Genomic DNA, 72,089 nt, shown 5'->3' with positions numbered 1-72,089 from the left:
AAATATTGCGGTGCGATTTTGCAAGCGGAAATATTGTGGCTAACAGGCATGCCAGTCATGGATATCGTAAGTTTTGCTTTCATGTTGCTCTACGTGCTGGTCAGTTCATTGATCAGTGAATGTTGGAACTTGATGGTCATGACATTCTATAGCTCGGACGCGTCGCTGCAATGCACCAAAGGATGGAGGGCAAGCTCTTCACATTGACACATTGTTGTATGGGAGGGGGCAGCCCATGTGGGTGAACTCATGCATCGATGGAGAAGTTCAATCTCGAGGAGAGAAAGCCTGAGACGAAGGCCGCTTTCGAGGATTATGGGTTAACATCTGGCGCTTTTATTAGATTTTAAATGTATAGTTGAATTGTTGTAGAACGATGATTCAAAATGAGGTTGCATGGCAGATATTTGGTTAGGTTTTATTCTGTTATTTTCTTTTTAAAACGGATATTTGGTGCACCGAATTGGATGATCGCTGTTCCATTATCCGTGAACACATCCGAACGTGTCGTGAATGTTTATTGTCAATTTTAATGCACAGCGTCGAAGATGCCCTCACAATGCAGAGACAGAGATACTCCTTTGCCTTTTCTTTTTCTAAAATATCAGTTTGCGTCCAGGTATCAGGAGATAGGGGGTACCTGAGGCTTGACAAAGGTATTTTTTTGATTAATGGGACACCAGGATCTCATTAGCGACTAGTGAGGTCGGGAGCACATGCTTTTTTGAGGACAAGTCATTAAGAGAGTGTCGCCGGGACGAGGTGCCAAGGACCAACTCGTAGGCGTTTTGTCATTTTCATATTCCCACAGGCAGATGTTAACAAAGTAACCACTTGAAGGCCGGGGTTGGGGGTGCATGTGCGCCTGTCGGCCTGGCCTCCTTGATGCATGATGATGGGTGCACAGGAGTAACCATCTTTGCTTTCTTCGATTGGTGGATTAAATTTGAATCTGTGTACTTCCATGACTGTAAAAACAATTCCAGTCAAGAGTCCAAGCCGCGCTACATGTGAGCACGACGTGGAGGGAGATTCGCGGCGACGCACAACTTCTATTTACTACACACAAGGTACTAACCGTCATGACTAGGCGAGCTTACATACTTCCTCCGTTCCGGTTTACTGGTCTCCTGATGTTTTAGATCAAAGTGGTTTATGGGTTTTCTCATATTTTGTGTAAAATTTTAAGCATATGCACGACTAATGAAATAAATTTATATTCTGCAAAAAATGTACTATTGTATTAATACCAGAAAGTGGATTCACAACGTATAAGTTTTGTGACATGTGGTTTATATTATTTGTTAAATTTATAATCAAAGTTCGACCCTAAACACGATGGGCCCTAATAAACGAGGAAGAAAGAAGTACAATTGATCAAGGAACTGACTGTCAGACAAGTTGGCTGTTGGCGGCAGAGCACTGTGCGCCTTGCCCGCCACCCGTGTTGGAGCCCCATGCTCCGCAGGGTTGTGTGCCTGGGTTGCTTTCTTTTAGAATAATTCCTTAAGATTAACATAATAGGATTTTGATCTCCGAGTAGAACACTTTATATATGGCGGAAGATTAGGTACTGACCATAATCATGTGAATCCATTAGGGGTGGCCATGGCCGCACCTGTACCTTTGTGTCTCTAACAATTAAAGTGATGGTCATGGAAGAAGTGCAACAACAAGGAGACGTAGAAAATGTGTGGGGCGTAGCATGGTGCACCTTTACCTTTGTGTCTCTAACAATGAAATGAATGGTCGTGGAAGAGGTGTAGCAACAAGGAGACGTAGAAAACGTGAGGGCCATAGCATGGCTGCACCTTTACCTTTGTGTCTCTAACAATGAAATGAATGGTCGTGAAAGAGGTGTAGCAACAAGGAGACGTAGAAAACGTGAGGGCCATAGCATGGCTGCACATTTACCTTTGTGTCTCTAACAATAAAGATGATGGTCGTGGAAGAAGTGCAGCAGAGACGTAGAAAACGTGAGGGACGCAGCATTGCTGCACCTTTACCTTCATGTCCCTAACAATGAAGTGATGATCGTGGAAGAAATGCAGCGACAAGGAGACGTAGAAAACGTGAGGAGCGTAGCATGGCTGCACCTTTACCTTTGTGTCTCTAACAATGAAAGTGATGGGCGTGGAAGAAGTGTAACAACAAAAAGATGTAGAAAACGTGAGGGACATAGCATCACTGCACCTTTAGCTTTGTGTCTCTAACAATGAAGCGATGGTCGTGGAAGAAGTGCAGCAACAAGGAGACATATAAACCATGAGGGTCGTAGCATGGCTACATCTTTACCTTTCTGTCTTTAACAATGAAGGGATGGTCATGGAAGAAGTGCGGCAACAAGGAGATGTAGAAAATGTGAGTCATGTCCCTAACAATGAAGCGATGGTCGTGGAAGAAATGCTGCGACAAGGAGACGTAGAAAACGTGAGGGGCATAGCATGGCTGCACCTTTACCTTTGTGTCTCTAACAATGAAATGAATGGTCGTGGAAGAGGTGTAGCGACAAGGAGACGTAGAAAACGTGAAGGCCATAGCATGGCTGCACCTTTACCTTTGTGTCTCTAACAACAAAGATGATGGTCGTGGAAGAAGTGCAGCAGAGACGTAGAAAACGTGAGGGACGCAACATTGCTGCACCTTTACCTTCATGTCCCTAACAATGAAGTGATGGTCATGGAAGAAATACAGCGACAAGGAGACGTAGAAAACATGAGGGGCGTATCATGGCTGCACCTTTACCTTTGTGTCTCTAACAATAAAAGTGATGGTCGTGCAAGAAGCGCAACAACAAGAAGATGTAGAAAACGTGATGGACGTAGCATCACTCCGCCTTTAGCTTTGTGTCTCTAACAATGAAGCGATGGTCGTGGAAGAAGTGCAGCAACAAGGAAACATATAAAACATGAAGGTCGTAGCATGACCGCATCTTTACCTTTCTATCTCTAACAATGAAGTGATGGTCGTGGAAGAAGTGCAGCAACACGGAGATATAGACAACGCGAGGGGCGTAGCATGACCGCATCTTTACCTTTGTGTCTCTAACAATTGTCATGGAAGAAGTGCAACAACAAGGAGACACGGAAAAAAAATGAGGGGCATAGCATGGCTGGACATTTACCTTTGTGTCTCTAACAATGAAGTGATGGTTGTGGAGGAAATGCAGCAATAAGGAGACGCAGAAAGCATGAGCAGCGTAGCCTGGCTAGACACTTATCTTTGTGTCTCTAACAATGAATGATGGTCATGAAGAAAGTGCAGCAACAAGGAGACGTAGAAAATATGAGGGGCGTAGCATGGCTGGACCTTTACCTTTGTGTCTCTAACCATGAAGTGATGGTCGTGGAAGAAGTGCAACAACAAGGAGACGCAGAAAACACAAGGGGCATAGTGTGGTTGTACATTTACCTTTGTGTCTCTAACAATAAAGTGATGGTCATGGAAGAATTGAGAAACAAGAAGACACAGAAAACATGAGGGGCGTAGCATGGTGGACCTTTACCTTTGCGTCTCTAACAATGAAGTAATAGTCGTGGAATAAGTGTAGCAACAAGGAGACGTAGAAAACATGAGGGGCATAGCAAGCAAGGACGCCTAGGGGCGGCGGCTCTGGGGAGTTCCGCCGCGTGGCGTGGTGGCATGGAGGTGGCCAGGGATGTAGGGATTAATCTAGGCTCTACGTGCCTGTGGTGCCTACTGCTCACGAGAAAGCATGGTGGCCATGGACGGTGCTCCAGTCCCAGGTTTCTCGGTTGGCCATCATGGTCGATGTCGGAGCAGATCCATGGAAAATCTGATCCCTCCCCTTTGCAACCTCTCTCGGTCGTGTCGGTCCAGTCCTAAGACGGGCTGCCACGTCATCGTATGTTTTGGTTCTGGTGGCCACAGATATGGTGATGTGTGGGTGTCTGTGGGCCAAGGACAGAGGGGCTATTGCCATGGCGTACTTGAAAGTGGGCATCAGTGGCACTGAACTGTATCTATGCTCGGTCCAGTTGGGTCTGGCTGGGGATGTAGCGTGGTTGAGTCACCAGATTCGCTGAGACTCGATAGTCGATGTCGGGCCATGTGTGGAGGGAGATGCCTTCCTGCTATTCCTTCCGTAGTTTTTAAAGTGCAATGTTGGCGGTGGGCTGGATCTTGGATGTCGGAGCAACGACTCTGGGTAGCGGTCCATCAATAGTGACTTTACTTGCCCGTCCGATGTGGCCACTCAATGTGCACTTTTGTTTGGTTATTTTGTTAGATGTGTAGCCATGGTGTGTATATTCTTTTTTCTTGTAATTGATTTATGTTGTTCAAACACTTAAAACTTTGATGTAGGTTGCTTGGTTTCTTGTTAGAGTTTCTCAATTTAAAGAGGGACACAGCTTGCGCCTATTTTAAAACAATAAGAGCATCTCCAATAGGTGTTGCATAATAAGCCATGACCACTTTTTAGGCTAAAATAATGCTCTAATAGGTGCCCATCAATAAAAATTTGAGATACATGGGCACCAGAACCCAGGATATATTTTTGTAAAAGTAGCCCAACTGAGTGAGATCGTAGAAATTTGCTCCTGCTGGGAGCCGAACCCCAACCTGCAAGGATGCGCCGTTGCAACCTTGCAACTTTTTAGGCTAATATAATGCTCTAATAGGTGCCCTATCTATAAAAAATTACTCTGAATATACAACACCACCAAAATGGGGCAGCAAGTATTGCAAATGTGCAACACCTGGGCCTTTGGAGCAAAAAAAATCTAGTCTCGTAGCAGCCCTAACCCCACGCGATAGCCGCACCACTGTTGCACCACCGCCGCCACCAAATTGGCCAAATCCGCATCACGTCACACACTGCTGTCGTCGGATCTTCACCCATGTCGTCGTTTCCCACTGCACCAACTGAATCTGCCACTGTTCGACCTCTATTTTGTCGACGCCCACCTCCACACCTCCGCCACCACCGCACGCTTGATTCGACAGTCGCCCGTCCCTAGCCGATGTTGCACCACCTCCGTGCTTCCACTGTCTCGTCTCATCGCCACATTGTCGCTGTACTTGCAGCACCGCAATGCCATCGAAGCTCAAGTCCAAGAGCAAGACCGGCTTGCAATGGGGTGCGGGCGCGTGGCTACAACATCTTCGATGTCGAGTTCCAGTGCAACAACCCTCTCTACTGGCTTGACACGTTTAAGTTGGCAGACCTCATGGTGCGAGCCTACGATGTTGCCGTTTGGCGGTTCGACGAGCTACGAGAGGAGCTCAACTTCCCGGAGATCGCAACCCAGGAGGATGTGAAGTTCATTGGTCTGCTGGTGACCATTGTGCCAATCAATGAGGAGGAGAATAATAAGTAGGACATCCAAATTCTTCCCGGTGAGAGCGATGCGGAGGGCATGGCAAGGTTTGCGAGGGAGAACACACAATATGTCCAATACGAGGCAGAGTTCTTTTGGAAGCGAGACCACCGAAGAAGGAGTAGAACAAGGAGGAGAACAAGGCCAACCCCTCGACTCGGAGGAGGAGGGGTTCACTTCCGATCAAGAGTAGACCCTAGCATAAAGGAACTCCACCGACATTGACTATGGGTCGGACGAGTAGAGTAGTAGTGCTCTTTTTTGTTTGATGAAGTAGTATGACGAACCTTTATGTTTAGGATTTAAATCTATGCAATACTTGGATGTTTGTTTGAATTGGTCTATCAATATTAAAAAATGTCTTTAGGGCATCTTTTGGAGTTGGAGGTCTTTGGGGTTGTACATGGGTGTTGCCAAATTTGCTCCAATCACCAAAAGATGCTCTATTATAGGGCATCTATCAAAGATGCTCCTGTACACATAGTGTAGTTACATACAAACAAGATGGTCCGTAAGAGCATTTTAAATGTGGACCATCAAAATGCCGGCAATTGTCTGGACGAAGCTGTTCAGACGCAGTTTGCCATCAAAGGCGAACCCTTATTTGTTTGTGGACGCGCCCGCCTTTCTGTTTTCTTGCAAACTGTAAGCAAACTAGGTAGGCTTTGCAAGATTCCCGACCTCTGCCATGTACACGTCTGACACCTTGGGCCCACACAAAATTGAGGTAGAGCCTGCGCATTTGGAGCGGCCCGCACAGTTTCTGCGCCAAAACCCGCGCTTTCCCAATCCTCTCCACTCTGATTGCCGCCACCCTCCACCCTAATTCCTGTGCTTTTCACCTTCTGCCGTTGCATAGTCCCATACTTAAAACTGACGGAGTCGGCGAAAGTGGAGGATGCTAGGTCCGCAAGATCAACTCAGCGACACAACAAGCCTGCCACATCAAAAGGAAGTCAAAGCTTCAAGAGGGTGCTGAGCAGGGTGCAGGGGGAGGGAACGAGGTGGAGGGGCCAGTCGGGGTGGGGACGTGAGGCATCGTCGCCGTCGTCCATGCACAAGCTGCCCTAGTCACACCAATACCAGCGTCCCTACTTCTACGCCGCCAAGCAGCTCGGCCGGTAGTCCCCAATCTTCGCTGCTGAGTACGTGTTGTATTTTGTCGACGTCAATGCGGCACCACTATATTTTGCCAACTCGGCATCGTTGTATCTTGTCTGGACACCGGGTGTGGATCAGCTCGGTGCTCGCTCTCTATTCGGCGGTATGTCTCAACTGAGCAAGACGATGTATGATGATGCGGGCATGGAGTTGATGGAGATGATCCATGATGGAGGCGGTGTTGGCTTCGAGGATGGAAAAGTGGAGGACTTAGAGCCAAAGGTGTACACCCAACAGCGGGGCACGTACACCCAGCAGCCAAGCACGTACACCCTATATACGGACTCGTACACCTGGCAGTTGTGCCAGGACATGTACGCTGATGCGATGGGCCTTGACCCAGAGGATTGGCCAGACGATCCAAAGAAGAGGGGCATAGGAGAAAGTTTCAGCATGAGGGAGGACAAATTGTTGTGTGATACATCGGTTGGCCACTATTCGCCAGCTTTTTTATTATTGTGATCCGGCGCTATGATAATCCTATTTTAATTGACTCATATTACTATGCATTTGAAATGAAGGGTGGCCAGGCTATGCGGTTGGATGGGCGGCTCCCGTATCTGTATCCGTAGACTGGTCTGGATCAGTTCGTGAACAAATAGTGTGTATATTTTTTGAACATGGTATAGAAGCAGACGCTCAAGCATATTCATATACGCTTATCCACATTAACACATGTACACACATACTACCCTATGGGCACCTTCGAAAGACTGCACCGACACATCGTCTAGGGATTGATGAAGTCACTATAGACGCTTTCGTGGTCGACGTGAATTTCTCTTTCCACTGAACGCACATCGCCAAAAGGCCTGAAATAAATTCAGGAAATGCGTCCATCTTAAGGACGGCGTTGGACATACCCTAACTTTAGGCTAGTATCCCTGGCCAAATGAACGAAATATTTTTTTTATGAATAAAGCAAATAAGTTTAAATGCGCTGAAAATTGGCATGGATTTGATGCACTAAAATATTTTCCATGTAAAAAAATCAGATTTTTTTTAAAATAGTGTATTTTTATTTTACTGTTCACCAAGATCAAATGAGCTCAGGATATTTGATAAGTAATTTTTTTGGAACCTGATAAGTGTCATACGTGTGGCACGAAGCATTCCGCCTACACCTGTGGGCTGAAGGAGGTCGGGTCAAACGCCCTTCTAGCCACCCATTGGCTAGCCTTTTTATTTCTTTCACATATGCATCTAAATAGGGACAAAAACAGATGATGTCAGCGGTAATCTTTTGGATTTTTCAAACTTTAAAATGTTTTACCTTTTAAATACAAAATCCAATCGAAAATCCTTTTTCTCCAATAAATTCGTCGCAACGCGGACTTCAAAACTAGATCACATATTGATATGTTTCGACAATATTTTTTGGCGGTCAAAAGATGACATGTCTATTGCACATAAATTGCCATGGTGTTTACACTGAAGTTGCCACGTTTCGACTATTTTTTCTCATACGTTTAAAGTAAGTTTTGACATGTTATAAAAAAGTGAATTAAGAAACTAAACTTGCCATGGAGAATTACTAAAATTTGCCATGATCCATGAAATAATTTTGACATGGTTCATAGTTAAAAAGAAATCCGTCATCAATTGCTTTAAAAATGCATAGTCAATGACTCAAATATTCCATGAACCAGAAACTAAAATTTTGATGGTGAATTACTTAAATTTTCCATGATACATGCACTAAAATTTGTCATGGTTCATACAAAAAATAATTTCCATGGTCAAAATACTAGAATTGCCATGGTCAAAATAATAAAATTGCCATGATCTATAAACTAAATTTACCATGATGAATTACTAAAAATTGTCATGATCCATGAATCAAATTTGCCGTGGTTAATTACTAAAAATTGCCATGGTCAATTAATAAAATTTTCCATGTCGATTAGTAAATTTTGCCAAGAAAAGTAGTTAAAACACAATGATAGCTTTAAATCTAGAAGAAAAAAATAGATGAAACAAGTCATGTCAACTTTAGTATCAACAGTATGGCAACTTTTGGCTAAAAAAAGTCATCGAAATATATCAATATGAGATCTAGTTTTGCAGATCTCTTTGCGACGGATTTAATGATGAAAACAGATTTTTTTATTGGGTTTTTATTTAAGAGATAAATATTTTTAAGTCCAAAAAACCAAAAAGATTCCGCTGATATCATCTGTTTGATGTGTCAAAATGGATGGTAATAAGGGTGTTCAGACTATGTTGCTTCGTGTCACATGTGTGATACTTATCATTTGGGTTATTTTTCGTCTTCTTCAGTTTCTGTTCATTTGGAAGTGAATGCCCCCTCACATTGAATCAAAACAAACGGGTAGATAATCTTCCTCCTCCAACCGTTCTATCTCCACTGTATGTTCTCTCCCGGTCCATTCACTCTTCCTTCAGTTGTCCCCTGCCTTTCCTCTGGTCGCCGTCTTAGAAGCATTAACCTATGTGAGCCCTGACTTCCCACACCTCGGAGTTCGCGTCTCCGGCATGGCCACGGTCCAATCCGACATGCAGTTAGCATGAAAAGACCTCCGACCTGAACCCGTCAAACCTCCGACTCGCCTCCATCTGCGACGCCGTGGCCAGCTGGGCCAGCTCACTCCTTGCTAGGCCTCACGGGGACACCGCAGCCAGCTTCGGACCTGCTATCCACCGCGCCGCGAAATCGAGCCGCAAAAACTATAATCAGTTGCCTGTGATTTAGCAAATCCGCTGAAGTACTGATCAAACAGAACACATATGCACGGAAACACACTATATATACATTCATCATCATCGCTTAATATGGCAGCAAACAACAAATGCATCTGTGACGCATCCCTGCCATCCCCGCACACCACACGCGCACACACGAGCACATAGATCTACATCTGCCAAGCAAAAAATTATTCGTCCTCCTCTAAATCAACACAACATGCATGATAAAAGAGGAACCATTCAAGAACCTTCGTGTCCTGGACTCCTGATACACGGTTGCATGCATGGAGAGTGTTGCATGCTACCTAGCTAGGTGTTGGTGGTGCCTTTTTCTGGTGGAACTCGTTGATGTAGTTGGCGGCCTTGCGGTCGACGTCGCGCTCGCCGACCCACCAGCCGGAGTCCTCGTCGCTGGACCGCACCTTGCTCCCGCACCTCGGCCGGCCCTCCCAGTCGCTCATGTAGCCGTCGTCGTACCTCGAGCTCGAACTCGACCTCGACAGGAAGCTGAACATCGGGCAGAAGAAGGAGAAGGGCGACTTCCCTCCCATCCTACCTAGCTCTACACCAAGTTTAGCTTGCTGCCTAGTGAGAGAAACTTGCTGGCTAGAAACTAGAGAAGCATAGAGAGAGTGATTATTGGTGGCCGCTAAGGGGCTCTGTCGCTTCTTGCTGTCTTATGCTTAAGGAGAATGAGAGGCCAGCGCACCTCCTCAATTTATAGGAGAAGGAGGATCGATCGCACCGTTGGATCGAGATGTTCGACGATGTTTGGACGGCCGAGATCGTGCCGCTATAGTATTCGCATTGCCGGCGCAAGATGGGGTTGATGATGAGACGAGGAGAGCGCTAGCTAATTATTTAGGTACCCATAGCGGAAAGCAAGCGTGGCTTCTAGGCCTCTGCTTTACTATCGTACCAGCACCCCTAGAGGAAGAAGGAACGCATGCATTTACCTTACAATTGCCTCTCTTTATTCTATCTTTCCCTTGTTATGCCGCACAGCAGATGAAGCTTCATCTTCATTGCTCGTGTATCGCGGTCTCTCACCAGAGCTTTCTAGAGCACTATGCCAAAAGGTACACGAACGTATCTAACAGAAGATATCTTATGGTTCTTCTTCTTGTAGGGTTTGTTGGTTCACGGAATGTGTACACGTATGTATCTCCATTTTTTTAGGGTAAGGAAGGAGAAGAACAAGAAACCTTGATAACTCAGAAAAGTGAAAATCAGATGGATGTGGGGAAGAAGAAGAAGAAGAAATAGATCTAAAAACCTGATAATCTATAGGAAAAGGGAAAAGGAACATCAGGATTTTTTTTTAGAAAAGGAGGCATAACCCCCGGTCTCTGCATCACATTGATGCACACAACCATTTTATTAAAAATCAAAGAGGTCCAAAAGTATCCTCAAGCATTCTCAAAATATCATAAAGGAACATCAGGATACCCGTTTGATATAGTGGTTGTTCCATAGTTACATGATTATCATTAAGTTTTGAATTGTTTTTTATAACAAATTAAATTTCCACATATATGAAAAATTGTGGGGTTAGCTACTTGCTGATCGAGCACGATAGTGGCATTGTTTTGATTGAGGGGAGGGTCATCAAATGTTCATGGCTTAGAGTGAGAAATCAGTGCTGAGGTGCTATGTCGGAGAGACCATGGTTCTGGAAGCAAATTAAACTACGAAAAAACTGCCTGACATGGCAAATATTTTGTTTCTCAACAGATGGCTAATTTTAACATGGTCCTTCTCACCTCGTCTTTAAACATGGGAGGTAATAAGGTATATATAGCAAAGCCATTGTTTACTTATCTTAATTGCTAAAACCTTTTGCAATCATCATTGCAACACCTTGCCCATCTCCATCTCTGAACGAGGCTACAGCGTAAGACATGCTTTTTCTTGGCAGTTTCAGTGACATTGTGTGCCAAAAGCCAATTTGGCCTAGTTGCATGCATGATCCGAATGAAAAGTGGCACGCTTTACCTTGTGACATCTTGTAATTTAACCATTAGCTTTGGTGAGAAGGCAAGGTAGTCCAAATTCGATGTTTCAAACAAAACAAAACAAAGGTGGCCGAATAATCTGCTTTTCGTAGCTTTGGTCCGTCTTGAATGTGCAGATAGACTTGCTAAGTGTTTAGTTGTTGCAAGCTGTGTTGTTACCTTTGTGGTACTATAGCTAGCTGCCTTGAACGTCCTACATCCTCATTCGAGGTTTGAGATCAAGGGGTATGCAATTCCATTGCCGACTCCTGATTTAATCTGTTCAGATACACGGCTGTCCATGCATCATCAGAATTTTTTCCTCAAAAAGGAGGTTTAAACCTTGGGCCTTTGCAACGTTGTGATGCACACAGTCATGACGCGGAGTATCATAGCTCAAGTTCAAATGAGCTCGGGAGAAAAGTAAAATCCAAATAAATGAAAAAAAAATATGTTTTTTGTGTGGCAAACATTGATAAATGTGTGCTTGCAAAGTTTCATCATGGAATAACATCTGTGGAAGTCGTGGCAAACATTGTTGTTTGTACTCTACCATGGGAACAGTTTTGAGCTTATTTATCGGAATGTTTGATTATCAGACTGATCAGCTCGCTATGTACATACCGTGTTCATCAAGCCACTAATTTTTTAATTGAAACAGAAGCTAGATCAGCTAGTTTAGTGCAATTTTCGAATATGCCGTTCCTTATTTTATAGAACCATGATATGCTGTTCTTTTTAGTATAAACAGTGCGTGGATCCGCATCGAATTTTTTTCCTGCAAATTAAGTACTCTAGCTTGCGACCCCGCAAAAAAAAAAGTACTCTAGCTTGCAGCGGCGCCGGCGTCCTCATCTAGTCATCTCTCTGTGGGTAGGCGAGTTGGGGGAAAGAAACAATCGCCACCTTTTGCACAATCGGATACGAAACCACTAGAAAGAACAAGATACACAATCATGCCTAGATAAACAAGCAGCTGATATCATCTAACCTTTCTGTGGAGCACATCTCAACCACTCAAACTCTCAAAAGAAATCCACGAACATACTTGACATATCACAGGCCACATATGACATATCATTTCCTTTTTTTTGTTCTAGCTAATGAACCATTCTGTAGGTCAATCTCTGTCTTTCTCTGACATGTGAAATTCAGTAACAGCCAAAATCCGCAAAAGGCGAGACTCGATTTAAGCATGCATACACCATCGGCGAGCGCAGATGGTTCCTGGTGGCGGACATGGTGCGGTGTGGCATCTACTGCGTTGACGAAGGTGGGTCTTGGTGGCGTGGCGCAGCGGTGTCTCAATGATGGATGTGTGTTAATGGACATGGGCAGGATGGTGACTTTGTCTGGCGGCGTGGTTGCGTCGACGGTAGTTGGGCCTGCCAAGGTCATTGTGTGGATCTTTTCTGAAGTTCGGACAGCGGAAGATGGCGGTGGCGGAACTGGAGGGTGCACATGCGGTGCGCGCTGAGGGTCTGCTAGACTGGTTGGTGATCTCGGCTCGCCGTGGGGTGGCTTGCTGAGACCACCGGATTATATGGTGTGCGTTGGTGCGTTGTCAAGACACATCATCAGGCTAGTAGGTGTAGCAACATAATTCGTCAGGAAGGTGGCTCTGGACTGATTCATGCATTCGTTCTTATCAGTGTTGAATAATATAATAAAGATGGTTGTGTGCATCGCTCGATGCAAAGGCCGGGGTTATCCTCCTTTAAAAAAATTGCATCCACATATATCCTTGAGGTCTAAGGCCAACTCCAACGTTGTGCATAAAAATGGACACGCCAAATGTTCGCAGACACATCTAGACTTGACCACATACAGCTTTAGCGGAGCTGGTCATCAAACACGGTGCATCAAATAAAAAACATACACTAATTTTCATTAATACTCGAATTTTTTTAGAATGCAATGGGATTCGACCATGGTCTACTCTTCGTCGGACATGGGCACGTGTCCGATGTCCGCCGCCTGGCCGTCGATATCGTCGATGGAGGTGAGCTCGACGATTGAACTGGATTGTCTGGCCTGGTCGTCGTTGTGGCCCAACACGGACGACACGGAGCTGCCAATGTTGGCCTCCGCTTGCGCCTCCTCCACCTTCGCCATCGATGCGATCGGGTCGAAAACACGGTTGAGCTCCACCTCGTTGATGCGGAGCTACCACCACTCTCGTTGGATGGTGCAGGCGATGTGCACAGAGTCGAGGACCGCCTGCTACTCATTCGCCAAGCTCGGATCCATCGAGAGCATGGCCGCGACAACTTGTTCGGAGCCTGTTCGCCGGTGATATGGTCCTCTGCCAGCCGGTTGTGCTCAAGGAGCTGTAAATTGTACCATTGCTCCTCCTACAACATTCGGAACGCGGTGACCAGCGTCACCTACTGATTACCTTTGATTCGGTTTCAGATGTAGATAGTCCTTGACTTTTTCCCTAGAGGTGTCCCTGGCTATGGATCCCACGGAAAAGATGATAACTGAAAGGTGATTCTGACAAGCTTTGTTATCGTAAAGAGTTCTAGTTTCGCGAACCAAAATTACACTGTTTTGAGGAGAAAATCATGAAGTAAAATAAGTTAGGACTTAAGATCTTACTTGCAGTCGTATACTTGCACTTGAGGTTTTATCTAAATATTCAATATGGCGCGGGTAGATACCGGTATTATGTGTTTTGTTATCTTTTGGGAAAATTCTGGAATTCTCTCTTACTTGGTACAAGTATGGGTACAATATATATGTACACTAGTGGGCCTATGGGCCACACACACACAACCCAACACTCCCCCTCAAGATGGATGATAGATATCTATCATTCCCATCTTGTTACATGCCAAATTACACTCCTTTGCTCCTAAACCCTTAGTTAGGCTATCCGCCACTTGATTCCCTGAACTTACATGCTTTAATTCTATTGTACCCTCATCGAGTTTCTCTTTAATAAAGAAGCGATCAATCTCCACATACTTTGTTCTATCATGTTGGACTGGGTTGTTGGCTATGCTAATAGCCGATTTATTATCGCACCACACCTTCAAAGGGCCCTTTCTCAGCACTTTTAGTTCTGATAGAAGATTTCTTACCCACAACATTTCACTAAGGCCTAGTGACATGGCCCTGTACTCTGCTTCGGCTGTCGATCTAGATACAATTGATTGCTTCTTACTTCTCCATGACACAAGGTTGCCTCCAACAAACACACAATACCCTGAAGTAGATCTTCTGTCATCAAGACAACTCGCCCAATCGGCATCACTGTAGCCATCTACATTCAAATGGCCATTCTTCTTAAACCATAACCCCTTCCCTGGACTACCTTTTAGATAGCGTAATATATGGTGTACTGCATCTAGATGTTCACTTCTAGGATCATGCATATATCTGCTTACCACACTCACCGCATAGGCAATATCAGGCCGTGTATGGCATAAGTATAGGAGTCGCCCAACAAGCCTTTGGTAGTTCTCCTTATCCACTGATTCTCCTGCCTGTGCACAAAGCTTGTGGTTTTGATCAATAGGAGTTGATGCAGCCCGACATCCAAGCATACCCGTATCACTAAGTAAGTCCAGAACATACTTTCTTTGAGAGAGAACTATGCCTTTTGGAGACCTTGCAATTTCAATCCCGAGGAAGTATCTAAGTTGGCCAAGATCTTTCACCTCAAACTCCTTGCTCAGGTTCTTCTTCAGTCGCAATATCTCCACATCATCATCTCCTGTGATTATAATATCATCCACATATACTGCAAGAATTGTAATTCTACAGTCCGAGTGTCGATAGAATAGAGTGTGATCACCATTGCATTGCTTGTACCCCATATCACATACAACATGCCTAAACCTATCAAACCACGCTCGTGGAGACTGCTTGAGCCCATACAAGGACTTCCTCAATTTGCACACCTTTCCCGCAGTTCTAGGAGTAGAGAAACCAGGTGGAATCTCCATATACACCTCTTCATGTAGGTCACCATGCAAGAAAGCATTCTTAACATCTAGTTGATACAGAGGCCACCCAAAATTAGTTGCACACGAGATTAGAATCCTCACGGTGTTCATCTTTGCCACCGGTGCGAATGTCTCGTCATAGTCAATCCCGTAAGTTTGGCTGTATCCTCTGGCAACTAGTCTTGCCTTGTACCTTTCGATCTTCCCTTCTGAATTTTGCTTCACCGTGAATATCCATTTACAACTAACAAGTTTTTTTCCTTCAGGAAGGTGTACAAGTTCCCAAGTTTTATTTTTTTCAAGTGCATTCAACTCCTCCATCATGGCCTCATGCCATTTTGGGTCCTGCTTTGCAGTTTTCCAATCTTTTGGAATGTCCACTGATTGTAGTGATGCAACAAAAACTCTATATGCAGGGGACAATGATTCATAAGAAACATAGTTGCTCATGTCATGCTCAAAGCCATACCTTGATGGAGGCTTTCCAGCCTTAGCCCGAGTTCCTTTCCGTAAGGCAATTGGCAATTCACGATAGCTATCTGTCCCAGATGGAGCGGGTGTGCTACACGGTATATCAGTTGTTGGCATAGAGGGATTAATAATTTCAACTATTTCAGGGTCTCCTTGTTGTACTGTTGGTTGTACCTGCTGCTCCGAAGGCTGGATCTCAACAATCTCTAAGGGTTGTTGCTGCTCTGTGAGCACCTTCCTTGTATTTCTCCTTGTATACACTTGTAGGTTTTTTTCTTCATTTTCCCTTCTCCATGTTTTCTCACATGTTGGTTCATTCATTGGGCATGGAATGGAACCAATTACTACCTTTGACCTCCTTACTTCATCGTTCTCAGTATTTGGTAAATGCTCCCCCTTTTGACCATCACCGTCAACATGAGGGGTTTCAAGATCAAACAACGAGCTGAGGTCAGTCTTCTCACCATAAAATGGCTCAAATTCTCTAAATGTTACATCCATGCTCACAAATGTGCGTCGCTCACTAGGACTCCAACACTTGTAGCCTTTCTGTCCAGAAGGGTATCCAATAAAGATGCATTTCACTGCACGTGGATCTAGCTTCCCCACCGAGGGTCTATGATCCCTAACAAAACAAGTGCATCCAAAAACTTTGGGTGGGACCACAAACTTGTTCTCACCTAGCAGCATTTCACATGGAGTCTTCATCCCAACCACTTTGGATGGCATGCGGTTGATGAGATATGTAGCTGTCATTACAGCCTCACTCCACAAAATTTTTGGCACATTCATCGTGTACATCAATGATCGAGCCACCTCCAAGATGTGACGATTTTTCCTTTCTGCCACTCCATTCTGAGGAGGTGTATCTGGACATGAGGTTTGATGCAATATACCATGTGATGACATAAAAGAACCAAATTCCTTGTTCACATACTCTGTCCCATTATCTGTCCGAATAATTTGGATCTGTGTGTTGAATTGATTTTTCACATAAGCATAAAAATCCAGAAAACACTTGAACACCTCATCCTTGTGCCTCATAAGGTATATCCATGTCATGCGAGAGTAACAGTCAATAAATGTAACAAAGTACTTCATTCCACTAACAGAGATAACAGGACATGTCCACACATCTGAATGAATGAGTACAAAAGGAGATATACTCCTAATCCCTCTACTCACATAAGATGTCCTTGTGTGTTTGCCAAACTCACAAGCATCACACAAAAGCTTGTTCTTATCCACCCCACACATTACATCAGGAAAGACCTTAGTCATTTTATCAAAAGACATATGCCCCATTCTACAATGAAAAAGCATCACTGTAGCTTCTTTCTCTCCCATCATTACTGCCAGCACCATACACAATGCGTTATCTGGCACCTTATGATCCATGTACCATAGCCCATTACGCCTGGTTCCAGTCCCAAGCTTCCTCCCTGTTCGCCTCTCCTGAATTAGACATATTTTTCGGTCAACGGTTATCCGACAATCCAAGTCATCAATCAAAGCACTCATTGACATAAGGTTGATTGGAAAAGCAGGGACATGCAAAACTGAAGAAAGTTTAATAAGAGGTGTGCATTGCACTGTACCAACACCTTTAATGGGCCGTGAGGTGCCATCGGCTGTTTGTATAGTTTCTTTATGTGTGGGTGGATACTCAGTATATGACTCAAACACATTCAATGTACCCGTGACATGTTTAGATGCACCGGAGTCCAGAATCCAATCTGGTTGTGACACTAGCGATAATGTAGATGTATGAGCACAATTACCTTCATTAGCATTGGCAAAGTGAGCAAAATCACCAAATGTGGAGTCCCTTTCGTCTTTACCACCCATACTCTCCATCCTTTTTTTTAGTTTCCTCAACTCTTCTAACTCTTTTGCGGAGACCTGAACTTTGTCATATGATTGCTCGTCTTGGACCGCCACATTTGCTTTGTGGCCAATCATATATCCTCGACCTCTAACTCCACCTCTAAATCCTCTTGGCCGGCCTCGGTCATTTCCTCTCCCCCGCCCACGGGTTGGCTTGCGCGGGGCATCACAATCACGACTCAAGTGTCCCACCTCACCACAATTGAAACACTCTCTGGTCTCATTGTTCCTGGTTACTATGAAGGCGGGTCGAGATGGAGTTACTATATTGCTTTTCATCACCTTCAGCTTGACCTCCTCTTGTGCAATAGCAGCTATTGCTTCCTCCAAAGTAGGGAGAGTAGGATGATGGAACATAGTAGCACGCCGACCCTCAAATTCAGAGTTGAGACCCTTAAGAAATTGTATCACACGTCTGCGCTCAATCCACTTCTTCATATTGGATATGCATTCTGCATGAGGTAAATCAAGGGGATCATAGTGATCTAGATCAGCCCACAAATGTTGCAACTCAGCAACATACTCCATCACACAAAGCTCCCCCTGCCTCAGTCACTCACTTTCTCCTCTGCCTCAACCATCAACATCACATTACCCTCCCCAGAGTACAATTTTGAAAGAGTTTTCCATACCTCATTTGCACTTGACATTGTCTCAACTGTTGTAGCGATGGTTGGAGATAGGGAATTTAATATCCATGCCACAATCAGGGAATTGGTAGTACTCCAAGTCCTCCATTCTGCACATTTCTTGTCCAATGGCTCAAGTGCTTCTCCATTAACAAAGCTCTCAAGTCCCTTTGTTTTCAAGATCAGCAATGCCCTCCTTGACCAGCTCAAATAATTTTTGACGCCCTCCAATTTGATTTCATTCGGCATCAATTCTATTTTCTGAATCGACTCCGGCTGAGCGACAATCGCATTGCCTGAAGGTGATGCGTCGCTCACCTTTGTCGTAATAAGTTGAGCTAGTTTCTCAAGCACTTTCTCAATTCCTTGGTTTCCCCCCATCGTTGCTCCACCTTGAACTTGCAGATGAGGAGCACTAACAACTGATTTCACTACTGCACCTCACTCTGTTCACAGGAAGTCAACTCCTCCCTTGCCCAAATCTTCTCCTCACCAAGTGAAATGAAACTTTCAGATGCAGCACCACACGAGCTTCCAATCCCTGCACGTGTGTGTACACTGCTGCCAAATCTCACCTCTTCCTGAGCAGCACAACGTCCCCTGCCCTATACACAGCCAGATCCAATCCAAGGGGCGCCTCTCCCTCCTGGCTGCACACCACACCTGCAGCTTCTCCTTCACGAGACACACCTCACCAGCTTCTCCTCCACAGCCGTAGCTTGCTGCACTTGCCCTTGTTGCCGACCGCTATCTCCGCACTTCCGCACACCTTGCAACAGCACCTCCGCCTGGGCAGCACTCCTCCGCCTGGGCCTGGTGCCCATCTGCCCCTGCCTGGAACTTACTCTCCGCCTGTACTCACGCCCCCAGAGGCCGGAGCTTCGCCCCACGCCGCCGATTTACTGCCGGCGACCTCCAGGACCAAGCGCCCCCCGTGATGCTCTGACACCATGTTATCTTTTGGAAAAATTCTGGAATTCTCTCTTACTTGGTACAGGTATGGGTACAATATATATGTACACTAGTGGGCCTATGGGCCACACACACACACACAACCCAACATGTTTTTTATGTGCAAATGTGGGGGATGCGTCTTAATACCCACACGACCAATTAGCAAACTGCATCGGGATTCTATAATCCAACCAAGGCCCTTTACCGTCGCACGGGGTTACTTCGGTTATCATGGATTTCTTCAGACCATCGCATTGGGCATTTAATGACTAGGCTGCATTTTTTCCCAGGTAATTGCTTCCAGCTACCGTACGCGCCCTTATTATCCTAAGCTTTTGGCATAGCTTTTCACTCATCCCCGCCTTTTACCTCCTCCTTGATCGGTCCTCAAGATCTCGCGTACCCGCGGGGCCTAAGAACAAGAAAGAGACAAGAGACAAATTGTTTGCAATACACATAATAAGTTTGACCTTAAAGTCAATACTAACAATCACGTGCACAGGTACATGGGACTACAAGGCTATGCCTCAACCATAGCCCGAGTGGACTCTCTTCTGCTGCGAATGAGGGCTCTACTCTTTTAGGCTAGTCATAGTTGGAGTAACTTAGCTAGTAACATAGCGCACTTCAAATTTTTTTTGCTTATGTGGCAAGTATTTAATGTGAGGTGATAACATAATATGTTACTGTAACATAGCGCTTCCCAAGACAAGATGAGTCTACAAGCTAATAAATAAAGCCATCTATGACACTACTATCACGTTACTTTGCATTATGAAGGTAGTAACTTAGACTAGTGCCATATGCATGACACTAGTCTAAGTTACTCCCCACTATGACCAGCCTTATGAAGTTTTGACTTGTTGTGGCGTAACGATGGCAGCGCCAGGTGGTATGAGCGCTAGTGCAAGCGGGCGCACTCGTACCCGGCCCTGTCTTCTCTCTTGGTTGCATTCTGACACCTTTGATTTCTCGGGCTTGATCGCATAACTTCATATTTCCATATATTATTTTATTTCTTCCCTCAAAATAGTCATTTCTTGCATGAAACAAAATAAACAGAGGGATTTGTAATTCTTTATCATTATTCATTAGTAACAATATCAGAGTGATTCTTTCAGAATATCCGGGATTATCCGGTGTAACTATGGTGAAAATGAGTGTGAAAATACACTCATCAACCTTCCTAACCTTAGATTTTGATCGTCCTCGAGCAAGAAGCAAGACTGTAAGGAACTTAATTGTTTAAACCAAAATAACGAGAAATTATTGGTCCACTTATGATTGATACGCCAAGATAGCCCACCACTTTGTTCACTTGAAAACTTAGCATAATTGTAGCGGCGGCAATAGTTATTATGCAGGCGGATTAAGCAAAGAAAATTAGAACAAAAATTTCATTAGTTCATACAAAGTAATCAAATGGCAAGTATTCTACTTTATCTAGCTAACACTTGTTTGTCAGGAACACTTAATTAGGAAGAACTATTGCAATGAGAACATGATTTATGGGCGTGAAAGGTATGCAAAAGATAGCACGACACTAGAGTAACTCACTAATACCCACGAATATCCCTCAATTTTTTGTGTGGGGGATTTGGAGGAAGGAAGAGTACCTCTAACCTTAACCGTTCCGAGCTCGGTGCTAGTGCAAGTCCTGGAGACGCAGCACGTCGGGCGCTCATGGCGCAGTCTGCACCATGACCACGACCAGAGGCAACATGACGACTGCTTGGTATGCACACTATAACACCGCCTCTCGCAAACGGTGAGCGCTCGAGGCTTGACTGCGCAAGATCTAGGATGTGGGGGTGAAGAATAGTGTTAGGAATGGGGCTAGATGATATATAAAGGATAAGTGTTGGACCGACGCAGGTGGTTACAGATCAAAAACTGTCTTAAATGCTGACGAATCGTAGGTGGTTCTGATTTATAACCACCTCCAGTAATTCCAGCAGGTGGTTTCCGATATATTCTCAGCCAAAAATAGCCACCTTAGTTGGGTTATTAAAGGTGGTTTCGTTTTTTAGGGACGCAGTCGCTTCAAGGGGCCTGTTCTGATGCCCGTTTTTGTAACAGTGGCTGGGTATTACAGGGAATTTGGCGAGTCCCTCCCTGCCACCTAATCCCCTTAAATCCTCTTGAATCGCCAATCCACTCAAATCCCCTTGAATCTCCAATCCCCTTCCAAACCACGACCCCTTCTGTATAGAACACATGTTTGATAGGCAGGAGTTGTCATATTGAGATAAGATGGTGCAAAATTGTTTAAAATGCACTCGTTACAAATCAAACAACATCAGAGAAGAAAAGAATATTACAAAACTGTAAAATCCATACACATAACTATCTTGCTACAAAATTTATACTAGTACAGAATACAAGTATTACATATCAGTGACAACATAGTTATCAGGAATGCAACATAGGATAACTGACTTCCTTCAACAACACACTTCATGACAAGGACAACAGACCCTCAAAACATTATGTTACAACCAACTCTAACAAATAGCATCCCTTTTGTTTATTCCAACCTTCTATGGGTGGTAGACATGTTTATATTCTGCTAGTTCGTTGCACTTCATGTTGTCGTTCATATCATGAAGCTCATTGCTTTGCTACTATCTAACTACTGCCTTGGAAGCAGCAAATACCAAAAATAACTCTGCAAGAAAATAGCGATCTTGAGTTCACAATAAAAATGCTAAAAACAACACCATCAAGAATAATAATAAAATGCATAAGTGGAGGAAGACTAAACACAAATTAGCATGTCGTGAAATGTACCAAATTAGCTCTATGAAGATAGAGACTTACACACCATCATACTAAGCAGAAGAATCAGAAGAAAAATAGGATGTTTCAAGATTGTGCACACAACAAGAAGAAGTATGACCCCGCGAAAAAAAACAAGAAGAAGTATGTTCTATAAAACATACAAGGCGACAAATTATTATACGAAGAGGAACTTAATGTCAAAATATTTATGCCATGTAGAAGCTATAATGTTGTTCCCTCATGTCCCTCTTTTCTTAATTAAGATCATGCACCACTGTACAATATAAAGCTAGTTGTTAATCTTACCCAAGGGCCAAGAGGCATACTACATATAGACATGCTTGCCACAATACATACTATATATAGGTGCAAATTGTTAAGCCATAGGTGCAAATTATTTCAAGTCAAGCTAACAAAATGAAGAAAAGAGCGACATACACAACAATGTGTAAATACAAAATTCACTTACAATTAATCAAAGAAATATTCTCTAGCGGAAAATGATCAAATTAGATGATGAGCTCAAATAGGAAATAACAACAGAATATTATGGGAGAGACCAATATGTTGGTTGTATGGTATACTATGATATCTTCCAAGTCAACAAGCAATTGAAAATTAGTTGCACAAGAAATTTCACAAGACTCTGTCAGATATGTTTCCAGCTCATATCAAGTGTTCAATGTTAAACAGCCGATATACATCAACTTGTAGATCAAGTTAGGTGGTCATATACGATTGTTTGGCCTCTGTGTACACACTTGTATACATATTGCAGTTTCTTTTTTTTTAGACAAACATATTGCAGTTTCTAACTACCTAACTTGCACACACTTGTTTTGAAGCTACGGCCCAGCTGTCCTCTGTGTGTTCTGGTTTTTTGTTCGTGTTCTTTTTTTGGCCGTCTCCTATTTGGCACGAGCAACCTGGGGCGTACCCCTGCACCTGATATGAACAAAAAATGAAATTGCTAATATTTTAAAATCATGAACTTTTTTTTCAAATGGCGAACATTTTTACAAATTGAGGTGAACTTTTTTCGAATTTAAAATTTGTTCTTCGAATTCAGAAAATACTCACAATATCGTTGAAATTGTGAACATTTTATAAGTTCATGGATATTTTTTTACAAATTCATGAATATTTTTTGAATTCGCGAACATTGTTTGAAATTGCGTACATGTTTTTGGGAACTCGTGAACATGTTTTTTTGCATAGGCGGACATTTTCTGAAATTCAGAAACATTTTTTGTTTTCAATGACCGTTTTTTGAATTCATAAATATTTTTTGAATCTGCGAACATTTTTAAAATTTTTTGAAATAATTTTCTGTAATTCCCAAACAATGTTTTGCATATTTTCTGAAAATTCACGAACATTTTTTAAGACACGAACTTTTATTTTTTAAGTCATGAAGATGTTTTGAATCGATGAACGCTTTTTAAGACACGAACGTTTTTTTTTATAATGCATCCTAACATCACACGAAGATCACTCACTCACTTGGTCTTGTGTCACGTATGACACCAAGGCCCCAGCTGACGCTGCGATGGAAGAGGCGACGGGCGAAGCAAAGGCACACGGCAAATGTGTGACCAGTGCATGTGAGTCACTGCAAGTGGGTCCGGGGAGTGGGTGAGCTGGTGACGGCCTGCGTGCCGTGGGGGTTATGTGCGGCTGCGACCGCGTGAGTGAGGATTATGATGTATGAAGATAAATCGAACGCACGAGCGAAGCTGTTCTTCCTCGCGTCTCTACCAGATCCCCTTTCCTTGATCCTTCCCTTCCCTTGATCTCCTCTTCCCCCACTTAGATCGATCGAGGGCTGTGACAAGTGGTATCAGAGGTCACCGATCTGGATCCGCTGTATCAAAAACCGCGTTATCAGACCAAGGCGGCGACGCAAGCGGCGGCCATGGAAGAACAGATCGCGGCGCTCGCCAAGGCGGTCAACGACAGCCGCCTCACCACCGACGCGTGCCTCGACGCGATTCAGCAGTCGCTCGAGTTGTGGCGGCCGACAGTGACAAATCTGCAGCAGCAGTTGGACGAGCTGCGGACGCAAGTCGGCCGAGTCGCGCTGCATCCAGCTCTCGCGTCGTCTCCGGGGACCCAGGAGGGCGCGGTGGTGCGGCCAGCGGGCGTCATCTCCGTCGACATCCCGGGGCACCACGGGCCAAGTGGCCACGGCGAGGTCATCGATTCCGGGGGCTCGGCCCACGGGGTGGTTACCACTCTGACGCCGCCTCCGGGCAAGGGTGCGTTATCTGATTCCACCTCTCCGCCTTTACCTCTCATTAGTTTGCACCACAGTTCGGATCATGGCTCATACCACAACCCGCACTCCAATTGGGCCCTGCCCAAATTGGATTTTCCTCAGTTCGAGGGAGAAAATCCCCAGTTCTGGAAGACTCGTTGCGAGAAATACTTTGCAGTTTATGGTGTGCAGCCGGATCTCTGGGTCCGGGTGGCCACCCTACACTTCTCAGGGACAGCAGCGCGTTGGCTGCAGGTCCAGGAAGCGCATAACACCCCGTTCACTTGGGAGACGCTGTGCTCTGCCCTGTGTGCCAAATTTGGCAGGGAACAGTATCAGAATCAACTTCGTCAGTTTAACACTTTGCGCCAAACCAGATCAGTAGTAGAGTACATGGAGCATTTTGAGGAATTGATGCATCATTTGCTTTCGCACAATCCATCGTTTGATCCGCTTTTCTTTACCACTCAGTTTCTAGATGGTTTAAAAGCAGAAATCAAATCAGGGGTAGTTTTGCATCGCCCACAAGACCTCGATACTGCCTTTTCGCTTGCTCTGTTGCAGGAAGAAATGGTGGGTCAGCTGCCACGACGCGACCCCGGGCAAGCTCGACATGTACCAAGACCGGTGGTGGCTCTGGGGGCACCGCTACCGCGACCCACTCCGCCCGCTCCCGCCGCGGGTGCGGAGGACAGGCGTGCCTTGGACGCGGCGCGGGCCGGCGAACAACGTCAAGACCCAGCCCGCGGTGACGATCGGGTAGCAGCCCTGCGCAACTACAGGCGAGCGCGCGGACTGTGCTTCAAGTGCGGGGAGCGCTGGGCTCATGGGCACCAGTGCGCCGCCACAGTGCAACTCCATGTCGTCGAGGAGCTGCTGGAACTCCTTCAAGCCAAAGTGCCAGAGGGTCCGATAGCTGAGCTCGATCCAGCCGAGGATCAGCTGATGTCAATCTCAAAAATGGCGACCACGGGCGAAACAACACCGCGCACAGTGCGGCTCCTAGGGAAGATTGGTGACCTGGAAGTGTTGGTGCTTGTGGATTCAGGCAGCTCTCACAGCTTCGTCAGTGAAAACGTTGCCGCCCAGTTGCAGAATCAAGTTCAACCTATGCAGCCGGTGACAGTCAAGATTGCTGATGGAGGAACACTTACTTGTTCAGGGTATATTCCAGCATGTAAATGGGAGACGCAACGACATACGTTCACCACAGATGTGCGGGTGCTGTCCCTTGGATGTTATGACATGGTGGTGGGAATGGATTGGCTGGAAGGTTGTGGCCCGATGCTTATCGACTGGACGGCCAAAACAATGAAGTTTCAGCACCAAGGAGATCAGATCACATTGACAGGGTTGCAAGCAAACACACAAGCAGTGCTTCCGATTTCCATGGATCAGTTGTTATCCCTCGAACAGTCAAACTCCATTGCTCATGTGTTATGGGTGTGTGTGACCGAACAGACTGAGGAAGCCACTGAGATGCCAGTGGAGATCCAACACATCCTAGACAAGTTTCAGTCAGTCTTCGAGGAGCCTACCTCTCTACCTCCACATCGAGCTGGAGATCACACTATCCCGCTAGTGGCAGGTGCTCAACCGATCAATATCCGACCATACCGTTACACCCCTGAGCAGAAAAATGAGATCGAGGCTCAAGTCAAAGAGATGATGCGAGCCGGACTAATTACTGCCAGTTCGAGTGCCTTCTCATCACCAGTGCTGTTGGTCAAGAAGAAGGATCAGACATGGCGATTTTGCATCGATTTCCGACACCTCAATGCAATTACTCTCAAGAAAAGTTATCCCATGCCCATCATCGATGAGCTGTTGGACGAGATCGCGGGTTCCAAATGGTTTTCCAAGCTTGATCTTCACGCAGGATACCACCAGATCCGTTTGGCGCCGGAGGACGAACACAAAACAGCATTTCGTACTCATATGGGACACTTTCAGTTCTGTGTCATGCCATATGGATTGGCGTATGCACCGGCAACTTTCCAAGGAAACATGGACACAGTGCTGGCTCCGGTCAATCAAAAAGGAGTTCTGGCCTTTATGGACGATATCCTGGTACATACGAAGGATCTGCAAACTCACCAAGAACGACTGTCTCAGGTATTTCAGCTGTTATCAGATCATGGCCTCAAGGCGAAGCGGTCTAAGTGCATGTTTGCGCAACAGCAGATCAGTTATTTGGGGCATGTGATCAGCGAGCGAGGGGTAGCTACAGATCAGACTAAGATTCGTGCAGTACAGGACTGGGAGGTGCCGGCCAATGTCAAAGAGCTCCGTGGATTTCTTGGGCTCGCAGGCTATTACAGGAAATTCGTCAGGTTCTTTGGGGTAATCAGCAAACCACTTACCGAACTCCTCAAGAAGAACACCATTTTTGTGTGGACCCCGGCAGCAAATACCGCATTCTTGGCCCTCAAACGTGCTCTGGTCGAAGCCCCTGTTCTCGCGCTGCCCGATTTTCAGAAACAATTTGTGGTCGAGACGGACGCTAGTGCCTCAGGAATTGGCGCTGTGCTAATGCAACAAGGACATCCGGTAGCGTATCTAAGCAAAGCCCTGGCACCCAAGAACCTGGGATTATCAGCCTATGAGAAGGAATGCCTGGCTTTGCTTCTCGCGGTCGATCATTGGCGGCCTTACCTTCAACATGCAGAATTCATCGTGCGTACGGACCAGAAGAGCTTGTTGCACCTCATAGATCAAAGGCTCAACACACCAATTCAGCAACGGGCCTTCACCAAGCTCATAGGCCTGCAGTTCGTGATCCAATACAAGGCGGGGCTCTCCAACCTTGCAGCAGATGTGCCGTCGAGGAAAACGCATAGCACCCAGGCTGAGCTCGCAGTGATTTCGGTCTGCAAACCGACTTGGCTGGAGGCCATACGACGCAGCTACCACTCGGACGAGGGATTAAACAGCGCATGGCTAAGTTGGCTCTCGATCCTAACAGCGAACCGGACTATGTGGTTCAGGACGGAGTGCTTCGCTTCAAAGGGCGCATTTGGATCGGGGATGATCAGAATACGCAACAGCACTTGATTCGAGCACTCCATGCAAGCGCAGCAGGAGGGCACTCGGGGTTCCATGCCACTTATCATCGGGTGAAGCAGCTCTTTGCTTGGAAGAACATGAAGCAGCAAGTAAAAACTCTGATTCGGGATTGTATGATCTGTCAACAAGCCAAGACGGAGCGCACATCTCCGGCCGGACTCCTGCAACCACTGCCCATTCCCCAGAAACCATGGGCCGTGGTGTCTTTGGACTTCATCGAAGGGTTGCCTCGCTCGGGCGGGCATGACACAGTGCTGGTGGTGGTGGATAAATTCTCCAAGTACGCCCACTTTATCCCCTTGACTCACCCGTTCACAGCCCTTCAGATCGCTAAGACATTCATGAAAGAGATCTATCGACTCCATGGACTACCGCTAGCCATCATCTCGGACAGAGACCGCATATTCACAAGCAATATATGGCAAGAACTCTTCAAGCTCTGTCGGACTGAATTGAAACTTAGCTCAGCTTACCATCCGCAAACAGATGGGCAGACCGAACGAGTGAACCAATGCCTCGAAGCTTACTTGAGGTGTGCTGTGCATTCCTGTCCTGGGAATTGGTCCAAGTGGTTGGCGCTCGCGGAGTACTGGTATAACACCTCGTTTCATTCGTCGCTGGGCAGGACTCCGTTCGAGGTGATCTACGGACACCTTCCGAGGGAGTTTGGAGTTACTCAAGTGGATACGTGCACGGTCCCAGACCTCGCGGCTTGGCTTCAGGAACGGCAGGTCATGATGGAACTCCTTCAGCAACAGCTCAAGAGAGCGCAGGACAGAATGAAGACGCAAGCTGACCGGAAACGCACAGACAGGGAATTTGCAGTGGGTGATGCGGTGCTACTCAAGCTGCAACCGTTCATCCAAACGTCTGTTGCACAACGACCGCATCAAAAGCTGGCATTCCGCTACTATGATCCTTACCGAGTACTCGCTCGGGTGGGGGCTGTCGCCTACAAGCTCCAGATGCCGGTGGGCAGCAAGATACATCCGGTGGTACATGTGTCGCAACTCAAGAAGGCGGAAGGAGCTACGGTACCTATCAATTCTGACCTCCCTCCTGAGAATTCTATCTTGCAGGCAGAGCACACACTCGTCGCGGTCCTGGAAAGCAGACTGGTGCAAGTGGCGGGGGCGCCGCGGCATCGGATCCGCGTACAGTGGAGTCAACTGCCGGTTTCCTTGTCCACCTGGGAAGACCCGGATGCTCTGCAACAACAGTTTCCTGCTTCTCCGCCTTGGGGACAAGCCGGCACGCAAGAGGGGGCGATTGTCACGTATGACACCAAGGCCCCAGCTGACGCTGCGATGGAAGAGGCGACGGGCGAAGCAAAGGCACACGGCAAATGCGTGACCAGTGCATGTGAGTCACTGCAAGTGGGTCCGGGGAGTGGGTGAGCTGGTGACGGCCTGCGTGCCGTGGGGGTTATGTGCGGCTGCGACCACGTGAGTGAGGATTATGATGTATGAAGATAAATCAAACGCACAAGCGAAGCTGTTCTTCCTCGCGTCTCTACCAGATCCCCTTTCCTTGATCCTTCCCTTCCCTTGATCTCCTCTTCCCCCACTTAGATCGCTCGAGGGCTGTGACATCTTGTTCCCCTCCCGGCACGCCCACTCACACATGGGAGAGGAGAATGGCAGGCTGGTAGAGTAGGACTCGGCCGGACACCGATCGGAGTCGAGGAGGCCGGCTGCTGCGTGGCCTGGACCGCCTTGCTTCTCCTCTCCGGCGACTTGCTCTTCGGCCCCCTCTCCTTGCTGCGACCTAGCGCGAGATGAGGGGGGAGAGAAGAAGGGGCGCGCTCCCGTGTGGGACTGGGACGACGGTGAGGGTGGCGGAGGCAGCAAATCCAGCGTGGGACGGTGGCGCGCGACAACGGATCGGAGGCCCTGGTGGTGGTTAATAATAGCAGTTGCATCACACAAGTTTTGGTACGAGACACGGGGACAAGCGATGGATCCAGTGATTATTCCTTCTCTTTCAGCCCAGTATATTCTTCAGTGATGCAAGAAGAGTGCAATGGGACACACTTGCTGGGACTGGATGTGGTGAATCAACGAACGCTATATCCTAGCCCTATTGCTTTGCTGCTACTTCTACTTCTATAATTAGCTGGCCTCTTTTGTATGTACAACCTTCGCCGGCCGACACCATTCTGGCACAGCACGATCAAATCACAGATTCAGAATCAGAAAAAGAAATCTTCGCTTCAGACACCATCCATGGAATGGAAGGAGGGAGGGAGGGAGTCAGTCGTGCCACCGCAGGAGCATGACGACGCAGCGCTTGATGATGTAGAGCCTGGCCTTGTGCTCCTTCAAGGTCTTGCTCAAGCCTCCTCCTCTCCTCTGGCTCCTCCCCATAAGCTTCATCTTTTCTTCAACACTCTCTCACTCTGGCTAATGATCGTTGGAAGTGAGCAAGGTTTAGTGAAGGAGTGTTGCTGAACTCTGACTCTGGCTAATGGTTTCTTCTCGGCACGGCGGAACACGGCACGAGGGTGGGCTTATATATAGGGACGGGGGAGGAGGCTAGATCCAGATCCGGATGGCACACAAGAGCCAGCTAGTAGTAGGGTTGAAGGTGAGGGAGATGGACGAGGGTGGAAGAAGATAGCAATTGATAATGCGGGCGAGCGTGGGGAGGGAGGGCCACATGGGCGTGCAGCGGCAGGCAGCGAGGCGGACAGCGCGGCGCGGATTCCTGCTGCCCCCCGGACCGCCGGGCAGGGTGGTTCGGCCGTCGTCAGAGGAGAGCGCCGTGTGCGCGTGCGTGCGCGCGCTGCCCTGCCCCGGTGGAAAATGTGTCGGGGGCACGGCGGTGAAGGGTCGCTGCCATGCCCACGCACGCACGCACGCACGCCCTCTCGTGCGCTCCAGGTCAAGGTCAGTAGAGGACACAGGACAGGCCACCGCCTCCTCTGTCTTTGTTCCCATGGTGGTTCGTGACTCGACTAGGGCTCACCGTTTTCTTCCTCTTCTTTCTACTGTTTCTGTTTCTGGACTCCCCGACTAGGGCCTGTCACCGTTCTCTTTACTGTTTGGCACTCCCCACTAGTCGAGTCCAGCGCAGCAAACCGCCGGAGTGGGGAATGTTTACACTGCACGCAGAATTTTCGATAAAGAGAATATATTAATATCACGAACATAGTACCAATTACACCCAGGCTCTGCATCAATAGAATATCGAAAGACATCAATGATGCACCTAGCCAAGGAAAAAAAATAGAGAAACATAAAAACAAATACCCTGTCGCGGTGATGAAACACTCGCAAAATCAAGACTCTAACCATCACCAAAGACAACACCCGGACTACAGGAAGGGTTCTCCAAATGCAACGCCTTCAAGAGGGAAACAATGCACAGTTGTCGTCGTCCGATCAAGGTCTTGAAATTTTCCATCCTGAAGAGGGTCTGAAATCCCAAAAATAATGTCTTTGCAAGACCATTGCCAAGTACAACCAATGAAGATCATACTTTAGGCTTTCACTTCGGAGATCGCGGCTCCCTATTTTCAATGCAACCAAAACTCCTCTTTGCCGTTACAGGTCTCCGGTCGTAGCCACCATGACTCTCTTCACAACCGTCAACGCCGTGAAAAATCTATACTTAGACATGTCCCATGACACCAGTTTATGTAGTGCGCAGATACTCCTTTCATTTTTTTTTATTTTATTTTTAGCACCAATTTGCGTCAAGGTACCAGGATCTTTTCAATTAGCGTGCAGGATCAGGCGCGCCTGAGACTTGAGAAAGGCTTTCGTTGATTAACGAGACACCAGGATCTCATTAGCGACTAGTGAGATCAGAGGTGCTCTATACGATAGCTTCATTATTGGCACGTGCTTTCGTGAAGACAAGTCGTTAAGAGAGTGTCGCGGCCGGCCGGGGTGCTAATGACCGACTGGTAGTCGTTCAGTCATTTTCCTATTCTGACAGTCCATCGATTCTCTCTCAGCAGACGTTAATGAGGTAGTGCTAACCCACTTGGGGCCCGGCCCGGGGTCGGGGGCCGTGGGTGCATATGCGCCTGTCGGCCTGGATGCATGGTGGGTGTGCACACGCGTGAGAGCACCATCTTTGCTTTCTTCGATTGGTCGATTGTCAAATCTATCAACTTTCATGACTGTTAAAACGATTCCAGTCAAGGGTCCAGGCGGTGCTGCATGTGGGCACGACGTGGCCGGAGGTTTTTAGTTGGACGCGTTTAGTGGGCGGCCGGCTGCCCACTAATGCAACCGAGCGGCCGGTTGAAAAGGGAAACTCCTTATCCTCCGCGAAACAGAAAAGAAAGGCCACCTACCCGACCAATCGACTGGCCACCAAAACAAACCGATCGAACGGCCGCCAACAGAAACCGCCCCACGTGGCCAGCTGTCCCTAGCTCGCACCCACGCCCCGCACGCCCCCACGCCTCAGCCCCTCCCACGTTGCCTTCTTCTTCTTCTCCACGCCAGAAGCAGATCCAACAGAATCGCCCCCAGCCCTTCTTCCTCCTACACAGCCGCCATGGAAGCCCCAAAGTAGAAGGAGCTGCTTCAAAAAAAAAGGATCTAAGGGCAGGGTGATCAGAGCTATACCAGGCAGTAAGATCAAGTAGGTAAGCCCCCTCTGCCCCTCTTCACTTCCCCCTTTCTTCTACTGCATAGGCATATGTAAACCCCCTTCTCCATAGATCTAGGACAAATCCATGAAGAAGCTACTTCAAAAAAGAGGTGAATCTGGCACATCACACCAGCCTACTTGATGTTACTGCTGGATGTGTTAAACAAGCCAAAAACTACTTGATGCATGCCATACAATTTTCTACCACCTGAATGTGTTAAACAAGCCAACTAAAAATAAGTTCTCTGGCCAATTAAAACATGATTAAAGCCAACTCAATAAAGCATTGTAGCCAAAAACTAAACATGCATTCTACCAACTTGTAGCTATTGTTTGCAAAATGAACAAAAATTGACTGCCCAATAGATATGCAACGAAAAATTCATAAATGTGCAACTGAACATGCATCCCAGCCAACTGAACCTATATCCTGGCAACTCGGCATGCATGCTAGCCAAAACTAAAACATGCATTGTACCTCACGTGTTTTCTGGCCAACTAAAAAACATGTATCCTGGCCAACTAAACATGTATTCTGGCCAACTAAACATGTATATTTGGCAATAGATGTTTGTGAGTGAACACTTTAGAAAAACTGTAGTATATGTGCAAATAAAAACATGTTTTCTGGCCAACTAAACATGCATGTTGGCCAAAAACTGAGAAAATGTATCCTGGCTAACTGAGACATCTATTCTAGCCAACTGAATGCATTAACTGTCCAACTGAACATGCATGTTGGCCAAAAACTGAAATAAATGCAACCTGGCCAGCTGAGACATCTATTCTAGTCAACTAAAAACATTGATTGTCCAACTGAATATGTATGCTGGCCAAGTGGAAAAATGCATCCTTGCAATTGAGACGTCTATTCTAGCGAAAACCAGAAATCTGTAGTGCAACAGCAAAAACACAAGAACTTTTGTCCATGGCTAATGAAGCCACAAACCATATTAACATATTCACACATATAATTTTGTCTCACACATATATTCTGGTCCCACACCTATTGCAAACCATATTAATATGTTCAAATATACCAGAACTAGAAACATAAACGGCGATGAAAAACATATAACTATAATCTGTCCTCCAATTCTTCTTTCTTCTTTCACCTGGATTTTCCTTATCAAATGTAACATCCAATTATGTGCAGAAAAATATGAAAAGAGCTCCTTGCGAAACGGAAACCTACAGATCATTGCAACAAAACAAAAAGGAAAAAGTTAGAAAACTCTGTAGTAAAAAGAAGTCATGCTCTTGCCAGCTATTTACTGCAAACTGTGCAACTAATATAACAACTCTGTGCAAACAAAAAAAATTCATAACTATTATAATAAAGATTATGCTACAGTCATGTTGCTTTTGGAACTAAGAATATCACAAAATGGTGTGCAAATGCCTATTTACTAAAATTTTAGGTTGTTTGAAACACTTTTTCTGTGGTTACCAACTGATGACATCAATTTCTTCTTTTATATATGTGCAGGGAGTGTGTGGCAGCATCCAAAAAAAGGAAAAAAATGTTTGATCTCAATGAGTTGCGCCCTGATCTCAATGAGCTTCCTCATGATATGGATCAGCAGCAACCCAGCATACAACAAGGAAATTGGGCAGAAAGTGGTCGATCTGTTTACTACACGCAGGCAAGTCGTGATGGTAACCCTATGAGCCATGACAATGTGGCAGGTCAGTCATTAGCCCGTGGTGCCCCTGTAATGGTGTCTTTGCAGTCAGAGAGTCATACTCTTGATGACACGGGACCTGAGGCAAATGTTCCTGTTGGGGAAAGTAGCAGAATTTTAAAATTTCTACGCATCACCAAGATCAATCTATGGAGTCATCTAGCAACGAGGGAGAGGGGAGTGCATCTACATACCCTTGTAGATCGCGAGCGGAAGTGTTCAAGAGAACGGGGTTGATGGAGTCGTACTCGTCGTGATCCAAATCACTGATGACCGAGCGCCGAACGGACGGCACCTCCGCGTTCAACACACGTACGGTTGGGAGAGACGTCTCCTCCTTCTTGATCCAGCAAGGGGAGAGGAGAGGTTGATGGAGATCCAGCAGCACGACGGCGTGGTGGTGGAAGCAGCGGGATCTCGGCAGGGCTTCGCCAAGCACCAACGAGAGGGAGAGGTGTCACGGGGGGAGAGGGAGGCGCCAGGGACTTGGGGTGCGGCTTCCCTCCCTCCCCTCCACTATATATAGGGGTCAGGGGGGTGTCGGCCCCTCTAGATGGGGGGGGGCGGCCAAGGGGTGGCTTGGCCCCCAAGCCAGGTGGAGGCGCCCCCACCCTTAGTGTTTCTAACCCTAGGCCCATGGGGGCGCACCAGCCCACCAGGGGCTGGTTCCCTTCCCACTTCAGCCCATGGGGCCCTCCGGGATAGGTGGCCCTACCCGGTGGACCCCCGGGACCCTTCCGGTGGTTCCGGTACAATACCAATGACCCCCGAAACTTTCCCGGTGGCCAAAACTGGACTTCCTATATATAAATCTTTACCTCCGGACCATTCCGGAACTCCTCGTGACGTCCGGGATCTCATCCGGGACTCCAAACTACTTTTGGGTTACCGCATACTAATATCTCTACAACCCTAGCGTCACCGAACCTTAAGTGTGTAGACCCTACGGGTTCGGGAACCATGCAGACATGACCGAGACAACTCTCCGGCCAATAGCCAACAGCGGGATCTAGATACCCATGTTGGCTCCCACATATTCCACGATGATCTCATCGGATGAACCACGATGTCGAGGATTCAATCAATCCCGTATTCAATTCCCTTTGTTAATCAGTACGTTACTTGTCCGAGATTCAATCGTTGGTATCCCAATACCTCGTTCAATCTCGTTACCGGCAAGTCACTTTACTCGTTCCCTAACACATCATCCCGTGACCAACCCTTAGTCACATTGAGCTCATTATGATGATGTTTTACTGAGTGGGCCCAGAGATACCTCTCCGTCATGCGGAGTGACAAATCCCAGTCTCGATTCGTGCCAACCCAGCAGACGCTTTCGGAGATACCCATAGTGCACCTTTATAGTCACCCAGTTACGTTGTGACGTTTGGCACACCCAAAGTATTCCTACAGTATCCGGGAGTTGCACAATCTCATGGTCTAAGGAAAAAGATACTTGACATTAGAAAAGCTCTAGCAGACGAACTACACGATCTTGTGCTATGCTTAAGATTGGGTCTTGTCCATCACATCATTCTTCTAATGATGTGATCCCGTTATCAATGAGATCTAATGTCCATAGTCAGGAAACCATGACTATCTGTTGATCAACGAGCTAGTCAACTAGAGGCTTACTGGGGACATGTTGTGGTCTATATATTCACACATGTATTACGATTTCCGGATAACACAATTATAGCATGAACAGTAGACAATTATCATGAACAAGGAAATATAATAATAACCATTTTATTATTGCCTCTAGGGCATATTTCCAACAGTCTCCCACTTGCACTAGAGTCAATAATCTAGTTACATTGTGATGAATCGAACACCCATAGAGTTCTGGTGTTGATCATGTTTTGCTCGAGGAAGAGGCTTAGTCAACGGATCTGCGACATTCAGGTCCGTATGCACTTTACAAATATCTATGTCTCCATTTTGAACATTTTCACGAATGGAGTTGAAGTGACGCTTGATATGCCTGGTCTTCCTGTGAAACCTGGGCTCCTTGGCAAGGGCAATAGCTCCAGTGTTGTCACAGAAGAGAGTCATCGGGCCCGACGCATTGGGAATAACTCCTAGGTCGGTAATGACCTCCTTCACCTAGATTGCTTCTTGTGCTGCCTCTGAGGCTGCCATGTACTCCGCTTCACATGTAGATCCCGCCACGACGCTTTGCTTGCAACTGCACCAGCTGACTGCCCCACCATTCAAAATATACACGTATCCGGTTTGTGACTTAGAGTCATCCAGATCTGTGTCGAAGCTAGCATCGACGTAACCCTTTACGACGAGCTCTTCGTCACCTCCATAGACGAGAAACATATCCTCAGTCCTTTTCAGGTACTTCAGGATATTCTTGACCGCTGTCCAATGTTCCATGCCGGGATTACTTTGGTACCTTCCTACCAAACTTACGGCAAGGTTTACATCAGGTCTGGTACACGGCATGGCATACATGATAGACCCAATGGCCGAGGCATAGGGGACGACACTCATCTTTTCTCTATCTTCTGCCGTGGTCGGGCATTGAGCCGTGCTCAATCTCATACCTTGCAATACAGGCAAGAACCCGTTCTTGGACTGATCCATATTGAACTTCTTTAATATCTTGTCAAGGTACGTACTTTGTGAAAGACCAATGAGGTGTCTCGATCTATCTCTATAGATCTTGATGCCTAATATATAAGCAGCTTCTCCAAGGTCCTTCATTGAAAAACACTTGTTCAAGTAGGCCTTTATGCTTTCCAAGAATTCTATATCATTTCCCATCAATAGTATGTCATCCACATATAATATGAGAAATGCTACTGAGCTCCCACTCACTTTCTTGTAGACACAGGCTTCTCCATAAGTCTGCGTAAACCCAAATGCTTTGATCATCTCATCAAATCAAATGTTCCAACTCCGAGATGCTTGCACCAGCCCATAGATTGAGCGTTGGAGCTTGCACACCTTGTCAGCATTCTTAGGATCGACAAAACCTTCCGGCTGCATCATATACAATTCTTCCTTAAGGAAACCATTAAGGAATGCCATTTTGACGTCCATTTTCCATATCTCATAATCATAGAATGCGGAAATTGCTAACATGATTCGGACGGACTTCAGCTTCGCTACGGGTGAGAAAGTCTCATCGTAGTCAACCCCTTGAACTTGTCGATAACCCTTAGCGACAAGCCGAGCTTTATAGATGGTCACATTACCATCCGCGTCTGTCTTCTTAAAGATCCATTTATTTTCTATGGCTCGCCGATCATCGGGCAAGTCAGTCAAAGTCCATACTTCGTTTTCATACATGGATCCTGTCGTGGTTTTTTCATGGCAGATGTCCTAGAGAAAGGACTTAGTCGTGGAGCCATCGCGACGGATTAGCTTGAAGGGGTTAAAGCGGACACAAGGACGCAAGAGAGTTTATACTAGTTCGGCCCCTTCGATGAAGGTAAAAGCCTACGTCTAGTTGTGATGGAATTGATGGGGTTTCGATGACTAGGGAGCAAACAAGCTTCGCCTATGTCTCGAGTTGTTGTCTGTTGTCCTTGAACCGCCGCCGGGTCGTCCCCTTATATACACGGGTGTCTCTCGTCAGCTTACGGAGTCCCAATACCGGCTCATAGATGTGTCCGGTTTGGTCTCTTCTTATTCCTAACTTACAATACAGGTTAACTACTAACGCCGGTTTACGGCTGCAGGCCTTGAGCCGACCATGGGCCTTGAGCCCTCCTCTGTCTTCTTGGGCTTTAACTTACTTAACTACTGACGAAGTTAACCCGGCCCAGATAGGACGGTTTACGCCCAGTAGTAATATCCCCAACATTAGGCCCCAGATTGATTTGAACGGGTTCATGTCAATCCTTTAGTAAAAGCTTCATCTTCAACATCTTCTTATAAATTGGTAAACCGCCATGATGTCATCTTCTCTGATTGCTGTAAACCGGAGTGACATCACCTGTCATAACGAAGCTATCCATTATGCTTCTTTGTTTAATAGATCGGCAGAAATCGAGGCGACAGCTCCGTTTTGTGGCCCCTTGATTGTTGCGCCTGACTCATGTTCTTTCGCCTTATAAATAGGACCGAAGGGTCATTTCTTTTCTCCTTCCGTGCCTTCTTCATCTTCCTTGCGTCGCCAGCCTCGTAGCTCCACCGCCGCCGTTGACCTCTGCCTCATCCTTGGCCGCTGCATCAACCTGAGCGCACCAGAACATCGCGGCAACCTTCCACATCTTCCTCAGCTCCGGTAAATCTTCTATCTTTTCCCCCGCAGATCTGGCCTAGGGTTTCGCAGTTCTTCAGTGTTCATCGTCTGCCTCTTGCTCATACAATAGATCTTTAGATGAATCCACAAATCTTTATTCTGTGCAATGATAGTTGTTTGACCTTCGCCTTTACTTATGCATCTCAAACCATGGGTCTATATGAACGTTTTGCTCATTGGTTCGGTACTGCTCCTTTGAACCTCTAAGTATTTATCTCTTCTCTGAACTTGCTTCAGATCCAATGCTGTAAAGAAATCTTGTGAAACCTGTTTGTGCGTACTTGTCCATCCGCAATCTCAGCTTTTCAATGCTTAGATCAGGTGGTTTAACCTTATAGAAAATTTTCCAAACCGGTATATGCCATTAGTCCCCTTGTTGAACCGCCAGATGTTGGTTGCTTCATGAAACTCCAGTTCAGATAGGTCTGTCTCCGGTTTAACAGTGCCCATGCCAACGTACCTTGATCAAATGCATTTTTGAACCGGGATCTTCTACCTTGTAGATTCCATCATGGCCAAGCAAGTATATGAGTGCAATTGGGTTCCTTCTCGCGTCACAGAGGATCAACTGGACGATTTAGTCCTGATTGGCGCTTTAGGCAGCAAAGATACCATCCATTGGAGGGCTCCTGGCAAAGAATGCCCTCCCACACCTCGAGAAGGAGAGGTTGTTGTTTTCGTAGATCACTTAGCCCGGGGCTTTAAGCCGCCCGGTTCTAAGTTTTACCGGGATGTTTTAGCCGATTTCAAACTCCATCCGCAAGACACTGGCCCCAACTCTGTTACAAATATGTGCCACTTCCAAGTGCTCTGTGAGGTGTTCTTTCAAGAGGAGCCCACAGTGGAATTGTTCAGAGACCTTTTCCATCTAAACCGCCGTACTGAGTTTACTGATGGCTCTAATACGGAGTTGGGTGGCATGGCGATTCAGAAAAGGAAAGAGGTCACATACCCTCACGCCAAGCTGCACAGTCACCCCAAGGAGTGGAATCAGACATGGTTCTACTGCAAAGACACCTCCCCTGCTGGTGAGAATCCCTTGCCTGGCTTTCGTCCGGAGCGGCTCAGCAATACATACCCTTTTCCTCAAAGATTGACTGCCCAGGAGAGAAGCAAATATGCTCCCCAGCTGTCAAAGCTCAGAGCCTTTATGGCCAACGGTTTAACAGGGGTTGATCTCGCTCGCTGTTGGATATCATGGAGCATACTGCCCCTTAGTCAGCGCTTCGGTTTGATGTGCGACATTCAAAACTCCAGCTCTCTGATGAAGAAATCACAGAGGCTGTGCATAAGATACTGAATGAACCGGAACACGTCTGCGCTAGAACTGGCCTGCTTCCCTTCTGTGCCACCAACAAACCGCCAGCTGTAAGACTTTGATTTTTCTCTTTGCTGAATCTGTTATTGATATGTCTGGTCATTGTTTTTAATATCAGTGTCTGCATAATCAGGGCAATGATCCATTTTGGAGCAAAAAACTGCCGCAGGAGAAACCAGAAAAACCTGACAAACCGAAAAGAGCAACCCGGCAAAAGACTAAAGCTGTGAAGAAGACTGCCCACAGGAAAAGAACCACTGCATCTTCTAATCCGTCCCTTGATGATGAGGTGGATAATCCGGACTTTGAGGTAGAGCTTGACTCACTTGGTTTATTTTTCATGCGTTTTATTGATGATGATATTTGTCAGGATGATGCCGAAGCCAGCCACGCGGATGTTGCAGAGGTAATTATTCTCTCTTCCGATTCAGAAACTTTGCCTTCACAAAAAATCCGTCAGGCAAACCGGAAAGTTAAATTTTCTCATCCTCTTGCTTATTTGGATCCTAAACTTCTTATGAAGACCCAACAACACGAAGCTCGTCGCACCACCCGGCACAGCGGCCAGGTAGTTACCTCCGCCGGTTTACCGAACAGTCCGGTTCGGAAACGCCATTCAGAGGTCTCTAATTTGCTTGTCAGTGCTTGTCCTAAAGCGGGCTGCTTTCGTCAACCTCTTAATCCGTCTGACTCCGATTACCAGGTTACTTCCCACTCATCTTCTGGCGAGTCATCGGCTACTCAGCTCCCACCGCTCAAAACGGTGCTTGGGTAAGCTATACTTATTGTGATGTTTGCAGTACATTGCCTTAGAACATATGTTGTATTTGATTTTGTTATTCTTCTCAGGGCCAAACCTAGGCCAAGCAAGAAGGCCCGCCTGGACAAAGCGGCCGAAGAAGATGTCATTCTTGAACCAGGCAAGACACCCAATCTTGAAGCGGCTGTTCCTGAGGATATACCCAACGATCCACCGCAGCAGGACGATGATCTTATTGCTGAAGAGAGACCTACTGACGCCTCAGGTCCTGTCAATCAACCCACAGGTTCCATTCGGATTGATGAGGTTGTCATTACTGGAACTGGCCATACTGAGCCAAGCAATCCTATCGCTTTATCCAAACATTCTGCCAAGGAAGAATTTGCTGCCTTTGGCAAAGGCAAGTGGAACGCTGATTTGACGACTTATGTTGCTCTGAACGCCCAAGATATCCATTCCGGCTATCTGAACCGGTTGTATACCAGTCGCGACTATGAAGCCGGTCTGGTTAATATGATGAAAGAGAAATATGAGGTAACTTCCATATGCTCCTTCCTGCTTGTATGCTTCCATTCTTGCTGACTCTCCTAGCCCCCAAGGGCCGGTTTGTAATATTCTTTCAAACCGGGACTTACCAATATAAATCTTGATGCTTTGAAATTCACTGATGTAGCCCCCAAGGGCCGGTTCAACTTAACATAGTTAAACCGGTACTTTAAGTAATTGAAATTGCCGCATCAGAATATATACGAGCAAATAGCCATTATCCCCCAAGTGCCAAGTTGAATACTTGTATTGATCTTGGGACTTTGTAAGCAATTGAAAGATGAAGACCGAATATGCATTAGCCCCCAAGTGCTAAGTGCATAACTTGTTATGTGATTGGTACTTGAATCCTTATACCGATTTGTTGAAGCATATATCTGTATGCATGCAGGCGGAGCTGAAGACGAAAGAAAACCAAGTCACCGATCTCCAAGAAAACCTGAAAACCCAACAGGCTGAAACCTCCAAAGCAAAAGAGGAATTGGCTAGCGCTTTAAGCGCCATGGAACAGCTTAAGGAGAGCTTCAAGAAGAAGCGGGCGGATTGGGCCACTGAAAAGTCCGCTTTGATCAAACGAGCAGAGGATGCCGAGGCTGCACTAAAACCAGTGGCGGATGAACTGACCAGCATAAAGCGGCACGTGCATGCCATGACTACTGCTATCTTTGGTAAGCCAGTTTGCCTTCTGAATTGGCTCTGCCTTCTGATAGAGTCGCCGGTTTATTAACCCTTTATGGTATTTCAGGGACACGCATTGGTCACTTGGGGTCAGATGTGCGGAAGAAACTAAAAGCCGCCTATACATTGGTTGAACAATTGTATACTGGTGCCCAGCGGATCATCTGTACCGCATCTCATAACAAATCGGCGCCCACTTTGATTCAAGATACTCTGATGAAACTGTCGGTGCTTCCTGCCTGGGTTGAAGAGCTGAAGAAATCTGCTGCTCGAACCGGTGCAATCAATGCCTTAATCCGGGCAAAAGCCTGGGTGCCGGATTTTGATCCTATTGAAGCGGCTCAGGGCTATCCCAGCTTGAAGGAAGATGGGTCAGAATTTGGCGAAGCGAATCTGCGAGCAATAAACCGGGAGGTACGTCCGCTAGCTTGTCAACTGGCTGAGGAAGCAGACTTGTCTCATTATCAAGCCCAATATGACGGTCAGAACAAGCGAATAGCTGCACCAATCCATGAATCGGAAAATCTGATCCCTCCAATCCGTAAGCATACTTACGCTCCCGATATTGACCCGTCATTGCTGATCCATGATGAAGCTATTTTTCAAGCATTAATGGGAATCGACTGGACAACTGTGGATTTCCAGCCACTGGGTAGAGAAACGGAGGCTGAAGCGGCACAGGATGACCCACAACCATCAGGCCAGGCTGGTGACTAAACTTGAACCGGAAGCCGGTTTTAAACTGCCTCTCCTTTGCGAAAAACAATTATATTATTATGGGCACCATGTTGCCTTGTAATAGGCTAGCTGATACCTTTGATGTTGATATGCCTTCGTGCATAATTTGTTCTTCCTGTGGTAATGAACTTTCCAAAACACTTTCTGAAATGAAAAATTCGTCAAGTGCCACCGCGGTTGTACCGTCAGGCGGAATATGATGTCTGCATATATGAAATCAAAACAAAATTTTAAGTATATGATCAAATTTTTGAGATACATAATACCTGCCATCATTGAGCGTGAAGTTGGCTTGGCCAATCTTGAAGCGGAGTTTTGCAAACCCACACTGTTGGAGGAGATAACAGCTCCTGTATATATATATATATATATATATATATATATATATATATATATATATATCACTCTGGTTTACCATGTAAACCATGCCGGGTTATAATAAACACCGTGTTACTCCATAAGAGGATGTTAACAACAAGGACCAAACCGGACAAATAGTCTCCGGATTGACGTGAACTGTGTTCCGTCAATTGATTGGTTAAAAAACTTTGTCGGTTTAAAAAACACAATGAAAAGCAAAAAAACCCCTTCAAAGAAAAGTGTGAAGCAAAAGCAACGACAAAACCGTTTGCCAAAAAAGGTTTATTTAAGATGATCAAATGGCGTTACCATGGCCAAACACGACCAAGCTCCCGTTAGGTGTAACTATGGTTCTAGTCAGCCAGGTCCCCAAATGAAACTGTGGCATTTATGCCGACCAAATGGCATGGTCATGGTTCGGGTTCGACCAAGCCCCCAAGTGATTCTGTGGCCTTAGGCCGATCAAGAGGCATGACTGGTTCAGACATGACCAAGTCCCCAAGTGATCTGGTGGCTCTCGCTTATCAAGAGGCATGGTATTGGTTCGGACACGACCAATCCTCCAAGTGATATAACACAATGCTTTTAGCAAAGCGAACTCAAGGGGTAAACCGGAGGCCGCTTTAGAGCAACTCTGTGTAACCTCACATGATGTAAAAGAACAGATACCCCGCTTTAGCTGAGGTTCCGGTTTATTATATTTAATCATAATATATACATTGTCGTAATATGTACATAAGTATAGCCAATGGCTCAGGTATAGTAAGGCCGAAGATGAGCTATATTCCACGGCCTGTTAGTCTCCTCCTCTGATGTACGTGAGTCCTTATGCTCTCGAATATCGATCAGATAGTACGACCCGTTGTGCAGATTCTTGCTGACCACGAAAGGCCCCTCCCAAGGTGGGGATAGCTTATGCATATCAGTCTGATCTTGGATGAGCCGAAGCACCAAATCTCCTTCCTGAAAGGTTCTGGTTCTGACCCAGCGACTATGATAACGACGAAGATCCTGCTGGTAAATCGCCGATCGGGCGGCTGCGATGTCATGCTCTTCATCCAACCGGTCCAAAGCATCTTGCCGTGCTGTCTCGTTGTCCGCTTCAATATAAGCCGTGAAACGAGGTGAATCATGATGGATATCACTGGGGAGAACCGCCTCCGATCCATAAACCATGAAGAACGGTGTGTATCCTGTTGATCTGTTGGGTGTTGTATTGATGCTCCATAACACAGATGGTAATTCTTCTACCCAACAACCCGGCGTTCTCTGCAAAGGAACCATGAGTCGGGGCTTGATGCCTCTCAAGATCTCTTGATTAGCTCTTTCTGCTTGACCATTGGACTGTGGATGTGCCACTGATGAAACGTCGAGCCGGATGTGCTCCCGTTCGCAGAACTCCTTCATAGCACCTTTGGACAAATTGGTACCATTATCTGTGATAATACTGTGTGGAAAGCCAAACCGGAAAATCACCTTTTTGATAAACTGAACCACCGTGGCCGCATCACACTTGCTAACAGGTTCTGCCTCCACCCACTTTGTAAACTTGTCAACCGCCACCAGGAGGTGGGTCTTCTTATCTTTGGACCTTTTGAAAGGCCCAACCATATCCAGCCCCCAAGTCGCAAACGGCCAAGTAATTGGAATCATTCTGAATTCTTGAGCCGGTACATGAGCATGCCTTGAAAACCTTTGGCAACCATCACATCGTATGACCAGATCCTCCGTATCAGCATGAGCAGTTAACCAATAAAAACCATGGCGAAACGCTTTAGCCACCAGAGACTTTGAACCGGCGTGGTGACCACAATCTCCTTCATGGATCTCACGCAAAATTTCACGGCCTTCTTCAGGAGACACGCAGCGTTGAAAAGCTCCTGATATACTGCAATGATGCAACTCGCCATTGATGATAGCCATGGACTTGGATCGCCGGATTATCTGCCGGGCTAGATGTTGGAAATATGCCCTAGAGGCAATAATAAATTAGTTATTATTATATTTCCTTGTTCATGATAATCGTTTATTATCCATGCTAGAATTGTATTGATAGGAAACTCAGATACATGTGTGGATACATAGACAACACCATGTCCCTAGTAAGCCTCTAGTTGACTAGCTCGTTGATCAATAGATGGTTACGGTTTCCTGACCATGGACATTTGATGTCATTGATAACGGGATCACATCATTAGAAGAATGATGTGATGGACAAGACCCAAACCTAAGCCTAGCACAAGATCATGTAGTTCGTATGCTAAAGCTTTTCTAATGTCAAGTATCATTTCCTTAGACCATGAGATTGTGCAACTCCCGGATACCGTAGGAGTGCTTTGGGTGTGCCAAACGTCACAACGTAACTGGGTGACTATAAAGGTGCACTACGGGTATCTCCGAAAGTGTCTGTTGGGTTGGCACGAATCGAGACTGGGATTTGTCACTCCGTGTAAACGGAGAGGTATCTCTGGGCCCACTCGGTAGGACATCATCATAATGTGCACAATGTGATCAAGGAGTTGATCATGGGATGATGTGTTACGAAATGAGTAAAGAGACTTGCCGGTAACGAGATTGAACAAGGTATCGGGATACCGACGATCGAATCTCGGGCAAGTATCGTACCGCTAGACAAAGGGAATTGTATACGGGATTGATTAAGTCCTTGACATCGTGGTCCATCCGATGAGATCATCGTGGAACATGTGGGAGCCAACATGGGTATCCAGATCCCGCTGTTGGTTATTGACCGGAGAGTCATCTCGGTCATGTCTGCATGTCTCCCGAACCCGTAGGGTCTACACACTTAAGGTTCGGTGACGCTAGGGTTATAGAGATATTAGTATGCGGTAACCCGAAAGTTTTTCGGAGTCCCGGATGAGATCCCGGACGTCACGAGGAGTTTCGGAATGGTCCGAAGGTAAAGAATTATATATAGGAAGTGCTATTTCGGCCATCGGGACAAGTTTCGGGGTCACCGGTATTGTACCGGGACCACCGGAAGGGTCCCGGGGGTCCACCGGGTGGGGCCACCTGCCCCGGGGGGCCACATGGGCTGTAGGGGGTGCACCTTGGCCTATATGGGCCAAGGGAACCAGCCCCAAGAGGCCCATGCGCCAAGAATCAAGGGAAAGGAAGAGTCCTAAAAGGGGAAGGCACCTCCGAGGTGCCTTGGGGAGGTGGGACTCCTCCCTGGCCGCACCCTTCCTTGGGGGAAGGGCCAAGGCTGCGCCTCCCCCCTCTCCCTTGGCCCTATATATAGTGGGGGGAAGGGAGGGCAGCCCGACCTAAGCCCTGGCGCCTCCCTCTCCCTCCCATGACACATCTTCCTCCTCCCGCAGCGCTTGGCGAAGCCCTGTTGGAATCCCGCTACTTCCACCACCACGCCGTCGTGCTGTTGGATCTCCATCAACCTCTCCTCCCCCCCTTGCTGGATCAAGAAGGAGGAGACGTCGCTGCTCCGTACGTGTGTTGAACGCGGAGGTGCCGTCCGTTCGGCGCTAGGATCATCGGTGATTTGGATCACAACGAGTACGACTCCATCAACCCCGTTCTCTTGAACGCTTCCGCGCGCGATCTACAAGGGTATGTAGATCCACTCCTCCCTCGTTGCTAGATGACTCCATAGATTGATCTTGGTGACACGTAGGAAAATTTTGAATTATTGCTACGTTCCCCAACACTAGAATCTCATCCTCTGGCAACTCACCCCGGTTCTTGTACGCCAGGTAAGGAAGAGTCCAATCTGGAATAACATGAAGAGCCGCCACCAATTGAGCCTCCGGATCAGGAATAGCCAAATCCTCTTCACCAGGGATCTTGGCCGACGGGTTGTGCAGCACATCCAGAAAAACATTGGGTGGGACCGGTTTGCGCTGAGAGCCCAGCCGGCTTAAAGCGTCTGCCGCTTCATTTTTCCGCCGGTCCACGTGGTCCACCTGATAGCCTTTGAAATAACCTGCGACAGTATCCACCTCACGACGATATGCTGCCATGAGTGGGTCCTTGGAGTCCCAAGTGCCAGACACTTGCTGAGCCACAAGGTCCGAGTCACCGAAGCACTTAACTCGACTTAGATTCATCTCCCTAGCCATCCGGAGACCATGGAGCAAGGCTTCATACTCAGCTGCATTGTTAGTACAAGGGAATATTAAACGGAGAACATAACAAAACTTATCACCTCGTGGGGAAGTTAATACGACTCCAGCCCCGAGCCTTCCAACTGCCTGGATCCGTCAAAATGGATGGTCCAATACGTATGATCCGGCTTTTCTTCGGGTGCTTGCATTTCCGTCCAATCATTGATGAAATCAACAAGTGCTTGAGACTTAACCGCTGTCCGAGGCACATACTTCAAACCGTACGGCACCAGCTCTATGGCCCACTTTGCAATCCGGCCAGTTGCTTCCCGATTCTGGATGATATCTCCCAAAGGAGCAGAACTGACCACCGTAATTGAGTGCCCTTGGAAATATTGTTTAAGCTTCCGGCTTGCCATAAAAACTCCATACACCAGCTTCTGCCAATGCGGATACCTCTGCTTGGACTCAATGAGCACCTCGCGGATATAATAGACCGGACGTTGAACCGGATGCTCCTTACCTGCCTCCTTTCGCTCCACCACAATAGCTACACTGACCGCCCGAACATTAGCAGCAACATATAGCAGTAACGGCTCCTTGTCAATGGGAGCAGCGAGCACAGGAGGATTGGCCAATTGCCGCTTTAAGTCCTCAAATGCTTCATCAGCCGCAGAACTCCAGACAAACTGATCCGTCTTTTTCAACATCTGATACAAAGGGATTGCCTTCTCACCCAGGCGACTGATAAACCGGCTTAGCGCAGCAATCCGGCCTGCCAGGCGTTGAACATCGTTGATACACTTCGGTTTAGCCAGGGAGGTGATAGCCGTGATCTTCTCCGGATTAGCCTCAATTCCCCTGTTGGACACTAGAAAACCCAATAGCTTGCCCGCCGGTACACCAAAGACACACTTGTCCGGATTAAGCATCATCTTGTATGTTCTCAGGTTATCAAAGGTTTCCTTCAAATCATCAATCAGAGTCTCCTTCTCCCTGGATTTAACCACGATATCATCCACGTAAGCATGTACATTACGGCCAATCTGCTTGTGAAGACAATTTTGTACACACCGTTGGTAAGTTGCATGGGCACTCTTGAGCCCAAAGGGCATAGACACATAGCAGAAGGCTCCAAAGGGAGTTATAAATGCTGTCTTCTCCTGGTCCTTAACTGCCATTTTGATCTGATGATAGCCAGAATACGCATCCAAAAAACTTAAACGCTCACAACCCGCCGTAGCATCAATAATTTGATCAATACGGGGGAGGGCAAAAGGATCTGCTGGACAAGCTTTATTAAGATCTGTGTAATCCACACACATGCGCCAGGTGCCATTTTTCTTGAGGACCAGCACCGGATTGGCAAGCCACTCAGGGTGAAAAACTTCAACAATAAAGCCAGCTGCTAAGAGCCTGGCTACCTCTTCTCCAATCGCCTTGCGTCTTTCTTCGTTAAACCGGCGGAGGAACTGTTTCACCGGTTTATATTTAGGATCCACATTAAGTGTGTGCTTAGCGAGTTGCCTCGGTACACCTGGCATGTCGGAGGGCTTCCATGCAAAAATGTCCCGATTCTCACGGATGAACTCGATGAGCGCGCTTTCCTATTTCGGATCCAAGTTGGCACTGATGCTGAACTTCTTGGACGAATCGCCAGGTACAAAGTCAACAAGCTTAGTTTCTGCTGCCGATTTGAACTTCAGGGCCGGATCATGCTCCGTAGTTGGCTTCTTCAACGGAGTCATGTCCGCCGGATCAACATTGTCTTTATAGTACTTCAACTCCTCGGTGGCACAAACCGACTCTGCATAAGCCGCATCTCCTTCCTCGCATTCCAAAGCGATTTTGCAGCTTCCGTGAACCGTTATTATCCCCTTGTGACCCAGCATCTTGAGCTGCAAATACACATAACAGGGCCGAGCCATAAACTTGGCGTATGCCGGTCGCCCAAACAGGGCATGATATGGACTTTGGATTTTCACCACTTCAAACATCAATGTCTCCGACCTGGAATCATGATCATCCCCAAAGGCCACTTCCAGAGCTATCTTACCAATGGGATATGCTGATCTGCCAGGCACTACACCGTGGAATACTGTATTAGACGGTTTGAGATTCTTATCTGTTAGTCCCATACGACGAAAGGTCTCATAGTACAGGATGTTAATGCTACTCCCTCCATCCATGAGCACCTTGGTGAACTTATAACCTCCCACCTGAGGCGCCACCACCAGAGCCAACTAACCCGGATTATCGACCTGGGGTGGGTGATCCTCTCTGCTCCATATGATTGGCTGTTCAGACCAACGTAGATAACGGGGTATGGCCGGTTCAACAGAGTTGACTGCCCGCCTCTGAACCTTCCGGTCTCGCTTGTCCAAGCTAGTGGTGAAGACATGGTACTGCCCACTACTCAACTGCTTTGGGTTGCTCTAGTAACCTGACTGTTGCTGCTGTTGGTTGTAACCACCCTGGTTGTTCTGGCTATTTTGACCATTATGTCCGCCCGGATTACCATTAAATCCTGAACCGGAACTTCCTCCACCGTAACCCGGCCCAGATCCTGAGCCACCACCAGATTCGTGATCATACCGGAAATTATTAGAATTCTTGAACTCCTGCATAATAAAGCAATCCTTCCAAAGGTGGTTTGCTGGCGCCTCCTTCGTCCCATGTCTTGGACAGGGCTGGCTTAGCAGATAGTTTAGGCGGTTTGGGTTAGGGTTGGGTGCTCCATTACGATTTTTCGGCCTACCCTTGCGTCGCTGGCCATTGTCCTGTGCGTTGGTATTAGCCACAAAGTCCATGTTACCATTCTCTTTACGCTTGCCTCCTCCGCCATTGCCTACCCAGTGATGCTGCTGCCTTTGGAGCTGTTGTTCTTCTTCCCTTTCCCTGTCTTGTCATCATCAGATTCGGGATCCTTGGTACTACCAGAATCAGCATATTTCACCAAAGCGGCCATGAGGGTCCCCATGTCGGTGCAATGACGCTTCATCCGTCCCAATTTCAACTTCAGGGGCCCAAACCGGCAGTTGCCTTCTAGGGTTAATACTGCGGTGTCAGCATTGATGCGGTTTGAGGAGTGCAACACTTGTGAAACCCGGCACACCCAATGAGTCGTTGATTCTCCTTCCTCCTGGACGCATGCAGCTATGTCCACTATCGACATAGGCTGTTTACAGGTATCCTTGAAATTGCTGATAAACTGGGCTCGTAATTGGGCCCATGAACTGATAGAATTAGCTGGCAAGCTTTTTAACCAAGTACGGGCCGTTCCTTCAAGCATCATGGTGAAGTATTTCGCACACTCCATGTCATCCACATCAAGCATCTCCATGGCCATGTCATAGCTCTCCACCCATGTTTTTGGAGGTTGATCCGCCGTGTAATTTGGTACCTTGCGTGGGCCTTTGAAATCCTTGGGCAGGCGCACGTTGCGTAAAGCGGGGATAAGGCAAGGCACCCCCAAAGAACTAGAAGTAACACCAGGTTTGATCGAGATGGTTGGACGAACCGGCGTGAGCTGCCGAGCCTAATGATGTGCGGCTAACTCGGCCTCCCTGCGCGCTCGGGCCCGGTTCACCACTTCCTGAGCGTCATCAGCACCACTCATCGGGTTGTTGCCACGGGGTGCTCCACGTCGTTCATTACTCGACACTGCTGGTTCATCCATATGTCTGCTATAGCTCCGGCTTGGACGGGGGGTCGAGTGGATCCGGTCGCGGCTGTACGAGTACGCTTCCTGTTGGGCCAAAGCTGTCCTCAGAAGTTCCTTGACCCGTCGCGTCTCTACTGCCTGCGGCGAGTCACCTTCAATTGGAATGGCCTCCAACCGCGCAGCAGCGGCAACAAAATTGTCCATTGGGTTGGAGTAGTGACCCGGAGGTGTTAAAGCATCCTGAGGTATAACGGTGTTTTGACGAGGCGGGTCCATCTGACGAGGTTGAACCGGTGCACCGGTCCCAGGGGCTTCTGCCCGGTTCCCCTCCAGCGGATTACCGGCTCTTGGTCCTGGAGTGTTGAAAAGGTCTCTGGCCTCGAAAACCGGAGGTAAGCGGGATCGGTGCTTCCTCCTCATGACTTCATGCGACGCGCTCTGGTCCAACATAAGCCTGTAGGCCTGTGCGTCTAAAGCGGCCCGCTCTGCGGCCATCCTGGTGTCCTTAGCCGCTAGATCCGCCTTGGCCTGGGTGATCTGTTCCTTTACCTTTGCAATCTCCGTGTTGTGAACGTCCTGATCTGGCGGATTAACTTCCGCCATAAGCACAGCCAACGCATCAAATAGTTCTGATAGAACCTGAGCCGGCGGGCGCACAGGGCCTCCTACCCCGGCAGCCGTCGCCGCTGCTGAACCGGAGATCGTTGCCGCAGCTGTCGAAGAATGAAGCGCTGCTTGTGTTCCGGCCATGAATATTCCAACCCGGTTAGGCAGATCAGAGGGGTCCGGAATACTGTCGCCATCGGAACAGCTCCCAATCCGGCCATCTTGTAGCTGCTAAAGAGATTCGGTTTCTCCGGTCGAAGATTCGTCACCGGAACAAACGACAGTCGCCCCGCGAAATTCCGATCTGTCCTCATAACTTCCTCCATGGATGACTCCCACGAAGGCACGCTTCATGGCTGGTTTAACCCAGGCGGATTACGCACGCTGAGCCGTCTCGACGAGGTCGGTGCAGATGTCCGGCTCAGGGCCCGGTTCACCGATCTTGCCAATGAAAACGTGAATGCTACCAAAGGGGACCCGGTACCCGTACTCAATTGAGCCGGCCTCGGGGCCCCAGCCTGCGTCGTCGATGTAGAGCTTGCCGCGACGACTCTTAGTCATCCGGCCTATAGCGTAGCCCTCGAGTCCTTCAAAGCGTCCCTCCAAGAACCGGAAACCATCGTGCGATGGCCCCACGGTGGGCGCCAACTGTCGTGGTTTTGTCACAGCAGATGTCCTAGAGAAAGGACTTAGTCGTGGAGCCATCGCGACGGGTTAGCTTGAAGGGGTTAAAGAGGACACAAGGACGCAAGAGAGTTTATACTAGTTCGGCCCCTTCGATGAAGGTAAAAGCCTACGTCTAGTTGTGATGGAATTGATGGGGTTTCGATGACTAGGGAGCAAACAAGCTTCGCCTATGTCTCGAGTTGTTGTCTGTTGTCCTTGAAACGCCGCCGGGTCGTCCCCTTATATACACGGGTGACTCTCGTCGGCTTACGGAGTCCCAATACCGGCTCATAGATGTGTCCGGTTTGGTCTCTTCTTATTCCTAACTTACAATACAGGTTAACTACTAACGCCGGTTTACGACTTCAGGCCTTGAGCCGACCATGGGCCTTGAGCCCTCCTCTGTCTTCTTGGGCTTTAACTTACTTAACTACTGACGAAGTTAACCCGGACCAGATAGGCCGGTTTACGCCCAGTAGTAATATCCCCAACAGATCCTATCTCGGATTTCATGGCTTCCAGCCATTTGTCGAAATCTGGGCCCGCCATCGCTTCTTCATAGTTCGAAGGCTCACCATTGTCTAACAACATGATTTCCAGGACAGGGTTGCCATACCACTCTGGTGCGGAACGCGTCCTTGTGGACCTTCGAAGTTCAGTAGCAACTTGATTTGAAGTTTCATGATCATCATCATTAACTTCTTCCCTAGTCGGTGCAGACACCTCAGAAACAATTTCTTGAGCTGCGCCACTCTCCGGTTCAAGAGGCAATACTTCATCAAGGTCTACTTTCCTCCCACTTACTTCTTTCGAGAGAAACTCTTTCTCTAGAAAGGATCCATTCTTGGCAACAAAGGTCTTGCCTTCGGATCTAAGATAGAAGGTATACCCAATAGTTTCTTTAGGGTATCCTATGAAGACGCATTTTTCCGATTTGGGTTCGAGCTTTTCAGGTTGAAGTTTCTTGACATAAGCATCACATCCCCAAACTTTCAAAAACGACAGCTTAGGTTTCTTGCCAAACCACAATTCATACGGTGTCGTCTCAATGGATTTCGACGGAGCCCTATTTAAAGTGAATGCGGCAGTCTCTATAGCATAACCCCAAAATGATAGCGGTAGATCGGTAAGAGACATCATAGATTGTACCATATCCAATATGGTGCGATTACCATTACCGCCTGGACACACCATTACGCTGTGGTGTTCCAGGCGACGTGAGTTGTGAAACTATTCCACATTTCCTTAAGTGTGTGCCAAATTTGTGACTCAAATATTCTCCCCCACGATCTGATCGTAAGAACTTGATTTTCCTGTCACGTTGATTCTCAACCTCACTCTGAAATTCCTTGAACTTTTCAAAGGTCTCAGACTTGTGTTTCATTAAGTAGACATACCCATATCTACTTAAGTCATCAGTGAGGGTGAGGACATAACAATAGCCACCGCGAGCCTCAACGCTCATTGGACCGCACACATCAGTATTATGATTTCCAATAAGTTGGTTGCTCGCTCCATTCTTCCGGAGAACGGAGTCTTGGTCATTTTACCCATGAGGCATGGTTCGCACGTGTCAAATGATTCATAATCAAGAGACTCCAAAAGTCCATCTGCATGGAGTTTCTTCATGCGTTTGACACCAATGTGACCAAGGCGGCAGTGCCACAAGTATGTGGGACTATCATTATCAACCTTACATCTTTTGGCATTCACACTATGAATGTGTGTAACATCACGTTCGAGATTAAATAAGAATAAACCATTGACCAGCGGGGCATGACCATAAAACATGTCTCTCATATAAATAGAACAACCATTATTCTCAGATTTAAATGAGTAGCCATCTCGCATTAAACGAGATCCAGATACAATGTTCATGCTCAAAGCTGGTACTAAATAACAATTATTGAGGTTTAAAACTAATCCCATAGGTAAATGCAGAGGTAGCGTGCCGACGGCGATCACATCGACCTTGGAACCATTCCCGACGCGCATCGTCACCTCGTCCTTTGCCAGTCTCCGTTTATTCCGTAGTTCATGTTTTGAGTTACAAATATGAGCAACTGCACCGGTATCAAATACCCAGGAGCTACTGCGAGCGCTGGTAAGGTACACATCAATAACATGTATATCACATATACCTTTGGTATTGCCGGCCTTCTTTTCTGCTAAGTACTTGGGGCAGTTCCGCTTCCAGTGACCGTTTCCCTTGCAATAAAAGCATACAGTCTCAGGCTTGGGTCCATTCTTTGACTTCTTCCCGGCAGCTTGCTTACCGGGCGCGGCAACTCCCTTGCCGTCCTTCTTGAAGTTCTCTTTACCTTGCCTTTCTTGAACTTAGTGGTTTTATTCACCATCAACACTTGATGTTCCTTTTTGATTTCCACCTCCGCTGATTTCAGCATTGAATATACCTCAGGAATGGTCTTTTCCATCCCCTGCATATTGAAGTTCATCACAAAGCTCTTGTAGCTAGGTGGGAGCGACTGAACGATTCTGTCAACGACCGCATCATCCGGGAGATTAACTCCCAGCTGAGACAAGCGGTTATGCAGCCCAGACATTTTAAGTATGTGCTCGTTGACAGAACTGTTCTCCTCCATCTTACAACTGTAGAACTTGTCGGAGACTTCATATCTCTCGACCCGGGCGTGAGCTTGGAAAACCATTTTCAGCTCTTGGAACATCTCATATGCTCTGTGTTGCTCAAAACACTTTTGGAGCCCCGGTTCTAAGCTGTAAAGCATGCCGCACTGAACCAGGGAGTAATCATCACTACGTGTCTACCAAGCGTTCATAACGTCTTGTTCTGCAGGGAAAACAAGTGCTTCACCTAGTGGTGCATCAAGGACATATGCTTTCCTGGCAGCTATGAGGATAATCCTCAGGTTATGGACCTAGTCCGTGTAGTTGCTGCCATCGTCTTTCAGCTTGGTTTTCTCTAGGAACGCGTTGAAGTTGAGGGCAACATTAGCGTGGGCCATTTGATCTACAAGACATATTGCAAAGATTTTATACTATCTTCATGATAATTAAGTTCATCTAATCAAATTATTAATGAACTCCCACTCAGATAGACATCCCTCTAGCCATCTAAGTGATACATGATCCGAGTCAACTAGGCCGTGTCCGATCATCACGTGAGACGGACTAGTCATCATCGGTGAACATTTTCATGTTGATCGTATCTTCTATACGACTCATGTTCGACCTTTCGGTCTTCCGTGTTCCGAGGCCATGTCTGTACATGCTAGGCTCGTCAAGTCAACCTAACTGTATTGCGTGTGTAAATCTGGCTTACACCCGTTGTATGCGAATGTTAGAACCTATCACACCCGATCATCACGTGGTGCTTCGGAACAACGGACCTTAGCAACGGTGCACAATTAGGGGGAACACTTTCTTGAAATTATTGCAAGGGATCATCTTATTTATGCTACCGTCATTCTAAGCAAATAAGATGTAAAACATGATAAACATCACATGCAATCAAATAGTGACATGATATGGCCAATATCATTTTGCTCCTTTTGATCTCCATCTTTGGGGCGCCATGATCATCGTCGTCACCGGCATGACACCATGATCTCCATCATCGTGTCTTCATGAAGTTGTCTCGTCAACTATTACTTCTACTACTATGGCTAACGGTTAGTGATAAAGTAAATTAATTACATGACATTTATGTTGACACGCAGGTCATAAATAAATTAAGACAACTCCTATGGCTCCTTCCGGTTGTCATACTCATCGACATGCAAGTCGTGATTCCTATTACAAGAACATGATCAATCTCATACATCACATATATCATTCATCACATCCTTTTGGCCATATCACATCACATGGCACATGCTGCAAAAACAAGTTAGACGTCCTCTAATTGTTGTTGCAAGTTTTTACGTGGATGCTATAGGTTTCTAGCAAGAACGTTTCTTACCTACGCCAAAACCACAACGTGATATGCCAATTTCTATTTACCCTTCATAAGGACCCTTTTCATCGAATCCGATCCGACTAAAGTGGGAGAGACAGACACCCGCTAGCCACCTTATGCAACTAGTGCATGTCAGTCGGTGGAACCAGTCTCACGTAAGCGTACGTGTAAGGTCGGTCCGGGCCGCTTCATCCCACGATGCCGCTGAATTAAGATAAGACTAGTAATGGCAAGTAAATTGACAAAATCAATGCCCACAACAACTTGTGTTCTACTCGTGCATAGAAACTACGCATAGACCTAGCTCATGATGCCACTGTTGGGGAACGTAGCAGAATTTTAAAATTTTCTACGCATCACCAAGATCAATCTATGGAGTCATCTAGCAACGAGGGAGAGGGGAGTGCATCTACATACCCTTGTAGATCGCGAGCGGAAGCGTTCAAGAGAACGGGGTTGATGGAGTCGTACTCGTCGTGATCCAAATCACCGATGACCGAGCGCCGAACGGACGGCACCTCCGCGTTCAACACACGTACGGTTGGGAGAGACGTCTCCTCCTTCTTGATCCAGCAAGGGGAGAGGAGAGGTTGATGGAGATCCAGCAGCACGACGGCGTGGTGGTGGAAGCAGCGGGATCTCGGCAGGGCTTCGCCAAGCACCAACGAGAGGGAGAGGTGTCACGGGGGGAGAGGGAGGCGCCAGGGACTTGGGGTGCGGCTGCCCTCCCTCCCCTCCACTATATATAGGGGTCAGGGGGGCGTCGGCCCCTCTAGATGGGGGGGGCGGCGGCCAAGGGGTGGCTTGGCCCCCAAGCCAGGTGGAGGCGCCCCCACCCCTAGGGTTTCTAACCCTAGGCGCAGGAGGAGGCCCACGGGGGGCGCACCAGCCCACCAGGGGCTGGTTCCCTTCCCACTTCAGCCCATGGGGCCCTCCGGGATAGGTAGCCCCACCTGGTGGACCCCCGAGACCCTTCCGGTGGTCCCGGTACAATACCGGTGACCCCCGAAACTTTCCCAGTGGCCAAAACTGGACTTCCTATATATAAATATTTACCTCCGGACCATTCCGGAACTCCTCGTGACGTCCGGGATCTCATCCGGGACTCCGAACAACTTTCGGGTTACCGCATACTAATATCTCTACAACCCTAGCGTCACCGAACCTTAAGTGTGTAGACCCTACGGGTTCGGGAACCATGCAGACATGACCGAGACAACTCTCCGGCCAATAGCCAACAGCGGGATCTGGATACCCATGTTGGCTCCCACATATTCCATGATGATCTCATTGGATGAACCACGATGTCGAGGATTCAATCAATCCCGTATTCAATTCCCTTTGTCAATCGGTACGTTACTTGCCCGAGATTCGATCGTCGGTATCCCAATACCTCGTTCAATCTCGTTACCAGCAAGTCACTTTACTCGTTCCGTAACACATCATCCCGTGACCAACCCTTAGTCACATTGAGCTCATTACGATGATGTTTTACCGAGTGGGCCCAGAGATACCTCTCCGTCATGCGGAGTGACAAATCCCAGTCTCGATTCGTGCCAACCCAACAGACGCTTTCGGAGATACCCGTAGTGCACCTTTATAGTCACCCAGTTATGTTGTGACGTTTGGCACACCCAAAGTATTCCTACAGTATCCGGGAGTTGCACAATCTCATTGTCTAAGGAAAAAGATACTTGACATTAGAAAAGCTCTAGCAGACGAACTACACGATCTTATGCTATGCTTAAGATTGGGTCTTGTCCATCACATCATTCTTCTAATGATGTGATTCCGTTATCAATGACATCTAATGTCCATAGTCAGGAAACCATGACTATCTGTTGATCAACGAGCTAGTCAACTAGAGGCTTACTAGGGACATGTTGTGGTCTATATATTCACACATGTATTACGATTTCTAGATAACACAATTATAGCATGAACAATAGACAATTATCATGAACAAGGAAATATAATAATAACCATTTTATTATTGCCTCTAGGGCATATTTCCAATAGTTCCTGGTCCAACCAGGACTGAGCTAGGAGCTGGGGCTGTTGACGGAGCTGTGCAAGGAGAAGAAGGAGAGGATGAGGCTGGTTCTCAACCTATGGAACCCTATGTTGGCATGAGGTTTGACAGCCTTCAAATTGCTAAGGATCACTACAATAGCTATGCACTATGGATGGGTTTCTCTATCAAGATGAACACCTCTAGACGGACACCCTGCACCAATGAATTGATAAAACAATAGTTTTGCTGCAACAAGTTCAAGAAGCCCAAAGCTGATGATGGAGGAGCTGAGGCTCCTCCTGTCCTGGACCCTATTCCAGATCCAAAATCTGTTGACAATGATGAGGAGATGAAAGAAGAACCTCCAATATTTGTTGAAGAGGAGGCTGGTACTAGTAAGAAGAAGAAGAAGAAGCGCAAACGCGAGACAATAAAGCAGACTGAATGCAAGGCGAAAATGTTGGTGAAGCTCGTAGATGGGCGATGGGAGGTGACACACTTTGTTCGTGACCACAATCATCCGCTCGTGAACAAACCTTCATTGTCCAAATATTTGAGATCCCACCAAGGCATCTCACCTGATGAAAAGGAGTTTCTGCGCATCTTGTATAACTGCAACTTGACTACAGGTGTGGTGTTTTTCTATATCCCTTAAAGAATTAAGTTTCCCTCTAGGCAGTCCAGTGTGCAACTGTTATGGTACTACTGTGCAACTGAAATGGCTTAACTTTGCAACTGCTATCCAACTTCCCATGCTGTTTGTATATCACTTTTGGTGCTTGTTGTGCAACTACATTGTCTTTACTATGCAACTACACAATGTCCTGTATGCAAAAACTGCAAAGTGTTTTTAAAAAGGTGCAGCTAGGTGTCCATTTCCTGCGATTATCTTCTGTGCCAACACATGTCCTATTACTGTGCAGCTGGATGTGCACATTCGTGCAACTAAAAAAAGGATATACTGTTTGTTTTTGTATTATGCAGGACGAATGATGTATGTAATGGCAGAGTTCTATGGATCTGAGATGATGGTGCCGTTCGGACCAAAGGCAATAACAAATCTTTGTATAAGTTTTCGTAGAGATGACACAAAGGAGGGTGATCTGATTGAGACAATTGTGCACTTCAAGGATATACAAAAAACCGATCCAGACTTCTTCTATAAGGCGAAATATGATGAAGAGGACAGAGTTGTCAACATATTTTGGGTTGATGGCTTAGCTCGAAAAGCTTATGCGGAGGCGTACCACGATTGAATATTGTTTGACACCACCTACATGACCAACATGTACAATATGCCGTTCGCGTCCTTCATAGGAATAAACCGACATGGCCAATCTTTCATGCTGGGTTGCGCGTTTGTGAGGCAGGAGTTGGCATCAAGCTTTGATTGGGTCTTTGGAGCATTCCTAGAGGCTATGGATGGCAAACCTCCTGACAACTTCATCACCGATCAGGATGGTGCGATGAGGCAGTCAATACAGAGCATCTTTCCAACCACCGTGCACCGCTGTTGTCGATGGCACATCATGAAAAAGGCTCAGGAAAAAGTTGGTTGGCTGTTGTGCCGGAATCCAGGACTCTCTGATGATTTCAACAAGTGTGTTGACTTCAGCTTCACTATAGACGAGTTTGAGCAGAATTGGCCTGGGTTAATGATGAAGTACGAGGCTATGACACACACGCACTTTGATAAGTTGTACGAATACAGGTCAACTTGGGTGTCGTGCTACTTCAAAGTTCAAACACAGGTTCTTCCCCTTCCTCCAGTCTACACAGCGTAGTGAGGGGTTCAACGCCGTCCTGAAAAGATATGTGAACCCACACAACTCAATGCTGAACTTCGTCAAGCAATATGAAAAAAAATCCAGAACCACATCCTTGCCAAGGAAGGCTGCAATGATTACAGGACAGAACACCTTGAGATTGAGTTGTAGTCCAACTTCCCAATAGAGAAACAAGCTTACAAAACCTATACTAGGGAGCTTTACCGCAACTTCAGAGAAGAGTTTGAGCTGATTGGACGTTATAATGCATTCCAAGTTGGTGCTGATATATTTGAGCTCAGACCGAATCAGGAATTTGTTGCCAAATATGGTTCTCGAAACTACTTGGTGCAGGCAAGGGTGGAGGAGGGTTCCTATTTGTGTCAGTGCTATAAAATGGACAAGGACGGCATCCTATGTTGCCACATCCTCAAGGTGTTCACCCATATTGGAGTTGATGTCATACCGGAAAGGTACCTGCTAAGACAGTGGACACCTACTGCTGTACCTAGTGCGCCAGGGACTGGTTATGAGCAACCGGATGAAATGCCTCCTCAATCAAAGAAGCAGATAAGGGAGAGGAACATGATATACGATTTTCGGAAACTAGCAAAGTTTGCGAGTGGTTCTAATCCAGCACAAGCTATTGTATACAAGCATATGCGTGCAGCACGTACCGAGATCGGCCACCTGAACAAGTCCAAGAAAAAGAAAAAACTGACTGCTGCCACGGGGCCATCAGATGATGGCAACCCTCGAGGACCTCCTCCACCTCCAGGCAGCAATCAGGGGGCTCATCATCCAGGTAATTACCTGCCCCAACTCCTGATCTAACTAGGTGTGTAACTTCAGTTGCACACATCATTGTGCCCAGTTGCACACACCATGGTAGCCAATTGGACAGAACAGGATGCCTAGTTGTGCACGCTGTGTTAGTTCAAGCATCAAAGATAACACAACTAACTTAATTTTCATGTTCTGGATATAGGTGATGTCAACCCTCAAGGACCTCCTCCCCCTACTGGCTGTACACGGCATCCTCCTCCACCTCCTCCCCCGTGTGCTCCTCCCAATGGCTCTACAGGCAGCACTCAGGGGGCTCATCGTCCAGGTAATTACCTGCCCCCAACTCCCCATCAAACTAGGTCTGTAACTCCAGTTGCACACATCATGGTGCTCAGTTGCACCGAACAGGACCTAGTTGCGCACGCTGTGTTAGTTCGAGCATCAAAAGATAAACACAACTAACTTGTTTGTCCTGTTCTGCCTATAGGTGATGTCAACCCTCAAAGACCTCCTCCCCCGCCAGGCCCAACTAGCAGTGCCCTGCGTGCTACTCCCAATGGACCTACAGGCAGGACTCAGGGGGCTCATCACCCAGGTAAGTACCTTCACCGACTCCAAACAAAAACTAGGGTGTGTGACTTTAGTTGCACATATCATAGTGCCCAATTGAACAGAACATGCTGCCTAGTTGCGTGCGCTGTGTTAGTTTGAGGATCAAGCTAAAAATCTAACTTGTTTTTCATGTTCTGCCCATAGGCGATTACAATCCAAGTACCATGACGGGCCGAGCTACTACAGGTGTTTTTTTCAACTTAACTTGCACACAGCAACCAGTTAGTTGCACAAAAATGTGCTGTGTGGTTGCACAGAACATCAGTGATGGATGCACAATAACAAAAATACTAAACTTTTTATATGATTATTACACAGGTGATCGTGACGGTCCTACTGCCCCGTTGGAGGCTGCATCCCTTGCACAAGCTTCTGATGATTTTGTGCCCAGGGATCCTCCAAGGTCTACTACAAAGGGTAGGGCAAAGAGTCGACGGTACAAATCGACGCTGGAGCTACACCCAAAGAAGAAAAACAAATGCAGCAATTGCCAATCTACAGAGCACACTGTTGGTGTGTGTCCACTCAGGCTCCTGTGATTCTGTTTCCTCATTTGTAACTTTGGAACATAAAAGGAAAAGAATGATGTTTTTTAGCAATGTTGGGACCAAGTGGACACATTCAGCATCTATGATTCCTCTTTATCTAATTTATGCTCCTTGAATTAGTTCATGCACTGTGTAAAAAAAAGTTGCTATTTGTGCCTTTGTTGGCAACTGGTTAAATATTTAGTTGTTGAACAATTGTATGTCTAGTGCTCCTAATGTATCAACAAAAGTGATGATATTGAGTTGCAAATGGAATTACTAGTAGTGTGCAACTACAAAATCTGCTTAAAAAATTGTGCAACCCAGCAACTTCCTCCATGGAGAAGAAAAAAAGAAAAATAGTACCGACCTAGTCCTTGTCGTATCTCAGCAACTTCCTCCATGGGGCGGTGTTGTGCACGCTGGTGACCCAATCATATGCCAGCTTCTTCCTGATGTTGAGTACTTCCTTGGGGTCGTAGTTGGGCAGTTGGCTACTATTCCACTCGGTGGCGTTAAGAAGTGCGAACAACCCACACTCATTACTGCGATGGGCAAAAAAAATTGTCACATAAAATTAAAACCAATAAAGATAATGCACTCTATGCAAGTGCTTATGTTCTCCTGTGCAACTGCTTATGTGCCAGTGTGCAACTACTTATGTGCCACTCTGCAACTGGCTAGATAATCTATTAGAAACTCATAAAAATGATAAACAGATTGCAGACTAGTTCTGTGTCTTGAAAAACTAAAGATTGCACAAGTAGAAAAATTGTAAAAACTACAAATTGATGGTGAGAAATTGAGAAAAATGCCTTTCTTAATGTCTTACTTGCCGAGCTGCTTTGGTACGTCAATGTCAATAATCTGGAAGTGCTCGATGCTGAACTTTGGGTAATGCTTCCTCCATAGCTGGCGTACTGCCCCCGCGATGGTAGAGGCAGTGTTCATCAGCTCAATGTTGTCCAACTTCCTGCTTGAATCAAGAACTTCGAAGCGTCCGTCCCTCAAGTTGACACTGAAGACCCAATAATGCCTCCCTCCGTCCTTATCGGTTACATCGGCGCACTCGAGCACTGGTAGCATGACCTGCAAGCATGAACGATTTCAGACAAAGATACAGGTTGTAGCTAAGAAAAACAGTAAAAGACTTGGTCAAGTTAAAAACAGGTTGCAACAAGTATTTGCCAACTAACAGATGTATCATGTGCAACTGAACATGCTGTGGATGCCAACTAAAAAGAGATGGATCATGTGGGCACAACACTCACCAAGTCTTTCTTGTCGAGACGGTTCTTGTAATCAAACTTCTTGTTTATCTCATTCACATTGTGGATCCCTTGCTGTAAATTTATCTGCTGAGATTATAAAAACATGGCTCAAAACTCCTTAGTAGGTGAAAGGCCTCCCTCAAATGGTCAACGAAAAAAGTGCTACAGAACAAAGATGGGGGTAAAAGAAGGTTTTGGAAAAACTTACAGAAAACCTCAGTGGCATAACAACCTTCTTTGACCCTTCTAGTAAGTTATCCATGTTGTGTAAGATTCCAGTCTCAATAACAATTTTTGACAACCATTGAACCGGCTTCATCGAATCAACTAACTCCTTTAAAGAAACATAGAAAGCACCATACCTGATTATCTCATGGCTGATTATTTTTTGAAAGCAATAAAAAGACAAGTTAGCTCGAAGGGTCACAGCAGCAAAAAAATGTGCATGAAATTGAAAATAGAACAGTGTGCAACTAAAAGCCCTGTTCTGTGCAACATGCTATGCTTTCTGTGCAACTAAGTGGCTGGTCCTGTGCAACTGAAAAAATATGTATGTAGGCTGTGGGGAGTTAGTTTACTTGGTAGCTTCATCATTTGCTCATTTGTGATGCCTGGCCCAATACAAGAGGGCAGCGTAAAGCTTGTTCACTGCCTCATTGGAGCTGAAAGTCTTCTTCTTGTTGTAGTCAACGAATGGAGACCTTTGAGATGTTGCGGGCTTTATTACCCTCCTCTGTCTTCGTGCAATAGGTGGTCCCGAAGAACTGCTCGTGCCAGCTTCTGGTTCTGCGCATATCGGGGTGTGGCAATTCTCTGGTGAACCAACATCTAGCTCTTGAGCTATTGCCTTGCCAGCATCGGCAGCAGCACATCCTTCATTCACATCTGCTGGGTCCAACTCACACTCATCAATGCAAATCACACCGGCTTCCGCTGTTTCTGCTGCTGGAGCAGGTGCTGGAGCATCACCATCTATGCCGAGGTCAAAAGATGGTGCATCGCAGGACCCATCACCATGATAAGACTTTGATCTTCGTAAGGGTTCAAGGACCATGGCATCTCCTTGCGGCACAAACACGGGTGCATCATTCACTGACTTGGTTCGCAATAGTGTTGTAGTTGGCGGCCTTGGAGGCTTGCACCTACTTATAATGTTGAACACCTCCTCTTGTGTTAATGGTTGCTGAAAATCAGCTCTTGGTGATGCAGGCTTGCTTGGCTGCTGTGTGCTAGCTCTTGGGGACGGCACTTTGATAGTTGGATCACCTCCTTTTGTGTTTGGCATTGAAGCATCTCTATGAGTAGGCACCTTGGGGCTTGCAGTTGCAGTGGTGCCTTCCTGACCAGCTGTGGTGGTTTTGACTGTGACCATGCTGCTAACTAACACATCAGTTGGCACACTGGTATCTGTAGTTGGCATCTTTCCAGTCTGAGTTGGCAGCAACCTAGCAGAACTTGGCACCCTTGCATCAATGGCTGCGGCTCGCAGTTCTCTCTCGTCTCTGAACCCCAAACCTTTTGTGGCATGTTCCCCCTTTGTGCCCCTGGCAAACTTGACAATCTTCTGCTTAGGTGGTTTTGGTGGGGCTGTTGAAAGAGGAGTCTTCCACTTGATCTGTTGAACTTCTGTGACATTGGTTGGCTCTCTGCTCACTACAGTTGGCATATCAGTTTGAAGCACAGCTTCCTTGACCATATTTACTTCAGCATCTGCACTCACCATCTTCTCCTTGGTTTGAGGCAAGTGCAGATTCTTCTTCATTGAAACTGCTTTACGCTTCTGGACCACGTGAGGGTTTGCCATGGATGCTGCTTTGCTCTTGCTGGAGCTTAGATCTGAGAGCTGCTTTCAATATTCCTTGTATTTTTCCTTTAAATGAACCCAGTCAAGACCCTTTCCTGCTTCCTCCATGTCAATTTGATTCTTTTCAGCATCACTTGATAAGAACAGGCTCTTGTCAATGGAAAAGTTGATCTTCTCACACATATCTTTGTCGCTGAAATCTGGCACAGGAAAGGTGGTTGGCAAAGCTGGCTTCAAGTTGCAGAGCTTGAACATATCAATGCTGCCCTGAGACTCTGCTTCGTCATTTTTCTTTGACTTCGGCAAATCCTTGTCTTTCCAGCAAGTTTTGTCAATCAACATCTGTAGTGTGCTCCTGCTACTCAATGAATTACTGCTGCTGGCAGGGGTGGCAGAAGTGCTAATTACTGCTGCTGGCAGGGGTGGCAGAAGTGCTAGTCCTCCTGGATGTGTTGCCACCTGTACCACCAGAACCAGGGGCGTTGTCATCATCATCGTCATCGCTGCTGTCGCTGCCTCCATTGGATCCCCCTTTATCATCACCATAACCATCCTCGTCTTCTTCATCATCGTCTTCTTCCCTCTCACTGCCATCAGCTGTTGTGCCTTTGTCTTCTCCCCTCTCACTGCCATCAACTGCTGCCCCTTTGTCCACGTCCCCCTCTTTGGCCTCACCTTCTTCTTCCTCCTCCTCTGCCTCACTATCTTCTTCCTTGTCCTCCTCCTCTCCTTTGTCCTCTTCTTGTTTGTCCTCCTCCTCTTCCTCTTCGTCCTCCTCCTCCTCTGCATCTTCTTCATTGTCATCATCATCCTTGTCCTCCTCCTCTGATTCATCTGCATCTGTGTACTCGTCGTCGTCAGCATCTATCGCTGCTTCCATTTCCTCATCTTCTTCTGACTCATCCTCAACAAACTCTTCTTCTTCTTGTATAGTTGACCCCCATCTCTTTCTTTTAGGAGCACGGCGTGACGCCCCAGTTTGCATTGATGGCTGCTGTACGTAAGGATCAATATCTGGTTCCTCATCATCGATCTTGGCAACTGCTTCAATGAAGGTGCCAACCTGTTCAGTTACAGCCTTGCACAGCTCATTGACCACTTTCGCAATCTTTGCCTTTTTCTGCATCAACACAAAAAGATTCAGTACTGATTCAGTTAGAAAAAAATAAAAAGTAAAAATGTCTGTAACTGACCATGATGTGATAAGCAAAAACGACTAATACACACTTTCTAGCCAACTAAAGACATGATTCTAGCCAACTACACATGCACTGTGGCACAAACTAAAAAACATGCATTCTGCCAAAAGTTGATGACAATGGTTGTAAATGAACACTTTGACTGTCCAAAAGAACATGTGCAACTACAGAAGCTTATATGTGCAACTGAACATACATCACAGCCAACTGAATTCTGTATTCTCGCAACTACAAAAGTTATACATGTCCAACTGAACATACATCCCAGCCAATAGAAAAATATTGGTAAGTGGTACAAGTTTCTGTATGCAAAACACTAACCTGCGGATTGTAGGTTATTGGTAACTTGGATGCCACGAATACTTCAGCTTGCAAAATTCCACCAAACAGTGGTGTCTGCTCCGTGCCTCTATACTCCTCTTTAAGCTGATGTGAAAAAAAAGAGAAATAGAAAATAACAAGGTTATCAAAATAGATTTGTGTATTGAACGAAACCACACATTACAACCTGTGCAACTACAACAAGATATCGGGGTAGACAAATTCAACTATACATATATGCAACTGAACAAAGACACAAAAACTCTGCAACCCACATGGCACCTAAAAAAAGTTTCTACCAACTGATGCAACACATCTGTGCAACAAGATTAGTAAAACTGTGCAACTTAAAAAAGATGGTGTGCCAATTTAAAATGAACATGTGTGCAGATTGCCAAACTTAAAGCTACAAGTTGTGCAACTACATGCATTGTTGTGCCAACTGATGACAGTTTTCTGTGCAATTTCCAAAAAAGTGACCAGACATCAAAAGAACATAGAAGGAACACACTGTTGGAAAAAAACAAAAAAGAACTCACTTGTAATTTGTCGAACACACCAGGAGAGATAGTATTCTTCTTGATCACCTTGGCAATTAGAGTACTATCCCATGCATTCGATCGTATCGCGCAGTTGCTTACTGGGATGTCATGTACGAGCGCATCAAGGTATAATCTCTGCACCAGACCCAAACAAAAGAAAAAGCCAAGTTCAGTTATTGTTGTGAGTATTTCGGCAAACTATAACTGCACAGAAAGAACAAGAATAGATGGAAAAAGTGGTCGTTTTCACTAACCATCAAGTGATACAAGCAGCAGCAGACAGTTTGCTTCTCCTGGTCCATATTCCGGAAAGCTTCGTTAATGTGTTCTGCTACAAAGAGGCAGATGTTTGTATTCTTTAGCATTTGATGATCTAGCACAAGTCCATAACACTTTGGGCTGAGCTTCAAGGCCGTGGTTGGTGCTAGAAAAGTGTTGAAGGCAACCGCAAGCCAGGCCATAAAGAATGTGTCATCCATTCTTCCAGCCATATCCTGAATCATCTTGAGCCATGTAGTGATTTGGGGATGAGAATTTCCAGTTATGTTGAAAGCCTCTCTGAATATCCTAGTAGCATCCTTGTCAACAAAATATCTGACTTTTTGACCCCTGTTTGGGAGATCAAATACCCTCTGAACACTGTCAGCATCGACACAGATCCTTCCCCTTCCTGGGAAAACCATTTCAGAGGTCTGTGGCTGGTAGGACTACACCAGGAACTTAGTGAGGTCCGCTGGAAGTGTGTCTGATAAGTTCAATAGCCCCCCGAACAACCTCGAAACTAGCTCTGACTTCTGTGGTGGGGTTAGAGAGGCATTGAAATTTGCAAACCGCGCTGGTGATGCCCTTATCCTGCCTGCTTGTGATGGTCGCTCTGTTGGGAACGTAGTAATTTCAAAAAAATTCCTACGCACACGCAAGATCATGGTGATGCATAGCAACGAGAGGGGAGAGTATGATCTACGTACCCTTGTAGACCAATAGCGGAAGCGTTAGCACAACGCGGTTGATGTAGTCGTATGTCTTCACGGCCCGACCAATCAAGCACCGAAACAACGGCACCTCCGAGTTTTAGCACACATTCAGCTCGATGACGATCCCCGGACTCCGATCCAGCAAAGTGTCAGGGAAGAGTTCCGTCAGCACGACGGTGCGGTGACGATCTTGATGTTCTACCGTCGCAGGGCTTCGCCTAAGCACCGCTACAATATTATCGAGGATTATGGTGGAAGGGGGCACCGCACACGGCTAAGAAAACGATCACGTGGATCAACTTGTGTGTCTAGGGGTGCCCCCTACCCCCGTATATAAAGGAGCAAGGGGAGGAGGCCGGCCGGCCCTATAGGCGCGCCAAGGAGGAGTCCTCCTCCTAGTAGGAGTAGGACTCCTACTAGGAGGGGGAAGGAAGTGGGGACGGAGAAGGAAAGGGGGCGCCGCCGCCCCCTCTCCTAGTCCAATTCGGACCAAGGGGGGAGGAGGCGCGCGGCCCACCCAGGATGCCCTTCTCTCTCTCCACTAAGGCCCATATGGCCCATTACTTCTCCCGGGGGGGTTCCGGTAACCCTCCGGTACTCCGGTTTTCTCTGAAATCACCCAGAACACTTCCGGTGTCCGAATATAGTCGTCCAATATATCAATCTTTATGTATCGACCATTTCGAGACTCCTCGTTATGTCCGTGATCACATCCGGGACTCCGAACTAACTTCGGTACATCAAAACTCATAAACTCATAATATAACTGTCATCGAAACCTTAAGCGTGCGGACCCTACGGGTTCGAGAACAATGTAGACATGACCGAGACATGTCTCTGGTCAATAACCAATAGCGGAACCTGGATGCTCATATTGGCTCCTACATATTCTACGAAGATCTTTATCGATCAGACCGCATAACAACATACGTTGTTCCCTTTGTCTTCGGTATGTTACTTGCCCGAGATTCGATCGTCGGTATCTCAATACCTAGTTCAATCTCGTTACCGGCAAGTCTATTTACTCGTTTTGTAATACGTCATCTCGCAACTAACTCATTAGTTGCAATGCTTGCAAGGCTTATGTGATGTGCATTACCGAGAGGGCCCAGAGATACCTCTCCGACAATCGGAGTGACATATCCTAATCTCGAAATACGCCAACCCAGCATTTACCTTTGGAGACACCTGTAGAGCTCCTTTATAATCACCCAGTTATGTTGTGACATTTGGTAGCACACAAAGTGTTCCTCCGACAAACGGGAGTTGCATAATCTCATAGTCATAGGAACATGTATAAGTCATGAAGAAAGCAATAGCAACATACTAAACGATCGGGTGCTAAGCAAATGGAATGGGTCATGTCAATCACATCATTCTCCTAATAATGTGATCCCGTTAATCAAATGACAACACATGTCTATGGTTAGGAAACATAACCATCTTTGATTAACGAGCTAGTCAAGTAGAGGCATACTAGTGATGTTTAGTTTGTCTATGTATTCACACAAGTATTATGTTTCCGGATAATACAATTCTAGCATGAATAATAAACATTTATCATGATATAAGGAAATAAAATAATAACATTATTATTGCCTCTAGGGCATATTTCCTTCAGTCTTCCACTTGCACTAGAGTCAATAATCTAGATTACACAGTAATGATTCTAACACCCATGGAGCTTTGGTGCTGATCATGTTTTGCTCGTGGAAGAGGCTTAGTCAACGGGTCTGCAACATTCAGATCCGTATGTATCTTGCAAATCTTTATGTCTCCCACCTGGACTAGATCCCGAATGGAATTGAAGCGTCTCTTGATGTGCTTGGTTCTCTTGTAAAATCTGGATTCCTTTGCCAAGGCAATTGCACCAGTATTTCCACAAAAGATTTTCATTGGACCCGATGCACTAGGTATGAGACCTAGATCGGATATGAACTCCTTCATCCAGACTCCTTCGTTTGCTGCTTCCGAAGCAGCTATGTACTCCGCTTCACATGTAGATCCCGCCACAACGCTTTGTTTAGAACTGCACCAACTGACAGCTCCACCGTTTAATGTAAACACGTATCCGGTTTGCGATTTAGAATCATCCGGATCAGTGTCAAAGCTTGCATCAACGTAACCATTTACTATGAGCTCTTTGTCACCTCCATATATGAGAAACATATCCTTAGTCCTTTTCAGGTATTTCAGGATGTTCTTGACCGCTGTCCAGTGATCCACTCCTGGATTACTTTGGTACCTCCCTGCTAGACTTATAGCAAGACACACATCAGGTCTGGTACACAGCATTGCATACATGATAGAGCCTATGGCTGAAGCATAGGGAACATCTTTCATTTTCTCTCTATCTTCTGCATTGGTCGGGCATTGAGTCTTACTCAATTTCACACCTTGTAACATAGGCAAGAATCCTTTCTTTGCTTGATCCATTTTGAACTTCTTCAGAATTTTGTCAAGGTATGTGCTTTGTGAAAGTCCAATTAAGCGTCTTGATCTATCTCTATAGATCTTAATGCCCAATATGTAAGCAGCTTCACCGAGGTCTTTCATTGAAAAACTCTTATTCAAGTATCCCTTTATGCTATTCAGAAATTCTATATCATTTCCGATTAGTAATATGTCATCTACATATAATATCAGAAATGCTACAGAGCTCCCACTCACTTTCTTGTAAATACAGGCTTCTCCAAAAGTCTGTACAAAACCAAATGCTTTGATCACACTATCAAAGCGTTTATTCCAACTCCGAGAAGCTTGCACCAGTCCATAAATGGATCGCTAGAGCTTGCATACTTTGTTAGCTCCCTTTGGGTCGACAAAACCTTCTGGTTGCATCATATACAACTCTTCTTCCAGAAATCCATTCAGGAATGCAGTTTTGACATCCATCTGCCAAATTTCATAATTATAAAATGCGGCAATTGCTAACATGATTCGGACAGACTTAAGCATCGCTATGGGTGAGAAGGTCTCATCGTAGTTAATCCCTTGAACTTGTCGAAAACCTTTTACGACAAGTCGAGCTTTGTAGACAGTAATATTACCGTCAGCGTCAGTCTTCTTCTTGAAGATCCATCTATTCTCAATTGCTTGCCGATCATTGGGCAAGTCAACCAAAGTCCATACTTTGTTCTCATACATGGATCCCATCTCAGATTTCATGGCATCAAACCATTTTGCGGAATCTGGGTTCACCATCGCTTCTTCATAGTTCGTAGGTTCATCATGATCTAGTGGCATGACTTCCAAAACAGGATTATCGTACCACTCTGGTGCGGATCTTACTCTGGTTGATCTACGAGGTTCAGTAGTATCTTGTTCTGAAGTTTCATGATCATCATCATTAGCTTCCTCACTAATTGGTGTAGGTGTCACAGAAACTGGTTTCTGTGATGTACTACTTTCCAATAAGGGAGCAGGTACAGTTACCTCGTCAAGTTCTACTTTCCTCCCACTCACTTCTTTCGAGAGAAACTCCTTCTCTAGAAAGTTTCCGAATTTAGCAACAAAAGTCTTGCCTTCGGATCTATGATAGAAGGTGTATCCAATAGTTTCCTTTGGATATCCTATGAAGACACATTTCTCCGATTTGGGTTCAAGCTTATCAGGTTGAAGCTTTTTCACATAAGCATCGCAGCCCCAAACTTTCAGAAACGACAACTTTGGTTTCTTGCCAAACCACGGTTCATAAGGCGTCGTCTCAACGGATTTTGATGGTGCCCTATTTAACGTGAATGCGGCTGTCTCTAGAGAATATCCCCAAAACGATAGCGGTAAATCAGTAAGAGACATCATAGATCGCACCATATCTAGTAAAGTACGATTACGACGTTCGGACACACCATTACGCTGTGGTGTTCCGGGTGGCGTGAGTTGCGAAACTATTCCGCATTGTTTCAAATGTACACCAAACTCGTAACTCAAATATTCTCCTCCACGATCAGATCGTAGGAATTTTATTTTCTTGTTACGATGATTTTCAACTTCACTCTGAAATTCTTTGAACTTCTCAAACGTTTCAGACTTATGTTTCATTAAGTAGATATACCCATATCTGCTTAAGTCATCTATGAAGGTGAGAAAATAACGATATCCGCCACGAGCCTCAACATTCATCGGACCACATACATCTGTATGTATGATTTCCAACAAATCTGTTGCTCTCTCCATAGTACCGGAGAACGGTGTTTTTGTCATCTTACCCATAAGGCACGGTTCACAAGTACCAAGTGATTCATAATCAAGTGGTTCCAAAATTCCATCAGTATGGAGTTTCTTCATGCGCTTTACACCGATATGACCCAAACGGCAGTGCCACAAATAAGTTGCACTATCATTATCAACTCTACATCTTTTGGCTTCAACATTATGAATATGTGTGTCACTATTATCGAGATTTAATAAGAATAGACCACTCTTTAAGGGTGCATGACCATAAAAGATATTACTCATATAAATAGAACAACCATTATTCTCTGATTTAAATGAATAACCGTCTCGCATCAAACAAGATCCAGATATAATGTTCATGCTTAACGCTGGCACCAAATAACAATTATTTAGGTCTAATACTAATCCCGAAGGTAGATGTAGAGGTAGCGTGCCGACCGCGATCAGATCGACTTTGGAACCATTTCCCACGCGCATCGTCACCTCGTCCTTAGCCAATCTTCGCTTAATCCGTAGTCCCTTTCTTCACCTTGCCATCCTTCTTATCCGCCAAATACTTGGGGCAGTTCCGCTTCCAGTGACCAGTCTGCTTGCAGTAGAAGCACTCAGTTTCAGGCTTAGGTCCAGGTTTGGGTTTCTTCTCTTGAGTAGCAACTTGCTTGCGGTTCTTTTTGAAGTTCCCCTTCTTCTTTCCTTTGCCCTTTTTCTTGAAACTAGTGGTCTTGTTGACCATCAACACTTGATGCTCCTTCTTGATTTCTACCTCTGCAACTTTCAGCATTGTGAAGAGCTCGGGAATAGTCTTATTCATCCCTTGCATATTATAGTTCATCACGAAGCTCTTGTAGCTTGGTGGCAGTGATTGGAGAATTCTGTCAATGACGCAATCATCTGGAAGATTAAATCCCAATTGAATCAAGTGATTATTATACCCAGACATTTTGAGTATATACTCACTGACAGAACTGTTCTCCTCCATCTTGCAGCTAT

The 72,089-nt window shown here is 46.4% G+C and overlaps 1 protein-coding gene and 1 pseudogene across 1 annotated transcript; one reads left to right on the top strand and one right to left on the bottom strand.

Annotated features, from left to right (window-relative positions):
• Positions 1 to 29,153: 29,153 nt before the first annotated feature.
• LOC125521631 (small polypeptide DEVIL 4-like) lies at positions 29,154 to 29,793 on the bottom strand. Its single transcript, XM_048686693.1, has one exon. It carries the CDS (start codon positions 29,574 to 29,576, stop codon positions 29,454 to 29,456), a length of 123 nt encoding a protein of 40 aa, XP_048542650.1. The 5' UTR covers positions 29,577 to 29,793; the 3' UTR covers positions 29,154 to 29,453.
• A 66-nt stretch (positions 29,794 to 29,859) lies between these two features.
• LOC125519412 lies at positions 29,860 to 60,824 on the top strand (annotated as a pseudogene).
• Positions 60,825 to 72,089: the final 11,265 nt, after the last annotated feature.

This window comes from Triticum urartu, chromosome 7 (genome assembly GCF_003073215.2).
Source record: "Triticum urartu cultivar G1812 chromosome 7, Tu2.1, whole genome shotgun sequence".
NCBI lineage: Eukaryota > Viridiplantae > Streptophyta > Magnoliopsida > Poales > Poaceae > Triticum > Triticum urartu.
Note: the sequence above shows the minus strand (reverse complement) of the source record. Positions and strands in the feature narration are given on the sequence as shown.

Excerpts from the sequence above, each read along its gene's own strand:
- LOC125521631 (XM_048686693.1), bottom strand. The coding sequence starts at position 29,576 with ATGAAGCTTATGGGGAGGAGCCAGAGGAGAGGAGGAGGCTTGAGCAAG.